The sequence below is a fragment of the Arvicanthis niloticus genome, chromosome 6, assembly GCF_011762505.2.
Source record: "Arvicanthis niloticus isolate mArvNil1 chromosome 6, mArvNil1.pat.X, whole genome shotgun sequence".
Classification (NCBI taxonomy): domain Eukaryota; kingdom Metazoa; phylum Chordata; class Mammalia; order Rodentia; family Muridae; genus Arvicanthis; species Arvicanthis niloticus.
Genome location: NC_047663.1, coordinates 90,282,322 through 90,343,023, shown reverse-complemented (window position 1 = coordinate 90,343,023; position 60,702 = coordinate 90,282,322). Strand labels below are relative to the sequence as shown.

General features: G+C 47.4%; 3 protein-coding genes, 1 non-coding gene and 2 pseudogenes across 4 annotated transcripts; 5 read left to right on the top strand and 1 right to left on the bottom strand.

Moving 5' to 3' along the window:
* The first annotated feature begins 21,078 nt into the window (after positions 1–21,078).
* LOC117709883 (mastin-like) lies at positions 21,079–22,573 on the top strand (annotated as a pseudogene).
* A 3,756-nt stretch (positions 22,574–26,329) lies between these two features.
* LOC117711219 (U1 small nuclear ribonucleoprotein C pseudogene) lies at positions 26,330–27,073 on the bottom strand (annotated as a pseudogene).
* Positions 27,074–29,065: 1,992 nt separating this feature from the next.
* On the top strand, positions 29,066–29,200 carry LOC117712132 (small nucleolar RNA SNORA70). The gene has a single exon (XR_004607206.1). It is a non-coding gene; the product is annotated as a small nucleolar RNA SNORA70 (small nucleolar RNA).
* Positions 29,201–32,492: 3,292 nt separating this feature from the next.
* Positions 32,493–35,838, top strand: LOC117709961 (serine protease 28). Its single transcript, XM_034504410.2, has 6 exons — positions 32,493–32,715; positions 33,298–33,358; positions 33,542–33,722; positions 33,834–34,099; positions 35,133–35,296; positions 35,421–35,838. Exons 2-6 carry the CDS (start codon positions 33,298–33,300, stop codon positions 35,571–35,573), a joined length of 825 nt encoding a protein of 274 aa, XP_034360301.1. The 5' UTR covers positions 32,493–32,715; the 3' UTR covers positions 35,574–35,838.
* A 7,119-nt stretch (positions 35,839–42,957) lies between these two features.
* LOC117711598 (serine protease 29) lies at positions 42,958–46,511 on the top strand. Its single transcript, XM_034507370.2, has 6 exons — positions 42,958–43,122; positions 44,543–44,603; positions 44,756–44,936; positions 45,129–45,394; positions 45,921–46,087; positions 46,165–46,511. The coding sequence occupies exons 2-6, from the start codon at positions 44,543–44,545 to the stop codon at positions 46,327–46,329; spliced, it is 840 nt and encodes a 279-aa protein (XP_034363261.1). The 5' UTR covers positions 42,958–43,122; the 3' UTR covers positions 46,330–46,511.
* Positions 46,512–53,367: 6,856 nt separating this feature from the next.
* LOC117709807 (serine protease 29-like) lies at positions 53,368–55,826 on the top strand. The gene is made up of 4 exons (XM_076937142.1): positions 53,368–53,390; positions 53,589–53,649; positions 55,132–55,298; positions 55,380–55,826. Exons 1-4 carry the CDS (start codon positions 53,388–53,390, stop codon positions 55,542–55,544), a joined length of 396 nt encoding a protein of 131 aa, XP_076793257.1. The 5' UTR covers positions 53,368–53,387; the 3' UTR covers positions 55,545–55,826.
* The last annotated feature ends 4,876 nt before the right edge of the window (positions 55,827–60,702 follow it).

The following is a 60,702-nucleotide window of genomic DNA, read 5'->3' as shown; positions in this document are numbered from 1 at the left end:
TATTGGGAGCTGGGCTCCACACAGAAGGTTGTGAACAGGAGTTGCTACTCTAGGGTCTGGTTTTAGTAAAAGATTTACAAGCAGAAGTGTGAATTTGGATTCCTTGTGCTATATATAAAAGCTAGTCTGCTTAACAGGGTATTCAGCAATGGGTTTTTGGATGTGATATGAAAACTCCACAAGCAAGAAAAGTGAACTTAAATATAATGTACTTCATCAAAACTTACGTTATGCCGGGCGGTGGTGGTGCATGCCTTTAATCCCAGCACTTGGGAGGCAGAGGCAGGCAGATCTTTGAGTTCGAGGCCAGCCTGGTCTACAGAGTGAGTTCCAGGACAGCCAGGGCTACACAGAGAAACCCTGTCTTGAAAAACCAAAAAATAAAACAAAACAAAACAAAAACAAAACAAAAAAAAACTTATGTTATTAGAGCTGGAGAAATGTCTTAGCAGTAAATAACAGTTGTTCTAGAGGACTCAGATTTAGTTCCCAGCACCCACAGGATGCCTTTAACCATTTATAACCAGTTTATCCAGATCCAGGGAATCTGATGCCCTCTTTGAATCTTAGTCATGCATTTAAATTCAGGCAATACACTCAAACATATACATCTTTAAAAAGAACCTTTGTGCATTAAATATTAACCAGTTGAGACAGTCATAGGCCATTAACAGAGTAGTAGAAAGTATTGCAGACTTGATTTTATATAGCTTTAATTTTTTTCAATGCCTTATTTTTAAATGTTTTAACCTCCCTTTTAGCCCACCACCCACCAGAGGTAGTGGGAAAGAAAGGATACAGGGATATAGATCTGTTTAGAAATGGTTCTTTGGAGCAATTCTTATCTGTGTTGTCAGGAAATCAGCAGTTCAGTTCACAGGTCAGCATTGGCAGCTCGATCCACTTGCAAACATTTCACAGATACACCAGCAGTCCAGTTTGGTAGAGTCGGCACAGCAAGCATGAATCAGCAGCAGTGGCACAACCTAGCAGAGTCAGCTAGTCCTCAGCCTTGGTGTGAGTCAGTAGGAGGAACCAGCAGGAGAAGTTCTTGGGTGTGACTCTCTCAGCGAAGTGAAGATCAGCGAAGAAGACACGAGACTCAGTATTGCACAGTTAGCTCTATAAGCAAGCCTAGCTCAGCCTCCGCCACTGTCCACTGAGTCCTATTTATACCCTCCAAACATCACCTGTCCTCTTTCCTCAACATGTCTCCCCTCACATGTGAGTCTGTCTCAGAACCAGAAGGTTTTTTTTTTTTTTTTTTTAATACATTTCTCTCTATGGAGTCCCGACAAATGGAGCTTAACTACCCAATGTAAGGTAAGGGTCACCAACACGTGTGTATCATTAGCGAAGAAGCCTTTATCACATATCCTTTCATGTGCTTGCTTTAGCAAAACATTTTTTTTTACTGTGTCTTCTTCAGCTAAACGTACCTTCATGAGGCTGCCTTAGCCTTTCACCTGCGTCCACTTTAGTGAAATGTTCCTCCACATGTCTGCTCTAGCAAAACGTCCTCTCAACATAGCTGACTTTCTAAAGGACCCTTACGTTTCCACTTCATTTTTATCTGCTAAAGGTTTGTTGGGATAATCTTTTTGTGCACTGTGTAAAGGTTGTCTTGGAGTTATTCAAATGTTGATATACATACAACATTTGGCATACAGTTGACTACTGGCTAGTTAGGACTAGGGGACTTTGGTATTATTTTTATTGGATCATCACCTGCCTTAGTACTTTGTAAACATATACTTCTCTCACCTTCTGATTGGTTTAATAAAGATCTGACTGTCAATAGCTGGGCAGGAGAGAGAAGGTGGGATGTCTAGAGAGACAGCAACTCTGGAGAAGAACTGGGAGGCTTGGGATTCACCATCCAGACATGGAGGAAGTCAGACATACCGGGGTTGAGTGAGAGGTAATCAGCCACGTGGCAAATATGGACTAGTATAAAAATATGGACTGCTTAATTAAAATGGCCTATATATATTAAGGATGTTCTAACTTCAGAATGGAAGTCCAGAAATGTGTTGTGTTGAGGAAGAGGTTATGTCTTTGTTTCAACAGGAAGTGAAAAGCTATGGATTACTTCAAAATTAATAAAGAATAGATTTAACCAGGGGAGACCTCCTGAAAATCTTGGCTGCAGACATGAAGGAAGAGATGAAGAAGACCATCAAAATGACATGAATGTTAATCCATTGTCATGGGAACAGCTGAGAGACTGCCTGAGACACGCATGTCTGCATAGTCAAGAAATCTTGTTGGCTATAGAGTTCTTGGGACTTATTGTTGTATGATATTTTTTCATATGGCATGGATGGACATTTATTTATGTTATATTTTGGTTATACAGTCCAAATGGGCTTATAAAGTTTGACTCTTTCTTGCTCAAACATAGAACAGAGAATCACATTTAGCTAATTTGTGCATACCGCACATCCTATATGTGTTAATACAAAAAACGTATATTACCTCTAAATTTTTATGCGTTTTCAGAGCAAAAGAACCAAACACCAAAGAAGACAAGTAGCCCAGATGATTCAGCCCCACAGATTGCTTTAGTTGATGTTTCTTCAAAAAATTTGCATTCAGGACTTCAAAGTGCCACCTCAACTGGTCTAGCCTCATAGACTGTTCCAGCCAGGACTTCAGTTAATCCACGCACTTTCCCATTACATAGAGCCTGGACAACAAATGATACATCTAGCTCTCCCAGGATTTGGCCAATATCCTGATTTTCTTAGGGCTCCAAGAGATGGCCATTGTCCGAAGTCACAGAAAAGCAATCTTAAGAACACAAAGTCTCAGCCGGGCGGTGGTGGCGCATGCCTTTAATCCTAGCACTTGGGAGGCAGAGGCAGGCGGATTTCTGAGTTCGAGGACAGCCTGGTCTACAGAGTGAGTTCCAGGACAGCCAGGGCTACACAGAGAAACCCTGTCTCGAACTCCCCTCCCCCCCAAAAAAAGAACATGATGTTTCCATTTCCAAGAGGTGGGATGAATGGTTTTTGACCCTTCAATGGGTAATGGATGTTTGTCTTTGCTTATGGGTTTGGCCAATGTCTTTTTAGGATTTCCATTGCTGTGAAGAGATACCAGGACCAAAGCAACTCTTATAAAGGACAACGTTTAATTGGGGCTGGCTTACACTTTCAGATGTTTAATTATCATGGCAGGAAGCATGGCAGTGTGCAGGCAGATGTGGTGTTGGAGGAGCTGAGAGTTCTACATCTTGATCTGGAGGTAACCAGGAAGAGACTGACTCTTCTGTAGGCTGCCAGTAGGAGGGTCTCATCCACACTGGGTGGAGCTTCAAAGTCCGCCTCCACAGTGATGCACTCCTCCAACAAGGTCTCACCTCCTAATAGTGTCACTTTCCATGAGCCATGCATATTCAACCCCCCACAGTCACAAATTGTTAATGGTCTTGGTCAATGAGGAAACAAAATATAGAAAGTTAGATTTAGGGATCTCTTTCTTTCTTTTTCTTTCCTCTTTTTCTTTTATCTAATATTGGAGGGAAAAAGGGGGGAAAGAGGATGAAAAGAAAAAAGGGGAGGATATAGGAATGAGAGGATACAAGGGTAGATTATTGAATGTACTTTTAGACTAGAAAACAACTACAAGTCTCAAATAACATTGGTATGGATTTTATATATTGATAGAAATTTAAGGTTATTTTTGTTACTACACAGTGCATATGTTTTTATTCTTAAGATATTATACCTATGTATAATATCTTAAATACTCATTTAAAAATATAATGTAAAGTTCTAGCCCTTGAAAGCTACTATTACATATAATAATTAAGAAATGCAGGTTACTAGTCAATCAAACTTGTGGTCTTAGTAGGTACCAGTTTAGTTAATTACAAAAATGAGCTATATTTAGCCCCCTATAGATTTCAAAATGAAGCAGATAGTAGATAGCTGAATCGAGCAACATTTGCCTATTCAGGGATGCTTTAGATAAATGGTCTTCAAACGCTTCAGAAATCTACAGAATATGGCGTTTTAGATGTTTTAATAACAAAAGGCTTTTTATGACAGTGAGATAGTTCAGCTCCTGGCAGCACCTCTATACTACTTCAAGAAGATTATGGGCATCGAAGAACCTCCATATGGAGTTTGTTTCAAGTGTGGCAAAGTTGGACACTGAGAGAAAAAAAAAAAGCCCTTTTCCTGACTGCTGACAGCATGCTGTCTACACCATGGGCAAGCAGGACACTAGGAAGTCAGTTGACCAATTTTGCAGAGTCAAGGTAGAATGGTCCTTTATAATTTCTGCTTCTCAGAAAAGTCTGTCAAATATTCTGGGCCTGTAGGCTGAAGATGGATGCCCCAGTATTACAGAGGAACCTTGGGTTACTGTCCAAGCAGATAGTAGCCTCTGTCAGAAGCTGCTTTCTCTGTACTTCCTGTTTACTCAGGTAATATTTATCCACCTCAGGGCTTTGATGGGGTTGAAAACTAGATAGTTATAGTCTCACAATTAAGCTCAAGTTGTTTAGGATTTAAGAAAATATTTTTAGGTCTAAAAAGATATTTTTAGGTTTGTAATACAAGAAATGATAAAAAGCAATTTAGACTCAGAACTTGGGACTTACCAAGGTCGGATAAGGAGTGGAGTACTTTCTCCAAGGCTGCCAAAAACAAATGGACTGGACACTGGGAATGTAATTCTTACCTGATAGTTCTCATAATTGTTCTGTTTGTTTGTTTGTTTGTTTGTTTTTCAAGACAGGGTTTCTCTGTGTCCTGGCTGTCCTGGAACTCACTCTGTAGACCAGGCTGGCCTCGAACTCAGAAATCTGCCTGCCTCTGCCTCCCAAGTGCTGGGATTAAAGGTGTGCACCACCACTGCCCGGCCTCATAATTGTTCTTATTGTATATAGTTTATTGATGTTAGAGAAAAGTCTTTTATTGGCCTAAAAGGGGGAGATGTTGGGATTATCTTTTTGTGCACTGTGTAAAGATTGTCTATTATTTAAGTGTTAATTGCTGTACTGGCAGAGTGTTAAGTACAGGCTGGACTTTGGTATTGTTATTTTTATTGGGTCATCACCTGCTTTAGTATTTTGTAAACATTCACTTCCCTTACCTTTTGACTGGTTTAATAAAGATCTGATGGCTGGTAGGTAGGCAGGAGAGGAAAGGCGGGACTTCTGGCAGAGACAGGAACTCTGGGGAAGAACTGAGAGGCCTGAGGAAGTCGGATATACCAGACCTGAGTGAGAGGTGGCAGGCCAGGTGGCACACCTGGACTAGAATAAACGGGTTAATTAAGCTCTACGAGCTAACTGTTTTTTCCCTGCTTGCACTCTTGTTGGCATATTCATGTATCTTGCTATTAGGCATTACTTCCCTGTTATTAGAACCTATTTCTTCAGGATTCTAACAGAAACTGAAGACCCCCTGAGACAGCTCAATGAAACAGTTGAAGGACAGACCACTCATGCTGAAATGGACTGTTGCTGAGGACACATGATCAGGGCAGCAGCTGTGAAGGATTGTCACATCAGCAGAGCTTCGTGAGGGCATCTGGACTGTTAAGTTTGTGGGATTGGCAATTGTTTCTGTTGTAAAAAGTTAAACTGTACAATTTTTAGTTTACATAAAAAGGGGAAAATGTTGCGGGATATTTGATCCCACTGTGAACCCCACAGATTGCATTATGGTGTGGTTTAGCCTTAGCACACACCTTTAATCCCTCTGGCTAGAATATACAGACATGCTTTTGGTATACGCCTTTAATTTCAAACGATGAAGGTTAAGATAGTTGGTAGAAGGAAGCACCCATGTTTGAAAGTGATGTCTAAGTGAGTGACAGACAAAGTGACAAATCAGAGAAAGATTTGACAGACCAGGATCTGCCCAACTCTCACCAGAAGAGAGGGGAAAGGGAAGCAGCATGAGGGAGCAGAGCAAGAGAGAGAGGTGAGGGAGTTTTACTGGGAGACATTTACAGAGACAGGTTGAAGAGAGAATGAAATAGACACAGGTGAAGACAGAACTAGCCAGAGAATGAGAAGTAGCTAGAAGATTAGAATGGATTGCCAGAGTAAGTTTGAACCTGAGAAGAGTGAGTTAGCTAGAGCTAGGTTGTCTTCATGACAGGCTGCAAACTGGCAGTTTGAGAGACAAGACCTAACTTTCCTGTTTCCCAGAAATGAGAACCCAGATCCAGGAACCTGTGATTAGCCATCAACAGCCAATGGGCAGTCAACCTGAGGACACCTTGTCATCTGACCTGAAGTAAGAATAGGTAGCTAGAATGAGTAAGCCACCCCCTGGGAAGTCTGCAGAGCTAATTGTAGAACCAGTCAGACCCCTGGAGATAGAGCTAACCAATCCAGGTAAATGGCAGTACCCCTCCTTGAAATTCCCCTAACTAACAATCAGAGCTGAGCCTTCGAGTCCACCAGAGGTTTCCATTCCCAAACATTCCTTGCATGCAGGAGATTCAGCTGATAAACCCTCTGTGCTTTTGCATACTATTTGAGTCTGGGGTATCATTCTTCAGCGATTCTTGGACTCTAAGAAGGCCAAGCTAAGCAATTCAGTCAGAGGCTGAGAAATGAGCAGGGTTAAATGTGTCAGCTTGAAGAGGAGTTTTGAGTCAGAACGCCCGAGTTGAATCAACCAGCCAGAGCTCAGAAAGAACTAGAAAGTGTTAACTCATTTAGCAGTACACCTCCCAGATGACAGTTACATCTGGTTAATAAAAGATACTTTTACAGTGATTGGCGTGGGAATGATCAGTCCATTGTAGGAGGCTTGTCACCCTTGGGCAGGTATTCCTGAGTTTTAGCAGCATTTCTCTATGGCAAGATGGTATGCCTTAGGTGTGAGGTTCATTCAGAAGAATCAAGGTTTAAGAAATGGTCTGAGAAGGGGATGGGGGAAGAAATAGAAATCACTTTTTCAAAGAAGCCAGCAGTTTCCAGAATAACCAGCTGAGCAAAATTTTATGGGAAGACAAACATGCCTCAATAATACAATGCGACATTGGAAGGTGCCCAGGTTTGGCACCTGGTTCAGTCGAAGACATGCAGCTCTGGCTCTCTGCTGCCCCCTGATGGATACATTGGGAATGGTGATGCCTTAAGACAAATGACCAGGGTGTGAACGGAGAGAATTAATAGGCTTGTCTAGGCTGGCTAGGTTCAAGGCTAGGTTCATTGCCAACCCAGAGGCGATTTCTTCAAGGGCACTGAGAGCAAAATTCAGAGCCAGGCCTACAAAGTGGGTTGTGTCCCTGGTCAGATTCAGGTCAGCAGGCATCAGGCACCTACCCTAGATGTTATCTCTCATCTCCATTAGGAGATGCTTCAGGATCTGGGTGTGCTCTGACATCACCTTGTTAAGCTTGCTTTTGTCCAAGGTAGCTTCCAGCACTGAGGACCTCTGGTCTTATTCCCTTACTCTTGGAATCTGCTTTGCACTATAACATTGAGGGTAGCGTTCAGTTACACTCGGTTTTACCACCAAGGCTAAATCTTCTAGACGTATACCTTTGTACATGTATTTTAGATACGAAGTCCTTGTTTTCTATATTTCAAATATGGTGTCTTGGGCTTTCATTAAGATGTTACTTTATGGACCATGTCAGGCAGTTTGCGATCACCTGTAACTCCACTGTCTAGAGGGATCTGACACTTTTCCTTTGTAGGCACCTACATTCACATGTGGACACTCCACAAACACTAAAACATAACGAAATACATTGTAAAAGATTACTTTATTTTTATTAATAAAGCAACAACAACAAAGCCGAAGGCTGGGCTCAGCCCTTGTCATGAGTTGTATTCCTACCACTGCAAAACATCAACAAAATCTGACACTTTTGGTTGGCATGGTGGTGCACCTGCAATTGCAGCCCTCCACAGCTAGAGAGGCAGGAGGATTAGAAGTTCAGGCCAGCCTGGATCACTTAAGGCTTCAAAACCACCACCCCACCCCCACAACAATTTTTTAAGAATTAATTTAATTAAAAAAAATTTATGTGTAAGTGTTTTGCTCACATGCATTATCTATGCACCACAGGCATGTCTGGTGCCCAAGGAGGCCAGAAGAGGGCATCAGATCACCTGTAACTGTAGTTACAGATGGCTGTGAGATGCCACGTGGGTGCTGGGATTAGAACCCTGGTCCTCTTGAAGAGCAGCCAGTGTATTTAACCACTGAACTAGTAAATACATTATTCAGCTCCTCTCCACCTCACCAGTTTTTTTCGAGGAAATGTGGTAAAGAAGTTGTAAAGAAGAAATAAGGCAAAAAAAAAAAAAAAAAAAAAGTAATCATCAAGGAGAAAAAAGCTATAAAAAGCTAAAAGCATGAAAATACACTTAACTTTCGTTTAAAAATATTCATTTGTTGTGTGAGCATGTACATACATATGTCATGGTGCACATGTGGAGGTCAGAGGACCACTTGTGGGATTGTTTTTTCTTTCTATCATGCAGATTTCGGAGTTGTCAGGCTTGCAGCCCTGGCAAGCGCCCTGGCACGGCCTGCAAATATATTTTCGGTGGAAAGAACTTTTTTTTTTGTTTGTTTGTTTGTTTTTCGAGACAGGGTTTCTCTGTGTAGTCCTGGTTGTCCTGGAACTCACTCTGTAGACCAGGCTGGCCTCGAACTCAGAAATCCACCTGCCTCTGCCTCCCAAGTGCTGGGATTAAAGGTGTGCACCACCACCGCCCGGCGGAAAGAACTTTTTTAAAAATAAAAGTTTTGCTGGGTGGTTGGTGGTGGGACATACCTTTAACCCCAGAACTCAGGAGGCAGAGGCAGGCAGATCTCTGAATTTGAGGGCAGCCTGGTCTGCAGAGGGAGGTCTAAGACAGTTAGGGCTACACAGAGAAATTCTGTCTCAAAAAAAAAATCAAACCAACCAACCAGCCAACCAACCAAAACAAACCCCCAAAACCAACCAACCAAAGCAACAAAAGCTTTTGGATAAGAAAAAATTTTGTCTGGTAAAATGAGGTTTTATCTCAAAGTAAGAAATAGTCGAGTTAGAGAGATAAAGTCAAAAAATTTTAAATTTAGTGCTTTTTTTCTTTGGTGCTGGAACTAAAGGCATGTACCACCACGTCCAACTTCTCCGTTGGGTTTTTAACAACTCAGGAAAACAAGTCTTACAAGAGTTAGAATTTAAGCAAGTTTGTTTTAAATTTTTTTATTTCTTTTTCTTTTTTCTTTTATTATGTGTTTAGATATCTCTGTGTGGGTACCATGGAGGTCAGAAGAATGTGTCAAATCCTGGGATGGAGCTGGAGTTACAAGTGGTTGTGAGCTGCCCAGGGTAGGTGATGGAACAAATACCAGTCCTTTGATAGATCAGTAAGTGCTTTTAGCTGCAGAACCATTTTTCCAACAAAAAGAGTCTCACTGTGTAGCTCTTGCTAGCTTGGAACTTGCTAGACCAGGCTGGCCTCTGCCTTCTATTGCTACCAAAGGGGTGTGCTACCAACCTCAACAAAGTTGTTTTTAAATGTCACTTTATAACTCTGGTTCAACAATTATTATCATGGGTTACTATGTTACATGTATGTGGTACTCAATACCACATACATGTAACAAACATCATGCATACATCTGAGAGCTAAAGGCACTGCATGTCTAAGCTTTATACAGATATCATATTAAATCTCACCACTCCTACTTCCAGACAAGTAAAACTGTCTTTTAGGAGATTCAACAACCAAGCCTTGGAGGTCAAAGCCAAAGAAAATAAAAATCTAAGAGGAATTGCCAGTATTATAGTATTTCCCTCTCTATTCCAGGTCAGCCAGCTTCCAGAGAAAGATATAGAGCCTTACAGGTCCAGTGAGTCCTGTGTCATGGTGGTTGGAGAAGCCATGGAGACCCCAGACACTATCTTGTAACTGGTACATACCCTGCAAAAGGGAGGGTCCAAAGAAAGTCACATCATCAGCAAGACCCTGATGCGCCCTAGCCAATGACATAGTGAATGGCAGGGGACAGAAGGAGTTTCCTGTGAGTCACCAAAAATAATCTTGAGGCACCTCAACTCATTTTGACAGTAAAAAGAAAAATCTGTAATTTTTGGCTATCCACACTCTCTTTGTTTCTATCTTTCAAGATTGATTTGTCCTACTCCTGCCAGGGTTTGGACACTCACCTTAACTCTTGCACTGGTCTGGCTCCCACAGTCACACGTCTTTCCCATGGAACAAGAACTTAGGGCACTGATCCATAGATCTTCAAAATGATACCAAGAGGAGTCTCTGTCTCAGAGCCAGTACTGGGACCTGAAACCCTCCAGAAGCTACTCTGTGACTCTAGCCAACCTCCCACCTTCTCTCACTTCATGTCCTACCTTTCATCTCCTCTTCCATACATCACAACACACTAGATGGCTTGCAGTGCCACGGACATGCTGGCCAGTCTCTTCAGGGCTCGTTTGTTCCTTTAAGACAGGGCCTCAGTCTGTAGCCCTGGCTAGACTGGAACTTACTGTGTAGACCAGGCTAGTCTAGAACTCATAGTTATCTGCTTGCCTCTGCCTTCCAAGTGCCTGCATTAAAGAAGTGCCACCATGCCCACGGTGCCTCCAAAAGATTTTAATTATTTTCTTTTTGTTTTGGGAGATAGGGTTCTCTGTATAGTTCTGGCTGCCCTGGAACCTGCTCTGTAGACTCAGTGATCCACCTGCCTCTGCTTCCCCATGGCTGGGATTAAAGGTGCCACCACACCTTGTGATCCTTTTTAAAAAATGAAAACATTTGTATTCTTTTTCTAGCACTTTATACCCTTTACTTGAGTTACTTTTATTCTTTATGCCAACAGTTACTTTATTTTTTGTCTTTTCAATGGGTTTCTCTATAGCACTGAGTGTCCTGGACTTGCTCTGTAGACCAGGCTGGCCTTGAACTCACAGAGATCTGCCTGCCTCTGGGATTAAAGGTGTACATCACTACCAGCCAGCTGGTTACTTCTTTTAAGTATCGTGTATAATTTGTTAAGTCTATTGTTCATTGTCTGACTCTGTTAGAATATAAGTTATCTTCTGGCAGAAGCCCTCAGTGTTTGCTGAGGCTCAAGGGTCCCTGCACCTATCATGGCCCCCAAAAGCTCCTTGGGGGACAAAAAGGTAGTTTGGTTCAGCACAACTATGTAGCCAGTATTTGAAGTCTCACCCACAGTAGATTTTTTTTAGGCGTATTTAAGCATAACACATTTTAGTGAAAGATTTCCTGGTGATAAATGACTCAACCCCATGTGTACAATAAAACTGAAGAAATAAAAAAAATTATTTGTTTTATGTATGAGTGCTTTATCTGCATGTACACCTGCATGCCAGAAGAGGGCATCAGATCCCAGTATAGATGGTTGTGAACTACCGTGTGGTTGCTAGGAATTGAACTCAGGAAGAGCAACCAGTGCTCTTAACTGCCAAGACGTCTTTCCAGTCCAACCTACACTTTCTTACACATCCAATAGGGAGAAACGTTGAAGTAATTTGATAATAATTATACAAACAAGCTGGGCAGTAGTGGTACATGTCTTTAATCCCAGAACTTGGGAAGCAGAGTTAGACGGATCTCTGAGTTTGAGGCCAGCCTGATCTACAGAGTGAGTTCCAGGACAGCCAGGGCTACATACAGAATCCTATTTCAAAACAAAACTATAGTTAGTAAAAAGAGTCAGACTGGCTCTGGAAGGGTCTCTCGGTGCTATGCCAACACAGTAGGACCAATTTACAAGGGCAACAGTGGGCCTATCATTCAAGGATAAAAGCTGATGCATCTTGGCTGCCTTCAGCCACACGGTGACATTGTGTCCAGCTGTAAGTTCAGAGTCACAAGCACCACCAGCTCTTTCAAATAATGTCTTTTTCATCTACAGCCATTACCATCATTTCTTTCTTCCTCCTCCTCCTTCTCTCCCCCTCCTCTGAGACAACAACTCATTACATAGTCCTAGCTAGCTTGAAACTGGGCTGTATAGACCAGATTGGCCTCAAGCCCATAGAAATCCACTGGCTTCTGTTGGGACTAAAGGCATGTGCCGCCATTTCTGGTGTTTCTCATTCTTGAACTGCTTTTCTTCCCAATGAAGTCTGAGAGTTCTCTCTCTCTCTCTCTCTCTCTCTCTCTCTCTCTCTCTCTCTCTCTCTGTGTGTGTGTGTGTGTGTAACCCTGGATGTCTTAGAACTCAGAGAGTTGCGTGCCTCTGTTCCCGCGTGCTAGGCTTAAAGGCAGCATCGCCACTAGCCAGCTTCAGTCTCCATTTTTATTTTCAACATCACCAGGACAGCTTCTCTTTCATCCTGTAAAAGACACACACACACACACACACACACACACACACACACACACACACACACACAGGCTGTAATTTTCTCCCCTCGATATGCCGTGTTCAGTTGCTATCTCTGGGATGCCTGCTTTTTTTTTTTTTTCCCTGAAGGGAAATGGAGGAGCATTGGATCTGGGGGAGAGGGAAGAAGGTGGTGCAGTACTCGGAGGAGTGGAGGGAGGGAAACTGTTGACAGGGGAAAAATAGAAAAAAAGTTGATGTGGCTTGAATTTTTATTGTTGTCTGTGTTTAACAGAGCGATTAAATTTTTCTGAAAACAAACCAGGGATCATGGCATACACTAAAGTGGGTGGGTGGGGATTAAGAATTTGAGAGAAGGTTAGTTGTGGGCACATGCCTTTAATTCCACAAAGACTGTCTCAAAAAGCAAATTGAAGAAGAGGAAGAGGAGGAAGATGAGGAGGATGAAGAGGAGGAAAGAAAAAGTCTATAAACAGCCTGAAGTTCATAGAGAAATCCTGATACAAAATAAAAGCAATTTTGTGTCTTCTTATCTGCAAAGAAGAACAGTAGAATCTCAGATACCCAGGCTAAAACCCCGAGCTCCAGAGGGAGGAAGTTTTAGTGAGGAAATACATTTGCCTGGGTTGTGGCATTGGATTGAAGATTCTGTCTTACTGTCACTCATGGGTGATGAACCTGGGAAATGTTGCCCAGGAGAGGGGACCAAGGAGCCAGGCTATCCTGTAGGCTGTGCTTACAGTTAAAAAGCTGAGGAGGCAGCTGAAGGTGTCTGCACCCTGTCCACACTTCCACAGGGTGGCTCTCCAACTGTCCTGTCTTAACTGAACCAACCCTGCAGGCCAGGGGAGGGCGCTGAAGACCTGACAAAGAAGAGACAGGTCAGACTTGAGTCCCAAGCTGCTCCAGATTTTCAGGTCTCATACCTCATACTGCAGGAATCCCACAGTGTCCCTCCCTGTAAGCCTTGGACTCCTTGGGCCTTTCTGTGATGCAGTGCAGGCAGGGGAAGGAGACAGGGAGCTGTGGTTTAGGTCAACCTAAAGAGTGTTCATCATCTGATTAATCTATGTTTGCAACGTTGTATCCAACAGAGCCAAAGACAGCACTGGGTGGGACTGATGGTCTATCTTAGGGTGAGTCTCCCCTCTGAGACCCACCATGGTTACAGCCTGCTTAGGAGGAGGAAGACGATTCTATCAAAGTTCATCCAGAGCAACCAATGAGCTCCTTGGCTTCCTAAAAGCATGGACACTCACCCACAGAGGCAAGTGACCCTGCAGCAGAGATAAGGATGATGGCTCCCCTACAGCCCTTCACCCAGAGCAGGTGGGGCTGGGAGGGAGGGGGTGTCTTGTGGGCAGAGGCATGGGGAGAGGATTTCTGAGATCCTCTCCAGGCTGCTGGGGAAGCCTCAATCAAAGTATTTTGGGGTGTCCCTATGCTTACAATGAGCGTGACTTCTCTATCTTCCATCCTCCCCAAAGGTTTCCTGTCCCCCAGGGAAGAGCCGGGGGACTTTGTACTTTCACAGTTTAGAACTGAAGAAGGTGATTGAAATCCTCTGCCACCCAAGTACGATGACAGCCTGTCAATGCAAGTGCAGACACTGCCCTGCTGAGACGGACAACCTCTGCTGTTGTCTGAGCACGACCCTCCCACCATCCCAGCTGCCTCCCAGGTTGTTTTCCAGGGAATGATGTACTAAGTGAGTGTCTGGGGGGAACAACAGAGTCAAAGCACAGCATGGGTGCCGGCTGGTTCCATTGAGAGGCTCCAGGGAATCCTGTCTTGTCCCTCTCTGTCCCTGGTGCTACTGCTGATCTAGTTCAGTGAAATAAGTCAGTGATAAAATGACAAGAAATGGGGCTGGGGGGGGCGGGGGCTAGGCTTAGTAGGTAAGAGCACTTGCTGCTTTTCAGAGAACTTGAGTTCAGTTCCCAACACCTACATGGCACCCCACAACCATTTTTAACTCCAGTCCTGGGGAGTTTCATAACTTCTGGGCTCCTCAGACCCTGCGCTCAAGTGACATACACTCACACAGATGCACACATGCAATACACATAATTAAAAATACTTTTTTTTTTTTTTTTTTTGAGACATGGTCTCACTTTGTAGGCCTGGCTGTCCTGGAATTCATTATATAGACCTTTGAACTATACAGGTAGCTTTGAACTCTGCCTCATGAGTCCTGGGATTAAAGATGTGTACCACCATGCCAGGAAGAATAAAACAAAGCTTTTATTTAAAAAATGGCAAAAAAAGTATGATTTCAGTAACAAGGTCTCCAGAGAAACCAAACTCATAAACATAACGGTAGATTGGTGGAGGAGCGTGGTGCTGCTGCTGGCTGTCCACGGGCAGATGCTTAAGATCCTGTTCTGGGCTCACAGGCTCCAATGCCTGACTGGAGGTCAGGATGCTCTACAGAGCACGGCTGACGGATGTTTTTCTCATTGTGGCTGCTCCTGCTGTCTGCTTCTTTCCATTACTGAGTGGACTCCTGTTTGTCCATCTGGTTGCTTTTTAAAAGACGGACTTTCAAAACAAGCAAACAAACCTGAATTTACCCTGTATTGTTCCAAGGTTTGGCTGGGCATAAAGTCAATATAAATGTTTGCATGCAGGTGTTTGTTTGAGCGTGAAGTCCCCCCCCCCCCCAGGAGGGAAGGCAGACTGGCCTCACTTCCACCTCACTGGCCACTAGAAATGTCTGTTTCCTTTATGCTTTAAATTACATGGAATTCTTTCTAGTGTGTGTTCTTCCTTCCTTCCTTCCTTTCCTTTTTCTTTTTGATTCAGTCTTACACTGTATCCCAGGCTGGCCTTTCACTTGCACAGCCCTGATGCATGAGCCGATAAATCTGGCTGGTTTTTCCATTTTTCTTGAGATTTTTTTTTCTGATGAGCATAAGATTTTGAATGTGATGAAATCCAATCACCTTCTGGCGAAGATTTGCATTAACTATCTTATTTTTGTTGTTTGAGACAGAGCTGGAGTTTATTATGGAAAAGTCTTACCTTAGATATTGGCAGGGGCGTTAGTGGGGAAGGAGAAGGTACAGCAAGCACCCAGGAGGGGGCCTGGCTACTCCAGAGACAGCAAACTGTCAGCTTCTTTTCCTGTGACACCATATATCAGGACTTTTTTTTTTTTTTTTTTTTTTTTTTTTTTTTTACAGTCAATATTTATATTTTATTCTGAGTTTATTTTAATCAGTTAACTAACTTAGTTATTGTTGTGGGACTGGGCTGGAGTCTAGAGTCAGTCTCAAGCACATTAGGCAAAATACCACTGAGGGACATCCTCAGCTCAGTATTTGTATCCTAGCTGTTTGCATGCGCTCCTTCTATACTTAGTAGAGTAATTGGTCACTCAGACTGGCCTGTTCTCGTCTTAGAATTTCATTACATCCTTCCACCATTTGCTATGCCAACTCTCTCCCTTTCGAAACCTTCCTTTTAGATCTCTATCTACATGCTCCCTACTCAGATAAAGCAGTTATCAACCTTCCAGCTCATCTTCACGCTTCCTCTCTCAAATCCATCACAGATAACATCACAACTGTTAATTCTGGGTTACCGTGGATACATTTTCTGCTTTCAGCGTGGGTTATCTCTTACCGCTATAGTAACCTTTGCCGTGACCTTTGGTCTCCTTCGCTGTTTCTGCAACTGTCTTTCCTTTTGTTACAGATGTTTGTCTCTGAATCCTTTTGATAATAAATGTTATCTTGTTACGGGTTTCACAAGTCCTGTGCCTGAGAATACATTCCCACTGCCTCACCCTTTTTTCAGAGAAATGTTCCCGGGTTCTAGGCCATTTTCTTCCTGGCTTAAAAATGTTACTTTGTGGTCAGTCTGCATCTACTGTTGCCTGTTCAATCAACCAGTGGGTTTTCTCAGAATGTGAAGTTATGCCAGGTATGGTGGTGCATATCTGTAATCCCTATATTGGGAGACTGAGGCAGGGTGGTTGAAAGTTCAAAGTTAGCCTGGGTCACATAGTAAGACCTGATCTTCAAAAGTAACATTAGAACACTGTTAGCATGGGCTTGGATTTGAGTCATCCAGCAGCCAAGCCTGGGACAGGATTCAGCTAGGAGCTAGGTATTGGCGAAGAGGTGGGGAAAGGCCTGTAGAGCGTGTGCTTCCAAGGAGGTTCCTGGAGCTTGATTGGCAGAGAGCTCTGGAAGCCAGCACCATGTGCTCCCAAGTTCCCATCTTGAGGATGGGACAGCTGCTGCTGTGGCCACTTAAAGAGACACCTGTTCTGCTCTGGTCAACAGCGAAGTCAGCAGAGCTAGGTGCTAGGCCTGGAAGTGGAACCTAGCCACACAAAGGTGCTAAAGGGTGAGGTTGGAGAGGTCTCTGCTGGAATGGCTCAGCTGACAATGACACATATTGCCCAGATCAGACAAGCTGAGTTTAATATCTGAAACCCATGCAAATGGAGGAAACCAATTTCTAATCTCCGGACATAAGCCCGTACGTAGCACATGTGAATCTGCACCCACACACATAAGCACATCATGTGCGCATGGACACAATAACAAAAGTAAACAAATAAGGCAGACTCTGAATTGGACACGGAGGGCTTTGAGTAGGTTCCTGAGGTGTCAATGGGATTTTTTGTAAGGTGTGTTTGTGTGTGTGTGTGTGTGTGTGTGTGTGTGTGTGTGTGTGGTGAAGTAGGAATGTGAGCTCCAAATGGATGTTGTATTGAGATGACAGGGCTCTCTGAGTCCATCTCAGGGCTAAGACTGTGAGGAGTGTGGGTTTCATGGCCAGATACCCAACCTGCTATGTGGATTTTTGGAAAACAGACTTGTGCCAGCATGAATCTGAAATGAAAATGCCCATGTATGTTTATGGTGGCAAGAATCTAGACAAAACCTACACCTTCCTCAGTTAGAAAGGGTAAACCCCTTCCTTCCTCCCCTCCCCCTCCTTTCCTTCTTTTGTGCTTTTCTTTTTTAAAAGGTTCATTTATCTTTACATGCCAGTGTTTTCCTACATGTACGTATGTGCACCACATGCATGCCTGGTATCATGGAGGCCAGAAGAGAGTGTCAGATGCCCCGGAATTGCAATGACAGCTGGTTGTGAGCCACCGTGTGGTGCTGGGAATTGACCTTGTGTCCTCTGCAAGAGCAAGTGCTCTTTTTAATTTTTTTTTATTGATCCTTTGGGAGTTTCATATTATGCACCCCAATCTCAGACATCTCCCTATCCCTTTGTATCTGCTCTCTGCCCTTGCATCCTCTCCCCACAAGAAAATTAAAAAACAAACAAAAAATAAACAAAACACAACATAAAAAAAATCTCATCGTGGAAGCTGTAGCGTGTCAGTATATCCTGTAGTACCCTTTTGTCCACACATCTTCACTTGCAAATGTTCATTTCAATGAGTCATTGGTCTGGTCCAAGGCCTCTGGCTTCTGCTACACCATCAATGCTGGAACCTCAGTCAGACTCCTCCTGGGATATGCTATTGGTGCCCTGTGTCACGGAGATCCTGCAGCTTTGGATCTGCAGAACCAGCCTTTGGCCACATTTCAGCAGTTTATAGATGAGGTACATGTTGGGGTGGGCTGACTCAAAGCTCTGGATCTGGGTCTAGGTGGTAGCTACGAAACTGGTGAAACTCACAAGGGTTGGTCATACACCACTATGCCTGGCTGATGAGTGGAATCTTATGACAATGGGCTGGTGGCTTACTGTCCTTGATTTCACAGGTCTCATGGCAGACACAGATATGCATGCATGGCAGCATTGAGGGTGTAGCCTCCCTGAGGACTGTGGTCAGTCCTTTATTCTTGAAGGTCAGTAAAAAGATTGGTGGCCTTGGGTGGGTGACAGCTCTGGGTCCATTAGGACTAATGTGGTGCCCCTAGGGTGTGAAGTTCAGCATCCTTAGCTATTATTACAGTGATTTGTATGATGAGGTACAGACCCACTCTGGCTGCAGCATTGAGGGCTGACCCTGAGAGAGAGCTTGTGACTCTGTGTGGCTTCAGTGGTCAGAAGCAAGATCAGGGTCACCTGCCAGCATATGGGAGAGTATTCTGAAGGGTCTGGCTAACATATGGCACCTATCTTTCTCCCAGCCCATCTCTGAGTACTCCACAGCTATCCAAATGGCATTTGACTGTCCGGTAGAGTAAGTGGGACTCCTTGGTTCAACAGTGATATAAACTGGGCCTGGGCTCCAAGACGGAGGTTGGTAACTGCTGCTCTTGTCTAGTTTCCTGTTGCAACATTGAGTGTGGGGAAGAGGTAAGTTTTGGTTAAGTTCTGACCTCTTCAAGAGGGAATCCAGAGGGGTGTGACATGCCTATAATCCTATAATATAATGCCTTTAATCCCAGCACTTGGGAGGCAGAGGCAGGCGGATTTCTGAGTTTGAGGCCAGCCTGGTCTACAGAGTGAGTTCCAGGACAGCCAGGGCTACACAGAGAAACCCTGTCTCAAACAAACAAACAAAAACCCAAAACAAAACAACAACAACAAAAAAGAAAACAAGTCTCAAGTCCCAGAACATGGTGGCACATCTTGGTAATCTGTCACTTGGAAGACTGAGATAGGAGGGTGACCTAGATTTCAAGACTATCCTGAGTTATACAACAAGATTGTCTCAGAACTAAACAAAGTTACCTCCCAAATCCACCTGAGCTTTTTTTGGGAGACCCTCGCTCACAGTGGGCCCTCTTTCCCAAGTGCTTTCAAGCTTTTGTGATGCCAAGACTAGCAGGGGTCTTCCTGCTCAGCTCAGGGAGCTAAGAAAGGATCTAGACAATGGCTCATACTACAGTCACCAATGCTAGGTGCCAAGATGGAGCTGTGAGCAGAGCTGGAGCATCCGGTTGTGCCCTTCCCCCACAGCCTCGAGCAGGCCTAAGATCTGTTTTCCACAATAGACCAAACAACAGTAGGACCTGGGAGGCATTGCATTGCAGGCCTTGGCACCCTGCAGTCTGCTACAGGAGCTAAAAGAATGGTCTGCTGAGCTTGCCTTGACACCTTCGGGCTGCTATTCCCTCACCCAGCCACCGAGAAGAGACTCTGGGGGGTGGGGCTTCCCCTTTATATGTGAAAGCAAAATATTAAACTCCAGGCCTTGTCTTGGCCCCATGCTTCTCTCACCCTCTGTTCCCTTTTCATTCCCATCCTTCCTCTCAGGTGAACCCAATTCCCGTAGCTGCTGGCGGCTACACTCCGTGAGCAGAGCTGGAGCACCCCTGTGAGCAGAGCTGGAGCACCCCTGTGAGCAGAGCTGGAGGACCCCTGGAGTCCTAGGCCTGCAACCATCACCTCCTCCCTGTGTCCTCACATTGATGTACCTCTTCCTATGTGTGACCTCATCAGGACCCCCATCAGTCTGGGTCTATCCTAATGACCTCACTTTCCCTTGATCATCACATGGGAGACCCCCTCGTCCAAATGTGAAGTCCCCGGGTGGATTTAGGGGCACAGTTTACACCCCAGCTACCTACCTCTCCTTACTGTACATACAGAGGCCCTCAGTTCCTACAGCATCAGAACACATGCTGTTCTCTGCTCCTGCAACAGGCTGCTGTTGCTCTCATTACCTGGGCTGCCTCGGTGCACGCCCTCAGCAAAATGCCGTCCATCCGCTGAGCCTCAGATGTTTCTAGCCACATTTCCAGGCCTGCTCCAAACCAGCAGAGGAGAGGCTGAAGGATCAAGGGGAACTAAAGACAGTTCTTCCTTGTGGAACCCATCTGCTGCCTCTGGCTCTAAAGATGTATCTTGACCTCAGAGAAGCTTTGGACTCCAAGGGCCCTAACAGAGGGGACAGACAGGCTCAGGGGATGCTCATTATGATATAGGGACATAGGCATGAGCCTCTTCAGACTTTGGGGAGTTCCCCTAAGGTCTTGGTAAGGCAGGACCTCTTCTTCTCCGAGCTTGGATGCTCTCACGCACTGGTTCAGCCACTGGCAAGGACCCAGCTGTTCTGGGAGCCAGGGCACTAGAAGTCTGTAGTGTGTAGATCTTACAGCAGTGGGCAGCTGGGACATGGACCTCCGAGGCTGGCTAGGTGGCCCCCAGAAAGTGACAGTGACAGCTTGGCCTCTCTTCCACACTTCCATAGGCATGTCATTATAGGAGGTGGCCATGTCCCCTAGAATCCAGCATTGTGCTCTGACCCAACAAGTCTACAGTGCTTGGAAGAATCCCTCAGGTCTGTCAAAATGACACTCTAACACCTCTGAGACACAGCCCAGATCCAGGGGTATCATCAGCTTCAGTTGGCAGGTTTCTGTGGGGGGGGGGGAGGGGCAGTGACTGTAGCCAAGGACAGGAGAGCATGTCAGAGTCTCTCCTGCTGTGCCTTGGATGTGGGGTTGTGGAGACTAGTCTCTCCATCTCATTTTTTCTCTCTCTTTGAATATTCAGTTTGCAGCCTGACCCATCTCCTGTAGAGCATGCTTTCAAGCTCTACATACCTGCACAGCCTGCTCTGCCTGGCTGAGGAGGCAGTGAACTTGGCCTGACTGGGTAATTCATATCAGCCCCAAGGAAAGACCATGTGTGGCCACAACATGGCTCTCTGGAGTACAGATGTTGCATTCTGAGTCCACAGCCTGTGGAAGAAAGATAAGTGGGACCCTGGGGGTGCCTCAAGGGTGGACAGAGAGTGGTGTACAGCTGTTCCAAGCCATTAGCATCTCTGCCCTCAGGTCTCCTGGCTGCAGAAGCCAGTGTTTGAGATCAGAAATCTCTGTGATTGTGCTTGGGGATGCTGTGGCTTCTGTTCTTCACGCTCCCCTGTCTGGGGAGCTCAACGCCTCTGACTCTTGGTGAGTCCTAACCGGGATCCCTTATGTGGTCCCAGGCTCAGAGTCCTGCTCTAGGGATTATGTCAGATGGTCGATTTGCCAGACATCTCACTGCCGCCTGAGCCTTGGAAGCCTCTGTCTGGTGTCTGGTGACCCTACTTGCTTCCACAGACCTCAGCTCAGGACAGGAGTAGGGAGGCATCAGAGGGGGCTGCCCTGTCTCAGTCAGTTGTTTCCCATGGCAGGTCAGCCTGAGGTTCTACAACATGAATCGCAGCAAACGGGAACACATCTGTGGGGGTTCCCTCATCCACCCTCAGTGGGTGCTAACTGCTGCCCACTGTGTAAAGCCGTGAGTGGGGTCACCCATTCCCTTGAGCAGATGGAGGTTGAAGGTGGGCGGTACTTCATGAGCAAGGATTTCCTGTGGGAGGCAAGATTTCTGAGACCCTCCTGATCCCCACATCTGTTCTGACTGATCCCCATGTCTCTGCTGGGATTGATTTTCCCTGCTCTTCAGCCTCTCTGAGGGGTTCATTGTCCTATCTCCCAGGAAAGAGATGGAGGCCTCTGCCGTTAAAGTCCAAGCTGGACAGCTGAGGCTCCATGAAAACGACCAGCTGATGAAAGTGGCCAAGATCATCTGCCACCCCAAGTTTAGTGAGAAGCTGTCTGCCCCCGGGGGTGCAGACATTGCTCTGCTGAAACTGGATATCCCAGTTGTGTTGTTTGAGCACGCTGACCCTGTTTCTCTCCCTGCTGCTTCCCAGAGGATCGCCTCAAAAGAGGTCTGATGAGTGACTGGATCGCCTCAAAAGAGGTCTGATCGAGGACCACAGTGGGTATTGGGAAGACCTTGTGTTCTTTGTCAGCACTGGTGGGAAGAGGCAGAAGGCCCCAGATTTGGTTCTCACTGGCTCTTCTTCATAGGGTCACTGCTTGCACCCTACCACCGGAGGGAAGTGGCAGTCCCCATTGTGGAAAACAGTGACTGTGGGCAGAAGTCCCGGACCGATTCTTCCTTGAACGGCACTACCAGGATCATCAAAGATGCTTTGGGTTGGGATGGAGAGCCGGGACTTCTGCCAGGTAATAGCCTATCCCACTTTCTCTCCTCTGTCCCTTGCCCAGGACGCTGGCACTCACTGGACTTGGCATTGTGGGAATGCTGATTCCTGCCTTTTTCCACAGGATGACTCGGGGAGGGGGGTTTGGTATGCAAGTGGAACTGTTCCTGGGTCCAGGTGGGTGTGGTCAGCTGGGGGTACAGGCTGTGGTCTTCCTGACTTCCCTGGTGTATACACCCGAGTGATGAGCTCCATGTTCTGGATCCATTGTTATGGACCCAAGTTCCTGGAACCTTCGATGGGGCCAGGTGGAATTCATACAACAGAGGAGACCCCAGCCACTCATGTTGATCTGTTCACCCCTCCTCTCAGTCCAGCCTCACTTTCTTTCTTTTTTTTTTTTTTTAAATTTTATTTATTTATTTTATGTATGTGAGCACACTGTCCCTGTCTTCAGACACACCCGAAGAGAGCATCGGATTCCATTACAGATGGTTGTGAGCCACCATGTGGTTGCTGGGAATTGAACTCAGGACCTCTGGAAGAGCAGCCAGGCCAGGCACTGGTGGCGCATGCCTTTAATCCCAGCACTTGGGAGGCAGAGGCAGGCGGATTTCTGAGTTCGAGGCCAGCCTGGTCTACAGAGTGAGTTCCAGGACAGCCAGGGCTACTCAGAGAAACCCTGTCTCGAAAAAACAAAAAACAAAACAAAAAACAACAACAAACAACAACAACAACAAAACAAAACAAAAGAGCAGCCAGTGCTCTTAACCTCTGAGCCATCTCTCCAGCCCCCAGCCTCACTTTCTTAAACCTCCCTATCCCATGGTAGTGAAACTACCTTGTGCTCCTGGTCTAGAGTCTCTGGTGTCCCTTAACTCTGGAAGGGGCTAAAAGTACACCTCAAAAGTAGCTGGGCAGCCCATATCCCCTCCTTACCATGTTTCTTATTAAATGATGGATTTGCCTAATTGATGTCTGTTTGGACTTTGAATCCAGAGCTTGGCACTAAGGGTGAAGTTGAGCTGGTAGACTGGGGTGTCCCCCATTAGTGTCTCTGAGCCATTAGTGGTGTGAAGGGGAAGAACTCTCAGTCACTAAGTTAGCCCACACTATTTTGTGGAGTCCAGACCCCTAATACGGATGGTCCTGGACTGTTTCCACTTGTCTGCCTATTCAGGCTCCAGGAATAATAGGCAGGGGTAAGATTTGGGGGACTTGCTGATACTTCAGCCTTTGAACAGCAGTGTCAAAATCCTCCTTCCTGAGCCCACATGGCCGTTCAAATTCTAAACAATGGCATTTTTTCCTTTTCCCTCCTTTCTTTCCTTTTTTCTTCCCCTCTTGTGTGTTTGCTGTGTTTGCATGAACATATATGCATGTTCACATGTGTGTGCATGTGTGTGCATGTGGAAGCCAGAGGTAGACATTAGGTTTCTTCTTCTATTACTTCCTACTTTATTTACTACTTCAGGGTCCCTGGCTGAGCCCAGAGCTTGCCCATTCCAGCTGGTTTAGCTGGCCCGCTTGCCCCAGGAATCCCCCATTGCTGTCTCCTGTGGGGATTTTGGTTGGACTGCCACATCCACCTGTCTTTTCACGTGGCTTCTGGGGATCTGAGCTCCAGTCCTCCTGCCTGCAGCCCGCTTTAACCACTGAGCCATCTCCCTAGCCCATTTTGTTTTCTTTAGTTTTTCTTTAATTTTATGTATATGAGTACATGTAGCTGTCTTCAGACACACCAGAAGAGGGCATCAGATCCCATTACAGATGGTTGTGAGCCACCAGGTGGTTGCTGGGAATTGAACTTGGGATCTCTGGGCGAGCAGTCAGTGCTCTTAACCGCAGAGCCATCTCTCCAGCCTGCCCAGTTTTGTCTTTTGACAGAGGGTCATATATAGCCCAGACTGGCCTGGAACTTATAAAATAGCCAAGGATCACCTTGAACTTCTGACCTTCCTGTTTCTACCTCCCTATCCCATTATGTGGTTACACCAGGGCTTAATGAACTCTAGACAGAGCTCTACCAACTGAGCTACAGCTCTCAAGTGCTTATATCTTCCCATGATGCTTTGAAACCTTCTGCATGTACCTTGAGGCCCTTATGTGTACCCACATCTCATCCCAGCTGTATGTCATCAGAGGAGGCAAGTTCTTCAGGGGCCCACAATGTGTCTGCCATCCAGTGTCTAGGAAAGAGCCCCCTCTTGCCACTGATAGTGACTTTGCCCTGTGTCTTGACATTCTAATCTCTAGCTCGGAAACATTAGGAGGTGATTATAACAGGAACCCCAGAGAGCTGACTTGTCCATCTGGCATGTAGGGATACCGTGGGAAGGTACATCTATGATCCAGTAGGTGGGCCATCTCCAAATCTACCCGAGGATACCTAGCTTCAGACCAACAGATTGAAAGACCTGGTGTGCGTAAGCCACCATATCCACAGTGCTGGGTGGAGCGGCCTCAGGGGACCGAAGGAGGTAGTCTCTAAGCTACAAGTTGAATCAGAGAGTCATCCAGGTTCCTGAGGTGGCTAGGGACCAAATAGGAAGCAGTTCTCTGTCAGGTGAGTTAGTGAAGCTGGTCCCGAGGGACCAACCACACTGTTAGATCTCCCTGGAGAAGGAAATCCACAGAGTGGGCTGGTGGCTGCTATGGGGTTGGGTAGGGGAGCCAGGATAGGAGGTGAGCGTTAAAGGGCACGTGTCTTTTCAGAGTGAGCAAAATGGTATAAAATGGGGTGCAGGGATGGCTTGCACTCCAGGAATGGGCCGAAAACCCATACAACTGTTTTGTTTTTGAGATAGGGTCTCACTCTGTAGCCCAGGCTAGCCTTGAACTCTAAGCAATCCTCATGCCTTAGCCTCCCAAGTGTAAGTGTTAAGATTGCAGGCATGCACTGTCATGGACTCTTTATATGGGTGAATCAGGGTTAGGAGTGGAAATTGTTTGGAGTGGAAATCACATTTCAGCTCAGCAAAGCTGTCAGAAATAAACTGAAAATAATAATTATTTTTTTTTTTTGAGACAGAGTCTAACTATGCAGTTCTGGTTGCCCTGGAACTCACTATGTAGACCAGGCTGGTCTCAGACTTACAGAGACATGCATGAGTGCTCGGATTAAAGGAGTCCACCACCACTCCTGCCCATCAGTACTTATTATTTTAGATGTGTTCGTGTGTGTGTGTGTTTCTGTCTGTGTCTGTGTAAGTGTGTGTGTGTTTGTGTGTGTCTGTGTGTGCACCAGCATGCGGAGGTCAGAGGACAAACACAGCTGTTGTTTCTTGGGTGCTGTCCACCTTGTGTTTTGAGATAGGGTTTTTCACTGTCCTGGAATTCACTGATTAAGTTAGATTGGCTGTCCAGCAGGCCTTAGGAATCTTTCTGTCTCCATATCCCCAACTAGGAATACAAACATCAGACTTGGTTCCTCATACTTTCAAGGTAGACACTTTATCAGCTGAGCTATCAGCCCAGTCCAAGCCTTCCACTCTTCTGGTTGATAAACTCTACTACCGATCATGATGAAACAAACTCTTGGTAAGTTTGTGGGATCTCACCAAAGCCCACAGCAAATGGGCTGTTTGAGGGTTGAAACCTGGAGGGTGAAGGCTGATAAGAGCAGCTGCCTCTCTGCTTCCGCCAGCATGAATGTCTGGGCAGCAGGCATGCTGGGAAATAAACAAAACATATAAAGAGCCCAAGGAAGAAATGAGATTCACCCTCCACATTGGCAGACCAAGTGACAGTCCACACAGCTAGCCTGGGATTGACTATGGCCACTGTTAGAGACCCAGGGCCACAGCAGGAAGCTTTCTGCAGAAGTCATTACCAGTGCAAGACTCAACACACTAAATAAACATAACTTCCTGACACTGGCAGTGACCAGCTAGACAAGAAACCAGAGCAGAAGGCTATTCCAGCTAAAGAGACTAAAAATCACTTAGAAAAATAACCAGTAAAACATGTGTAAGATTTTTTTTTAATATTAATTTGAAGCAAGGTCTCCCTGTTTATATAGCTCAGAGTGGTCTCAAGTTCAACGTCCTTTTAAATGCTGGGATTATAGGTATGAGCCGCCATTTCCAATGCTTATATGCAAGGTTTTTTTTTTTTTTTTTTTTTTTTTTTTTTTTTTTTTTTTTTTAAACAGCTGACCATTTTATTTTCACGGTTCATAATGTAAGTGAAAACGGCCCCTTTTGTCTCACTTCTCCCTCCAAAAGTATTCTCTCTGTTAGAAAGGAAGTTCCTTGCCATGCATCTAGCAAACACTCAGGCTCAGCACCAAGATCTCCTGGTGGAACACAACAAGAAATACAAAACAATAAAGAGCGCTTCGGCTCTTATCTGTCTGGCCGGGTCATGCCAGGCCGCGTGGGCACCATTATAGGGCGGGCGGGAGGTCTCATCATTGGAGGCCCGGGCATCATGGGCATGTGGCCTCCCATGGGTGGTCTCATCCCAGGAGCTGGTCCCACAGGCATCATCCCAGGAGGAGGGGGGCCCATCATTGGCATCATGGGAGGGCCTCCCATGTGGGGTGCAGGCATCATGCCAGGCCGAGGAGGACCCGGGAGACTGGGGGGAGGTGGGATCATGGCCCCTGCAGGCGGAGGAGCAGAGAACGGAGCCGGAGGGATCTTTCCTTGTTGAAATGCAGCCGTTGTTTTGTCAATCAGGCTCTGGGCCTGCTCTTCCATCCATTTCTGGTAATAGTCTTTCACATTCTCTTTGTGTTTCCGACCACTGCAGTGTGTCTTCCTCACAGACGGAGAATCGTGGGTAAGATATGTATCACAGTAGTCACAGTAAAACTTAGGCATGATGCTCACAGGCCGTTGGCTACCCGGTCCCCGCCGCCAGGAACTGACGCACTCAGGCTGCCTATATGCAAGGTTTTACAGAAGAACTTAATCAACTGAGTGCAAAGATGTAAAATTATGTATGTCAGAGGCATGTGGCCACAACTGAGGACATTGACACCACATGTTCATGGAAATCCCAGTAAAACACTAATGAAGATATCAGAGAAGCACAACAATATGGTTGTGGTGGTTGTTTGTTTCTTTTGAGACAGGGTCTCTCTGTGTGGTCCTGGCTGGCCTGGAACTCACTGGGTTGGCCTCGAACTCATAGCCGTCTTCCTGCCATTGCCTCAAGAGTATTGGGATTAAAGTCAAATGACTTTAAAATTTTTATTACAGACTTCTGGAGGTAGAAAGTTTTCATTAAATTATTGATTACGGGAGAATTAGCCTTTGGTTATAAGATGCAGTAGTGGGCTGGGGATGGAGGTCAGTTGGTAGAAGGCTTGCCCTGGGTTCAGTCCCCAGCACCCCATAAAGCAGGTACGGCAGTGCACACCTGTAATGCCAGCACTCAAGAGGCAGAGGCAGGAGGATCAGAAGTTTCAAGTCATCTTTGACTATCAAATCCAAGACTATGTGAGACCCTGTCTCAAAACAGGAATGAATAGGACAAGAGTATTTGACAAGAAAATCCTTCAGTCTGGGGCTGGAGCTTGGTGGTGGGACATTTTTCTAGCATGGATAAGACCCTGGGTTTAGTCTTCAGCACCACACAGACAAAAGAAAAGAGACAAGCAACTCCTTGAGTAAAATGTACTTTGTTGCAACAAAAATTTGGAGGAGTTCAAAGTGCTAAACTGTATTCAGCATTGATTCAAAGCACCTTTCTTTCTTTCAGATTTTTATTTCATTTTCTGTGTATAAGTGTTTTGTCTGAATAATATACGTGCACCATATGCATGCCTAGTACATACAGGCCAAAAGAGGAAAGAGATATCAGACCCCCCAGAAACTAGACACAGAGGGTTGTAAGGCATCATCATGTGGATACTGGGAAACCACCCACTCGAAAGGGCAGTGTATGCATGCTCTCAGTGCCATGCCATCTTCTTATCCTGTCTGTCTCATGATGGGATCACATGTAGCCCAGGCTGGCCTGCAACTAACTGCCTAGCTGAGGATGCTGTTTAATTTCTGATCTTCCTGCTCTGCCTCTGTAGTGTTTGGGATCACAGACTTACACCATGCTCAGACGAGACAGGGCCAGGGGTGGGACTTAGGGCTACATGTGTGCTAGGCAAGTTCCACGAACTCAGCCACATCCCTGGCCATCTTTTCCTTGTAAGCATCTTACTTTGAGATGAAGGAAAGTGGGCTGCTTTGGGGACAAAAAGGTGTCTCTATCACAAGCCAATCGACAGAAATGTTTTCAAAGTTTAGGTGCCTACAGTTGCTTTGAAAGACAAAAAAACAACAAAAACAAACAAACCCAAGCATCCGTGATGGCCCGTTCTCACTGCCTAGGTTACATTCTCTGACTTCAGGGCAGTGTGACTCTCCCAAATATGCCATCAACAATTGTGTCTGTGCCAACATTTGTAAAGGAAAATTGCTTTCCTTCATTAAAACTCACAAGCACTAGTCATCAGCACTTTATCAACTGACTTATGCAAACCTCCTTTGTGCCCTAGAGGGTCCTGCCCAGAAGTGGCTCTGTAGGCATTATCTTGCCAGCTAGGAAACCACAATCACTGGTCTAGTTTTATATTGTGCCTGTGTGGGAGCCACACAGACGCAGCAGTTTGGCCAGGTTTAAGTGAATAGTGCTCCATAGAGTCTCAGAAAGCAAGAACCAGAAATTGCCAAGGCTTTCTGGAGGGTGGGTGTGCGCCAGAAACTGATGAGTTAACTAATCAGTTCAGGCTTTGAAAAGTACCCCAGTGGAACCATGTATAGTGGTTCACACCTGTAACCCTAGCATTCCAGAAGCTCAGATAGAAAGGGGGCTGTGAGTTCAAGGCTAGCCTGGGCTACAGAGGCCCTGCCTCAAAACTGTAACGTTCCTGAAGCTAACTAAACTGACCAGGCTTCTTTTCTCTTGGGGACCTAGAGTGCAATGGTTGCAAACAGCAGCCTCTTTGGGAATGTGTGCAGCTTATTACCTCTACGGGTCGCCCTAAGGGAACTTGGTAACAATTTTTTGGTGGCTATTAACATCTGATCTGAATGTTGTACCCAAGCGAGGCTCCAAGCAGGTGGCTTTGGGAAGTCCCAGGGCACAGCAGCCAGGGTTCACATTGGCCAGCTCCTCATGTCCATCTGAGCAAAACTGAGGAATAAGAAACATGTGAATGAGGCCCTGTGTAGAGTTAGGTTTAAGGAACAAGTTCCCTGGCCAGTGGAAGGAATACACCTCAGAGTAGTGGGGCTTTCACCAAGTTTAACGCCAACGAACTTGATGACAGAGAAGCTGGCTCAGCTCTGATGGCTGTGAGGTAAAATATAGTTCCAATTGTGGTGTGTATCCTGGACAAGTGGTAGAAGACCCACAAACCCACTCTTGAAGGTTTCTACTGTCCTGCCCTGCCCCCCCAAATCATGTTCTGTTACAAATCTCACACCCTGGGTGAAAACAAAAACACCCCCCCCCCAAAAAAAACAACTAGGTAAACCCAGGTACACATGCCTGTGGTAGGTCTGCAAAGTGACACTAAAAAACTGGAGAGACCTGGAAAGACGTGCAGCCATCTGGACAAACCAAAATAAGCTCACAAGCCTCGCACAACTCAAACATAAATTTCAGATACATCAAAGTGCCTTTTCTTTTTCGTTTTCTTTTTAAAACCCTGTGTGGCCTAGAACTTGTTCCCTGAAGTACCATGACCATGGGACACATCTACTAACACAGGAGTGTTGTGGAGCATCACTGGGTGACTGGGGCTAAGAATGCAGCTCCTAGCCCTTCCTGCAGGCTAGCCTCTCCTGGGGTTTACATCATGTTAGCTGGGTTTTAGGTAGGATAAAATAGCCTCCTCACTCCAAGGCTGTGGGGAAAGCTCAGCTGTGGGGTGTTGGCTAAGGCTACTGAAGGCTTTCAAGAAAACATAGTCCCCTCAAACGAAACAAATGATAAGAAAACTCAAGGCTGGGTTCAGCTCTGTTCAAATGGTCTCAGCAGTATCATTGGCCCTGGGGCCTTAGGGGAGGTCACCTGTTAGGTATTCCTTCCCTGGAGAGACTGAAACAATGTCTTTCCCCTCTTCCAAAGTATGGTTCCGCTAAAGTTCACCCCAGGGAAACTGTTAGTTCATTAGGTGTACTTAGAACATGGGTGACCCCAAAGCAGCAGCAGAAAGTCTTCACCCAGTGTGGGAACAATGGATGATTCCAGAATTGATGCCCTTCTCTGTTAAACCTCCCTGAGCCTCTGACACCTCCCAGATCCAGAGGGCTATTAGTACAGAAGAGCATTGCTGTTCTAGGAGCCAAGTAGTGGTGGCACACGCCTTTAATCCAACACTCAAGAGGCAGAGGCAGCTGAATCTTTGAGTTGGAGGCCAGCCTGGTCTACAGAGTGTGTTCCAGGACAGCCAGAGCTACACAGAGAACCTCTGTCTCGAAAAACAAACAAACAAAGGCTGTTCTAGTTTCATTTCCTGTGCTATGATAAAATATCTTGACAAAGCAACTTTGAGCAGAAATGGTTTATTTGGCTCACAGCTCCAGGTCACAATCCATTACTGCAGAGAAGTCAGGGCAGGAACTTACGGCATTGCATCCCCAGACAAGAAAGAGCAAGAGAATGGCAACATGGAAAGCTGTTTGATCCCTTGTTCTTGTTCTCAGCTAGCTGGCTCCTCTCTTAAAAGTTCAGGAGCCTCTGCCTAGGGAATAGTGCTACTCACAGTGGGCTGGGTCTTCCTATACCAGTTATCAATCAAAGTAACACCTCACAGACATGCCCACTGACCAACCTGATCTAGATAATTCCTCTCTATAACTCTCTTCCCAGGTGATTTGAGTTAGAATGGCTCCATAGGCTCATATATTCAAAGGCTTGGTCACCAGGTAGTGGCACAATTTGAAAGGATTGGGAGGTGTGGCCTTGTTGGAGGAAATGTGTCACTGAGGGTGGGCTTTGAGGCTTCAAAAGCCCATTCCAAACCCAGAGTCTCTTTCTTCCTAATGCCTGCAGATCTGGATTCAGATGCAGAACTGTCAGTTGCTTCTCCACCACCCTTTCTGCCTTCATGCCACCATTCTCCCCATGATGTCACCATGATGACAATGAACTAAACCTCTGAAACTGTAACCAAGACCCTGTTAAATGCTTTCCTTTATAAGAGTTGTCACAGTCATGGTGTCTCTTTATGGCAACAGAACACGGACTAGGCCAGTCACATTGACAAAACTAACCAGCCCAATTCTCCCCTTGCCAGCCTGATACCCAATTATGTCATTTTAAGCCATAACATTCCATGTCTCAGAAGTCTTGTCTCTAAATATGATATAAAATAGGTCCAACTCAGCCAGGCAGTGGTGGCGCACGCCTTTAATCCCAGCACTTGGGAGGCAGAGGCAGGTGGGTTTCTGAGTTCGAGGCCAGCCTGGTCTACAGAGTGAGTTCCAGGACAGCCAGGGCTACACAGAGAAACCCTGTCTCGAAAAACAACAAAACAAAACAAAACAAAACAAAACAAAACAAAACAAAACGGTCCAACTCCAAAAGCCTCCAGAGACTCTCAACTATGAGACTTCTTCAATACACGGAGGAGCTTCTGATGCACCCACGGCTTTGCCTGGACCCGTGTCTTCTCAGGACCTCTTTGCAGGGATCTGACCCTGCCACAAGGTGTCAAGCCTACACTGCTCTCCATGACTTCTTCTTGGATTTTTCATGCCCTTAAAACCAGAGCCACCAGAATGATGCTTACAACACTGCCAAGTTTAACCAGCTTAGTGTGGAGTCTGGACCCCTTTGACAGCTTCTGGGTGCTGATCCTGAGGAAGCATGTTCTGATTGTCCCAATGAATCATGGGAAACCTTACTTACTTCAGTGGTGCTTCTCTCTTTGAGAATCTTGGCGGTTACTTTTTCAGCCGCAGAATGATGAGCTCTCAGACAGGGATCCAGAGATGGTCTCTACTCCTTCTTCTCTGAGAGATTATCAACAGGCAACTGATTATAGTGATGGCCTCTTGTGATCAGCCACAGATAATCTGATGAAGATGATTTGTTCAAAAGACCATGTTCTACTACCTAAAAGGAGGCCTAGCTTCCCTGGCCATGTCCATGTAGATCCTCACTTCCATCTTGTCAGTTAGGCAACCCTGACACAGATGCCAAGACTACAGAAAAAAAAAACAAAAACAAAAAAAAAAAACCAGAGTCATTAAGATAGTCATCTATGTGTTTCCTGCCAGGTCCTGGTGTTCTGCTTGTCTTTTAACTGACGCTGGGCAGGTTAATGGTGTTTGGAAAAGCCAGGATTCACTCCAGGTAGCTGTGGGTCACCTTTGTCTAGTTTAGCATATAAACCCTTCCTTTTGCCCAGAGTTGTTGGAATCATCTGCCTTGCTCTCACCCAAGAACCATCTGTCACCAAGTCTCCAAAAACCTGTGCTATCTGGGTGCACCCACCTGTTTGGGGTGTCTCACAAACACCCTGTGAGTGGTTCTCATAGGAGAGGACCTGGTGTTTCTGGAGCCAAGGTGAGTTCCCAGCTTGGCTCTGAGCCACTTCTGACAGCCCTGTGACAGGAGGGGACAGTGGGTGTCCTGATCCTCTTACTCAGACAGTAGGGACACTGCAGGGAGCTTTACTGATGGCTTCTCAGCTGAGGTCTAGAAGCTTCTTTGGCATCCTTGTGTTGGCCACAAGACGAGTGGGATGGGATGTGTTTGTGGCCAGACTGCTGACCTCTGCCTAGTTGTGTGTGTGTGTGTGTGTGTGTGTGTGTGTGTCTTCACAGGCTAAAAACCAGAAATGCTTGCAGATGCCGTCAGATGTCTTCTCTAACTGTAAAGTGCTGGGCTGGGCATCGGACCCAGATGGTGTGTGAGTTCCTGTCAAGAGCACCCTGGGCCCAGAGCAGAGAGATACAGAGGCCCATATTTTGAGTGTTGTCTTGTTTTTAGGAAACCTCCACCAAGTTCAACCCATTTTTTTTTTTTTCACGAAGACTAAGAGAGGTGTTGGGGGGGGGGGGGGACGACCCAGTGGGATGAGCTACAGTACTTGGCACCTGTAGTGGCTTGGACTCTGTATTTCCCAAAGACTCCCTCCTCCTGCAGATGTTCTGGCTGTTGCTCCTGGCTCTTTCCTGCCTGGAAAGCCCTGTGTTCATTGCCTCTGGTAAGTCCTGACTCACCTCAGTTAGTGCTTTGCTTTAGGAACACTATCCTGCCTTGCCCCCCGACCCCCACCCCAGCTGGCTCACTCTTAGGGCTTACCTGAGCACTGGTGTCAACATCTGGCCCACAGTTGGGGTGACAGGAGGGTGGCCTTTGTTCTCTGACTTGTCCACAATACTTCTAGTATCTGTCTCCAGAAGCAAGCCAGTGGGCATTGTGGGGGGTCACCGTACCCCTCCGGGGAGGTGGCCATGGCAGGTCAGCTTGAGGATCTACAATTATGAGGCGAGTTCCTGGGTGCACATCTGTGGGGGCTCTATCATCGATCCTCGGTGGATTCTGACTGCTGCACATTGCATCCAAAGGTGAGACACCACTGTGGGGGGCGGGGGGGGCATCTGCTGGGTGTAGAATGTAGACAGTATGCTATCCCTGACCAGCTTCCTCTGAGCCACCCAGGGTCTGTCCTCCCTCAGTCAGGACGCCGACCCAGCCCTATACCGGGTCCAGGTGGGGGAAGTATACCTCTACAAGGAGCAGGAACTTCTGAACATCAGCAGGATCGTCATCCATCCTGACTACAACCACTTTAATAAGAGGTTTGATGTGGCCCTGATGCAGTTGACTGCCCTCCTGATCACATCCACACATGTCAGTCCAGTCTCTCTGCCAAAAGACAGCTCAACCTTCAACTCAACTGACCAGTGTTGGCTGGCTGGCTGGGGCAACATTCTCCAAGACAGTAAGCATAGCTGGGGTGGAAAGATGGAGAGACAGAGGGGACATTGCACAGTCTCTCCTTCTATGTTCCTTCTGGAGGGCTAGCTAACAGTGTGGAAACAAATGGGTAGAAGCAAGGCTCTTCTCTGACTCAGCTGGTGCATTGGCTCATGGGGTAGGCTTCTTGGCAGTTTCAGATCTCATGGCCAGCAAGTAGCCAAGGCAGAACTAACCTGGGTTGCCCTGGTTTGAAGGTGACACTGCTTTTTTGGCTCTGTCCCATGCAGGAGGGATGGGACACCCATTTAGAGGAATACCATTTCTTCATGTGATCTGGGTACCCCTTGGGAACCAGAGACTCTAGGTGCATACAGAGACCTAATTTTTGTATATGTGTAGCCATGCACCCATACAGCCATAGACCCAGGGTGCAAGCAATGGTAGTGAGCTCTCATCTTGGAGAGTCTGTGGCCACCTTTCAGCATAGGCTCCAGGGCATGGTCCTTGTCCCTCCAGTTTCTCCAGCTCCACATACCATCACTTGCAGCTCTGTCACTAGTCTCTGCTGTGTTTCCATGTGGCTATACCCCTCTGAGTTCTCTTCTATCTCCTAAAAGAACTCTTACAATGGGAGTTAGGGCCCATCCCAAATCCAGCTCACTAGGTAGATGGCTGTCTTAAACTTATGATCCTCCTGCCTCAGCCTTAAGGTCTAGGGTTATAAGCCTCTGTCCCCATGCCTGCCTCAGAATGACCTAATTTTTAACTTAATAACACACATATGTAATTTATCTTTAAGCAAAGTCACATTCTGAAGTTCTAGGTGGGCATGGATTTGGAGGGGCTTAAAGACTCTAAACCCATGTAACATAGAAGGCTATGTCTGTAAAGCTAGCTTGAGAACATGGTCCCATCTAGGACATATGGGGAAATGGGGGTTCTGACTTGCTCCAGGCCAAAGCAGTGAGGTCAGGGTCAGTGTGACTGCATGAAGTGAATCTACTGGGGACATGCCTCTCACCCCTGCTTCCTAACTCCTCCAACCCCTCCCCCAGTGCCTCTGCAGCCTCCCTATCAACTGTATGAGGTGAAGATCCCAATTCAGGATAACAAGACCTGTAAGCGGACTTATAGGAAGAAAATGCCTGACGAACGCAAAAACGAGGAAATCTTTGAGGACATGTTATGTGCTGGCACCTTAGGCCGAGGCCCCTGTTTTGTAAGTCACCAGGGCCCAGATGTGACCTTCCTACTCCTGCTCCTGATGCCCTTCCTTCGATGGAGGCTGGATTTGAGAGTTTCTTAGTGCTTTGCCTCTGATAGAACTGCCCCTCTTCCTGCAGGGTGACTCTGGGGGTCCCTTGGTCTGCTGGAAGAGCAACGAGTGGATACAGGTGGGCGTGGTCAGCAAGGGGATAGATTGCAGCAATGATCTGCCCTCAATCTTCTCGAGAGTCCAGAGCTCCCTCGACTGGATCCATCAGCACATCCAGTAGACATGTCTAATGGCTGCAGCTCATCGTCAGAGACAGCTTCTTCCCTCCTCTGTTCTTCCCTTCCTGGATCCTTCGTCTTCCCTGGCCTATCCTTCCCTGCTGACAAGAGTGCCCGGGAAACCCCGATGTGCAGTTGGGCTGCTGTGTGACTGTATTTGTCTCAATAAACTGACTGTAAATGAAGGTAGTCGGAGTGGTCTCTGAGGCGTGGGCATGGCTGTAGAACGGGTGGACTCAGACTCTCCAAGGCCAGTTATAATTCTCCACATTTGGGTTAGCACCTCAGTCTTGAGGTGGAATATATCTATGAAGCATAATAAATAAAATGGCATTTTTGATAACGTCTCTGCTTTTAGTTCCTTTTGAAAAGGCTCACACTAACAACTAATTCCATCTCATTGGTTCGAGACAACATCTTCTCATAAAGCCTAAGCTGGCCTCAAACTTACAACCCCCTGTTTTAGCTTCCTAAGCTTTGGGGTTACAGGCAAGTGCTGCCAGGGCCAGTGTGACTTGATTTCAGTTCTCACAACATTCCCCCTTGTGTCTGAACAATATAGTCTCTAAAGACAGTGCTGGCTAGCCATCTGGTAGTTTGTCTGTCATTGTCCCATAATGGCTAGGAAAGATCTGTCCTAGTTGGCCTGAGTCACACATTGGTGGGGGCGGGGGATGTAAGTGACAGACATCAAGGAGTTAGTTCTAATAAACTTGCAGCAGAGGTAGAGAAGGAAGGATTCTTAGGTCAATCATACCTGACTCCACTTTGCTAGTAGGGTGGATTACGTCCCGGCATCTCAAGAATGTCCTTCATGTTCCTTCCTCAAAAGCTGTACTTTTGTGAAATGTTAACAGTTTACTTATAAGGCTCTACAAAAATAGCTATTTTGAAAATTATTATTAGGTCTCTCTGATTCCTATCATTGTCTTTTGAAGCAGGAGTCAGGTGGTTTCAGGAGCCAGTAGCTGGAGGAAAGCCCATGACAGCATGACAAGATTCTGTCATTTTATCAGTTGCTCCTTTAAAAGTGCAGGTAGGCACAGCTTGGTGGACCCAGAGGCTTTCCATGTTAGCTCTGCAATCCACAACGACCTGCAGCTGCCTTGTGTCACCATGACGGTAGTCATGTGGTTTTCTTGTATAAAATCCTTAGTGGAGTTAGCTTTTGCTAGTCACTTGACACATGATCAAATGTGTAGGAATTATTAAATATTCATTTTTAATTAAATGCCATAAAACTTATGATAAGGAATTAAACTATTTTTATTTTCTCCTACCTTTATGCAAATGTTTTGATTCCCCAACTTGGTGGAACGTTTGTTTACATTAAAGCCCTAAAAGGGCCAATTCCCTTCCCCTTTCTTCTTTTGTGCAGATTCTTTTAAAACTAGCCAATCATAAAAGACTATGTGGCCAGACCCTAGCCAATGGGAAAAAAAGACAGTCTCCGTGTGAAATAGACTAAAAACCAAGTGTTCTTCTTGTCCCCCTGTGTTCACACTTTCAGTTGGCATAGTGGTCTCTGTGTCCTGAACTTATTTCTAACAAAGGGAAGCAGGGCTCTAGTCTTCTATACCCATGACACAAGCTGGTTCTGACCTGCTTCAGCGTCTCTCTTGTGCAACAGCATTGTAAATTTTGCATAATTTATATATATTTATATATAATATATAAATATGTTTTAATGTTATATGTAAATTTATATATTATATATAAACACTGCATATATACATATATATGTATGTATATATATATATATATATATATAAATATAAACAGCTAAACATGTTTCTAGTCAGAAACATAGGGCATTAAAGTTGACTAAAAGTCAACTGGAAATAGTTGCATACAAAGCACTTAAAGACTTCACCACAGATAATCCTTAAATAGATCTTGACTTTAAGACATTTCCTTAATAACTAAAAGCCTGAAACATAGACATTAGAGAACACAACACAACTTATGAACGAAACATAAACTCTTCTTTAAAATTTTTAAACACTAGACAGTTTCTTTAAGGACACTGTGTAGGAGCTGTGGGGATGGCCCAGTGGTTGAGAGCACTGGCTTCTCCTCCGAAGGAAGCTGGCTTGAATGCTAGCTAGTACTTGCATAGCAGATCACAACTTTACATAAGGGCACAGTGAAACTGCCAAACTGGACCATTCCCTGGGAGAAAGAAAAGTTTATTTGGAGAATCAATGCATACTGAGAACAGCAGCCAGGGGGGAAAGCCTTGTCAATTAAAGAGAACAGGTAGTGGCAGGAGGAGAGGCACAGGCCAGAACAGCCTGGGAGTCGGTGTGGGGGCTTGGACCTGTTAAAGGCTGTGTAAATTAGGAACTAGATGTCCCTGTTGGAGGTAGTTGACTTTTAGGGTGTATGAGGGAAGGAATGGCTTTCCTGGTAAATAGAACCCGGCATCTGAGACTCCTGAGGGATGCTGAGTTTAGGTTTCTGTTCACCCAATAACAATCCTTTTGTTCACCTGATCAGAGTCCTTCTGTTTAGGACACTGTCACCAGCACAGCCATCTTAGAGGCCTGCTTTGGACCCAGCACAACCATTGGTAGCTCTAGTTCTAGGGGATCTGACATCCTCTCTGGTCTTTAGGAGTACTATACAGACATGGTATACTTAACATACAGGTGAAACACTCATATTCTTAAAATAAAAGGAAATAAAAATCTTAAAACAAAATGAAACAAAAAAACATCTTGTAGCTGGGTGTGGTGCATACCTTTGATCCCAGAACTTGGCAGGCAGAGGCAGATGGATCTCTATGAGTTTGGGATCAGCCTAGTCTACAGAGTGAGTCCCAGGATAGCCAAGGCTACATTGTGAGATCCTTCCCTCAACAAAATAAAACAAAACTGTCTGTCACGTTGCTTTAGACATAAGAACTTGGTTACTTTGTATCACTGTATCACTTAAAACATACTTATCTTGCAGAGGAGAACAAGACACACAAGGGCAGTTACACTTTAAAACCAGTTAATAAGTCAAAGTGCTTTAATGTTAAACAGTTTTAGGGAAGAGCAATCATTAAAACTCCATAGAACAAACCACAGAGAAAGCATGTACAGACACTGGATTTTATAAGAATGTTTAGGTTAGATTTGAACTAGGCTATTTAGGCTATGCTCTCCTAGAGTGTTCTCTCTCTCTCTCTCTCTCTCTCTCTCTCTCTCTCTCTCTCTCTCTCTCTCTCTCTCTTTCTCTTTTTCTCTAATAAATGTCATTTTTTTTTGAGTTTTTCAAGACAGGGTTTCTCTGTGTAGCCTTGGCTGTCCTGGACTCACTTTGTAGACCAGGCTGGCCTCGAACTCAGAAATCCGCCTGCCTCTGCCTCCCAAGTGCTGGGATTAAAGGCGTGCGCCACCACCGCCCGGCTCTAATAAATGTCAAAGAAGATAGAACGCACACTACGGAGATTCTGACCCTGAATCTCAGACTTATTTCCCAAATGCAGTATTCTGAAACCATAAGCAATCCCATAGGGTGGTCATACATTAAGTAAACTGTCGCTGTCTCTCTCTCAATAAGCTCACATGTAGCTCATCTGACATCTTAACAAGCACAGAGACATAGCAGAGAAAAGAAGATGTAGGGTTAGATTTATTTATTTGTTTGTTTTTTTAAAATTGATTTTGATGGAGGGGTTCTCTCTGTATCCCTGGCTGTCCTGGAACTCATTCTGCTGGTTGAACTCAGAGATCTGTCTGCCTCTGCTTCCTGAGTGCTGGAATTAAAGGCATGCACCACTACTTCTGGACTCAAATTTTATTTTTAAATATTCTTTTCTGGCTGGGGATGTAGCTCAGTTGCTTGTGAAGAATAAGGTACCAAGTTCTATCTCTAGTACCATACACAAAACGTTTTTTCCTCTGATGATAGATAGGCCATTTTGCAGATCTCAGATTGCAGACTGGATTCCAAGTCCTTCCTCATTCTGTGGCCATGGAGAAATGTTTTATCTCTCTGTATTGCAATGTTCTCACATTCCAAAAAGGGGGAATGGGGGGCTAGTGTGGAAATACCAGACTGAAACCCAGCAAGGCACACTCCGAGTTCTGTGGCTTTCTGCTCTGTGTTGGAGAGTGTAGATAGTGTTGTCCTTCCAGCTGTGTTGACAGTAGCACACTTCTCTCTCTTGGGCGGTTTCTACTCTCTGTCTGCATCGGTCCTTGGCAGATAGCCCAAGCCAATATTTTAGTGGTTACATACTTCATGGCCGATCTCAAAACCTTGTTTCTTCATTTTAATTGCTTTGATAGAACCCGATGGCTCAAGAGAGCCCCAAACCTTTCCTGCCCCAAGGGAGATGTTCTAAATAGTTCAATAGAACTCCGGATTTGCTCAAAATCGTTTCCACACTGACAAGACCTGTCCTAGAAATGGCGTTATTGTTAGACTATGAGCCTGTTCCTTTATGAGACTTATCATTCTATAACGGTAAGCTATGTGCCCACTTAGAGCTGACAGGCCTCCTTTACACAGGTCGTAGATGGAAAAAAAGCAAACTCAAGTCAAAGAAGACCTAACTAAGTCTCCCTGAAACCATTCACTGCAGGAATGACAGAACTCTATCTTCCTATCTCTGCAGTCCCTGACTTTGAGTTACAGTCAGGTCCCAGTGACTTTGACAACTTTCTCTCTTTCACCATATGGATACCATGTTTCTCTATTTAACAATGATATCCCAATATTGTTCAAGAGCACAAAAAGAGAAAGCTAGGTACCAAATGACGACTACTTCAAATGTTTTAAAAGAACCTCAAATTGATCTGGGTATGGTGGCACATGACTTTAATTCCAGCACTTGGAAGGTTGAGGTATATGGACCCTTATGAGTCTGAGGTCAACCTGGTCTACTAGAGAATTCCAGGCTAGTCAAGGCTACACACTGAGACCATGTCACAAAACAATAACAAAAGCAAGCAGGCAAGCAGCAGCAACAACAACAATGACGACAACAACAACAAAATTGCTCAAAGCATCCAAAGACAAACAGGAAGGTGATGTGATGAACTAGCCTGACTCCACTTTAAGATTAGAAGCCATCTTATTACAAGGTCAAATAAATTCCTTCCTATTTTCTGTAAAACTTAAATCTGACCAGGTCTTGACCCCTTTTCGGAAATTTGACATGTTCAACACCCTGTACCCTGACTTCCACCCTGATTCTTCCCCTCCAAAATAATTCTGAAATGTTTAGCCAAGTTCCTTTGTAACTAAAATTCCTCTTGAAATCCCTCAATAACCCCTGACCCCAGCAGTTTTGGAGCTGATATAAACCCTACCTTCTCCCGTGTTTAATGCTATTTTCTCAAACCCTGCTTTTGGAAGATAGCCCTGTCTGAAAGAATACAGAGCTTGTATAATTTGACCAAGTAATTTAGGTAATGCTCTTTACTCTTGTTTGGTGGGATTAACAAAGGCCTGAGGTGCACCACTTCCCAGCCTGGTGTGGTGGCGCACACCTTTAACTCCAGTATTTGGGAGGCAGAGGCAGGGAGATCTCTGTGAGTTCGAGGCCAGCCTGGTCTACAGAGTGAATTCCAGGACAGCCAAGGCTACACAGAAAAACCCTGTCTTGAAAAACCAAGGGCAAATAAAACAAAACAACAACCACAATAAAGCTCTGGTGGGAGAAACACCAGAGAAGTGGTTACAGCAAGATGGGGAGGGGTTGAGGGAGGCCTTTAGGGGGCTTTCGGGGACTTTGGGGGAGGCTTTTCTGATGACATTCTTAGCTTTGGGGTTGGTAGAAGCTAGTGGTTTGTTAAGTTAATAGATTCCAAAAATGCTGGGGTTTTTGTTTTAAAGACAAAGTTTCTCTGTGTAGCCCTGGCTGTCCTGGACTTGATCTGTAGACCAGGCTGGCCTTGAACACACAGAGATTCTCCTGCCTCTGCCTCCTGAGTGCTGGGACTAAAGGCCTGGATCCAAAGATTCTTTTTTTTTTTAAATTTATTTATTTCATGTATATGAATACACAATACACTGTCACTGAAGAGAATGGTGAGTACACCAGAGGAGGGCATCAGATCCCATTACAGATGGTTGTGAGCCACCATGTGGTTGCTGGGAATTGAACTCAGGACCTCTGGAAGAGCAGCCAGTGCTCTTAACCTCTAAGCTATCTCTCCAGCTCCAGATTCCAAAGATTTTTTTTTTTAATCTATTAGTCACAGGATGCTATTTCAGACATAGAGGTGGGCAAGGAGGCTGTTCTCGGGGCCAAAGCTGGCCCAAGATAAGATAATGTTGCACCTGCAACATCCCAACTTCCCTGCATCACTGTAATTTTAATCAGTCAGTCAGTCAGTCTGTCTGTCTGTCAGTCTGTCAGTTTGTCTTTGCAGACACAGCTTCTTTCCAGGAATTCTCACTAACAATATCCCTATCAGACAGACCTTCAACTTGTCAGGACTGGAGCTCTCCTGGCAGGAGAAAAAGGCCTCAGCAAACCTTTGTTTTAATCTGCCAGGCTTTTGTCTCAGGCCAGCAGGGTGAGGAAGAAGCTGGACTTGTGCCATACTGGAAGTTTGCTTTTTCTTTTACAAGGTTTATTTTGTTTATTATTTTTAATTATGTGTGTGGTCTGTGTATAGATTACATGTGAAGGTACCCAAGATGCCAGAGGTGTTGGGAACCCAGGAGCTGGAGTTAAGCTGCTCACATGGGTGCTTGGAATTGAACCCCAGACTTGCGTAAGAGCAGCAAGTGATCTTGACGGCTGAGCCATCTCTCTAGCCCCCTTGCTCTCTTTATTACCTAGTGGTGCCCCCTCCCTATCCACCATCTAGTCAGGGGAGCATCTAACTCCTCATCCCCGGTTTGACATTTCACATCTTTCAAAAGTACCTTACCCAATGCTAAGTTTGTCACTGACCTATAGTCTTCCTCTCCCTAGGCCTGAGATACAGCAGGGCACATGGAAAACATGAGTTTGCCTTTCCACTATTCCTGGGTGGACCCTTTGCTCTGAGACCCTGGTACCCCAGTGCTTTTCCCTTGTCCCAGCCTCTGCCCAACATCTCCTCTTGCAACAGAAGCCCTGGGTAGCCACATCCTTCTAACGGCATCTCTGAGCCCAGAACCTGGTCAGGACCCTCCCATTGGCCCGTCTATCACCCCTTTGCTAACAGTTGCGCCTGGCTCTTTCTGACCCTATCAGTGAAGGTGATAATGGTGGCCTGACTCTGCGGTTATGACAATCATCTGAGCTGTTCCCGTCAGGCTCTGATGCTCACATTGTCTTGTTGCTGACGTTGAACTTGCTAACTGTTTGAGGAAACAGGATTCAGGGTTCAGGCTTGACGTAGTTGTGGGTCACTTTGTCCAGCTTAGCATATAAACCCTTCCTCCTGCTCAGGGGTGTGAGAACTGTCTGTCTTGCTCCCACCTGAGATATAGGACTGTCACCGAGTCTCCAAAAACTTGTGCCATAGGGAATCTGGGTGCACCCACCTGTTTGAGGGGTCTCACAAATACCCTGTGAGTGGTTCTCATAGGAGAGGACCTGGTGTTTCTGGAGCCAAGGTGAGTTCCCAGCTTGGCTCTGAGCCACTTCTGACAGCCCTGTGACAGGAGGGGACAGTGGGTGTCCTGATCCTCTTACTCAGACAGTAGGGACACTGCAGGGAGCTTTACTGATGGCTTCTCAGCTGAGGTCTAGAAGCTTCTTTGGCATCCTTGTGTTGGCCACAAGACGAGTGGGATGGGATGTGTTTGTGGCCAGACTGCTGACCTCTGCCTAGGTGTGTGTGTGTGTGTGTGTGTGTGTGTGTGTGTCAGTGGTGTCTCCATAGGCTTTAAACCAGAAATGCCCACAGATGCTGTCAGATGTCTTCTCTGACTGTGAAGTGCTGGGCTGGGCATGGGACTCAGGTGGCATGTGAGTTTCTATCAGGAGCATAGAGCATCCAGATCTGGCTAGCTGGGTGTCCCTTTTACCCTAGGAAATTCCATTGTAGAGCTAGGAGTGGAACAGGTACATGGCCTGTCCTTGAGTACAGAGGTCCCCTGTAATTCTTGCAAGGCCATTCACCCACCCCAAGACTCTAGCAGCCAGAATATGGCTGCAGGCAAGTTGCTGTCTATATGGTCCCCAAACAGGAGCCCTTGGCTTGGCCTACTGTAGGCATCTGTTCTCAGATTTGACAGTAAAGTCAGTCATAGCAGCCACAAGCCTGGGCTGTGGATGTGCTTGACCATCACTGGGCTCTTAAACCTCTGCTGCCTATGGAGGTAGTAAAGATATCCTCCCAGAATGCCCTGGGGGCAGTCTTCTCAGGACACTATGGTGCTGAAAACTGCAGCTCCAGCAGAGGAACCCTAGGCCCGAAGCTCCCACTGACATATGTTGGGGTATGGCTGTGTGTTCCCAGCATGGGGGAGCTGCTCCACAGTGTCTCAGAGTTCACTGGGTAGATGAGAGATTGTCTCACCCATAAAACACAGGCGGTGTCAGGGATACCTGGTACTTCTGAAACACCAGCCTGAGCCACAACCCTTCTCTTCCTGACATTCCTGGTGATGCTACTGCAAGCAGGTAGTGATACCCATGTAACCTTGTTAACAAAGGACTTCAGGTCCCTGAGTATGGATCAACAGCCCCCTCGCATCTTTCTGAGGTCAAATGCCTCTGTCCACCCAGCTCTTCTTCCAAGCAGAGGCCTGGCCAAGGCCCCTGCCCACCTCCTGGGGCTTGAGAGGCCTAAACATGAGGAAGTTGCAGAGACCTGGTAGGGTAGGGGCACCAGCCCCTCCTTTCCCAGATGCTGCTAACTGGTTTTGGATTTCAATCGTCTCCATCCCAACCTGGGCAAGCCTGGACCCCTCCATGCCTCTCCATGCGTCTACCTTTGCCCAGAATTATGCAGAGGCTCCAGCCCTCTCCATCCCCATCTGGACTAACCTCAGACCCCTCTGACTCCTCACCCTCTGTCTCGATATATAGATGCTGAGCCAGCTGTGTCTGATCCTCTTCTTTCTTGGGTGCTCCATTGCTGGAACCCCAGGTGAGTCCTTTTCCCCTGCACCCCCTGCATTCTACAGCGGCTCTGAGCAGCTCTGTCCCCAGCATCATGGAGATATGTGTGTGACCTGTCTGCCCCAGTGTGGGTGGCAGACTGAGCACTGGTCCCCTGACCCTCTTACCTCTTGCTTGCAGCACCTGTCCCTGAGGATGTGCTGGTGGGCATCGTGGGGGGCCATAATGCCCCACAGGGGAAGTGGCCATGGCAGGTCAGCTTGAGGATCTACAGATACTACTGGGCCTTCTGGGTACACATCTGTGGGGGCTCCATCATCCATCCACAGTGGGTGCTGACTGCTGCCCACTGCATTCATGAGTGAGTTCCTTTGTCATCTAGTGCTAGGTAGGATGTGGGGTGAATCAGAAAGGCTGGACCAAGAGAGACTGGTCTAAAGGCCTGGGTTCTAGTTGATTATGTCCAGGACTGTGGAGAGCTCCCCTATGGTACTAGACTTCCCTATAGTCTGTGGAGAACTTTCCTATAGTCACAGCCTCTTTCTGACCTCAGGAGAGATGCGGACCCATCAGCCTTTCGGATCCATGCTGGGGAGGTGTACCTCTATGGGGGCAAGAAGCTGCTGGAAGTGAGGCGGGTCATTGTCCACCCGGACTTTGTCCATGCTGGCCTGAGTTCAGATGTGGCTCTGCTCCAGCTGGCAGAGCCTGTACAATCCTTTCCTAACATCAAGCCAGTCAAGCTGTCCTCTGAGTCTCTTGTGGTCACCAAGAAGGATGTATGCTGGGTGACCGGCTGGGGTGCAGTGAGCATGTACAGTAAGTACTGGGGAAGAATTTGAGCTGTGCGAGCAAACTGGCCACCTGAGGATTCCTGGTGGGTGGTACAGAGGGCCTGGGAGCACAGGGAGTCACTGACAAACGTGACTAGCTCCATCACCAAGCAATTCATGCTGTCCGTCAGAGTCTCTGTACCTGAGGCCAGTGACACTGCAGGGCCCCACATCTGTAACTCTGAGGTGGAACGGTTGGTTCTTATTTTCCAACTAATAATAAAGCAATTTGGAGAAAATATTAGAAAAAAATCCACTTGTTTGGTCCTTGACAGGCAAGCAGACAGAATCGTGTGTAGACGTCCTAGGACGCACATGGGCCTTTCGGGCTGGCATCTACACATTCTTTTCCAGGAGGATGATGCTGAGATCAGACAGGGAGCTGGACCTGGACAGGGATGGAGCTATGATGGACATGCTCCTCCCCTGTATCCCCAGGTGGAGCAGTAGGATTATGGGATAGGTGGGGGAATCTCTGTACCACTAGCCAGCCACAGCGTTCTTCTCCTCAGAATCGCTGCCTCCTCCCTACCGCCTGCAGCAGGTGCAGGTAAAGATAGTGGACAATGACCTCTGTGAGGAGCTGTACCACAACACCACCAGGCACCACCATCGTGGCCAGAGACTGATCCTACAGGACATGTTATGTGCAGGCAGCCAGGGCCAAGACTCCTGCTATGTGAGTTCCTCTTACCTCCTCTCTGTCTCCATTCCCACGTCAAGGCTAGTAACCATTAGAGTTTCTTTTTCTTCCAGGGTGACTCAGGTGGCCCTCTGGTCTGCAATGTGACAGGCTCATGGACCCTGGTGGGAGTGGTGAGCTGGGGCTATGGCTGTGCCCTGAAGGACATCCCTGGGGTCTACACACGTGTGCAGTCCTTCCTGCCCTGGATCACTCGGCAGATACGGAGGTTCTCCTGAGCCCAGCTGCTGGCCTCATGGTGGTTAGCTGAGGATGGGTCAGCTTTGGTCACAGTTCCAGAGTAGACAGCCAGGGTTTAGGCTCTGGAATGTAGGTGCCCAGGGCACCGAGCACTAGCTACTGAAGGATATGGCTGTTTCCTGGCTTCCTAAATAAAGATGTGCTGTACATTCATGTTCAAGATGTTTTTGTGTGAATACAAATCTACTTCTCTCTACTGGAAACACCTATGGATGCTGTTTTAATGGTTTTCTACACGAGGAAACCAAGGCTTGGACTCACCAAAGGTGGGGCTCAGACAGGTTTGCACTGTGTCCTTGTCTCTGATCCCCAGACACCCTGATTGGTGCCCTCCAAGCACCTAGCATCACTAGAGTATCCTGGAACTTGGATATGGTGATGTTGTGGTAGGAAGGGTAACAATCCCAGGTTTCCCTCCTCGGGACAATGATACCCTGACCCTCATCAATGTTATCATGGGGCCAGAAGACTGTTGCATTGTGGATGTTCTTCCTGTACCACATTTAGGTACTCTGGGACTATGTAGATTCAGATACCCAGTGTGGCTAAGGTTACCTGCATGGCTTGGGCTGTTACCTTGAACTATGCACAATGGCAGCCTTTTAATGCACAGGGTGAGGGTGAGGGCCAATGGCTACCCAGCCTCCCTCATAGGGCAGTTCTGACCCTGGGTGCATGGAGGGGAGGAACTGACTAACTCTTCACTGTGAGCAGCAGACCTCAGACTCAAACAGGGCTGTCTTCTCATCCCAAGCCTCCACCTGGGAGCTGACAGTCTGCAGAGGTCATTAGGTGCATAGGGCAGCGATTGGCACTGACCTTTATGGTGTAGGAGATGAGAGGGGCCTGACTAGTGCTAACCTCAGACAGATTCATCTCAAGATGCTGGGGTCAGGGGTTGAGAGGGATGGAAGAGGCTCTGATTGGGGCTCTGCTGACTCTGGAGGGGGAATCAGGATTGTTGGGGGAGATCTGAGGTCCCTTGGAGCTCCCAGCAGGTCCAGCCTCTGTTCTTCTGAAGGGAAGTGGGTGTCTTTAGTATGGCTTCTTTCCCTTTCTTTCATGTAACTGGGCAGAATAATGAGATAGAGGTGGTCTCTCAGGGAGACTGGTAGTTACCTGGTTCCCATGGCTCCCACAGGTGTCGGGATAGTGCCATAGCTAATCACACACACACACACACACACACACGCATGCACGCACGCACTCACCCACGCACCCATGCACCCACGCATGCACGCATGCACACACAGCCACTCATATTTCTCCAACGCAGCCCACTACGAGTAAGATCTGTCTGATGCTTCCAGCACCTCCCCAGACAGGGAGGGTAGAAGGTAAAGGGTTTTTCAGTAGCTCACAACCTGGATGACACTGCTTCAGGCTCAGAGGGCAAAGTTAGCAGAACCCGGAGCATGGCTATCCAATCCTCCCAGGATGCTGGAAATGGATTGACCCAGCCCTTTCTCTTGCAGTGACCCCTTCCTGGTGTTAGAAGTGGGTCCTCAGGCTGCTGAGAAGATAAAGTGGTCAGGGCTCTGGGGCGGTGGTCACTGCTCCTCTGACTAATGAAGAGTCTGGTTCCCCATAACCTGTGCTTGAGACCCTTCTAGTGTCACTGGGACCCAGGTACCCCAAGGGCTGTCTTTTTTGTCTGTGACACAAAAGGAATGTGATCAGTGGACTTTTTGAGCCCAAAGTCCGTGCCCAGCTGTGCTCTGCGTGGCATTGGATGCCCATGCCTGCTGTGGCAGTCGGTGTCTCTTGAAGTGTTTCTGTGTGGATCACAGGGAGACTAAGGTCTGAACATGGAACCAGTACTTGGCACCTCTAGATGCCAGAGACCATACTAAAGGTGTTCTGCTGCCCTTCAGAAGAACATGTAAGCATATGTTCCTCTAGCTTATCTCTCAGGGTACAGAACAGAAATATTCCCTCGGTCTGCCCCAAAGCTAGTGGTCACGTGTGTGTGTATGTGTGTGTGTGTGTGTGTGTGTGTGTGGTGTGTAGGGGGGAGAAGGGTGTGTAGGTTGAGGTCAGAGGACAACTTACAGGAGTCAGCTCCTTCCTTCTAACCATGTGAGTCTCAGGAATGGCGTTTAGGTTGTCGGGCTTAAGAACTAGTTATTTTTTCTCATCTCAGCTGCCTCTTCCCCCTAGCCCCCTGAGCCAGGATCTTGCTATGTAGGCCTTGACTGGCCTGAAATTCATTAGGCAGGCCACAGCAGCCTCAAACTTGTGGCTTCCTAAGGGCTGGGGGAAAAGGTACAAGCTACATTAGTCCCTATGGGCACCTGCTACTTCTTACCAAGTTTCATTGAGCAGCACTGGCCAGGAGGCTCAGAAAGTTGATCAGGCTTGATAAACTCTGGAGGAGGAGGGGAGGAAACCCCATCCTACCTTCCTCTGTAGCAGCTGTTCTCAACCTGCGGGGTCAAGTAAGACAATTGGGAAACAGAGATATTTACGTTACAGTTATAAAGTAGCAATGGAAATAGTTTTATGGCTGAGGGTCAGGGAGGGGTCACCACATATGAGGAACTGTATTAAAGGGTGGCACCGTTAGGAAGGCTGAGAACCACTGGTCTATAGGATGACACTGGCTTCCAGAGGTGTCCCGGTGACATTCCTGCTGTAACCTTCCTCCTTCTCCTCCTAGGAAGGAGCTTTGTCTTCATAGTTCTTTCTGTTGATGCTGTAGTGGTTTTCCCCTGCAAGGGCCCTGGCAGTCACTCTCAGAGAATGGGGTACCAGGTCTGTGGATGCATCTTCTCCAGACTTAGCTGGTACCATGCCTTTGCTACATGCCCACATGGGTCCTTCTCCTCATACCCTGGAAAGCTCCCAGTGTAGTGTCCCCTGCAGGGGTAGCCTGGGGCGAGGAGAGTTAGTGCCCGTGGGGCAGTGCCTAGCAGGGCACACACTTAGAAGGTTGTATGATAGCTGGAGTTGTTATACATCCCACTTCCTCGCAAACAGTTCAGGCCCTGTCATTGTCTTTAAAACAAGGAATCAGATGGGTTTTCATTAATGGACACTGTTGCTTGGATTTTTTTTTCTGTTATTGTGCTGATTGAAACGATACTCTTGTGCACAACAGACAAGCACTCTGCCATTGAGTTATGCCCCGAGCCTGACAGCATTGCTTTTTAAATAGCAAAATGCTCTTTAAAGATGAGGTGATTAAGTGTAAAAGACAAGAAGATTAAATGGAGAAAACCATAACTGAGTGCTGGGGCAGCTGCACAGAGATGATGTCTGCACAGAGATGTTTCTGCCCAGCCTGGTCACTCTCAGGGCTGAGCCACTGTATCTGATGCCCTTGACAGGTGCTATTATGAATATACAACTGGCTGGTCCCTAGTGCAATCTCTGGGTAAATACGCCTTTCAGGATTCCATAACTGCCAGAACCTTTTCTGGAATGTTCTTGGTAAACTTGCTTTTGGAAACTAATGACCAATAATAGCTCCTGGGACCTTTCCCTAGGGACGCTCACTGGGAGCAGCTCCTTTCTCCCAAGGCAGGTGAGATCGTCCCTGAACTCCAGGTTAAGAACCATGGAGACAGTGGTTTCTCTAAGGCTACACACAGCAGTAGACATGCTGGGGACCAGGTGGGAATGCTAACCCTGGACCTCTCCCCTTGCTCACCTCTGGGTCTGATCCCATGAGAAGAGACCAGGACAAGTGTGACTCAAGACCAGCAGGTTAATGCAGGGAGATACTCTCCTATGTGAGGCAGAGTTGTCAAGACAGAATGGCCCAAGCACCTGGCTTCTTCCCTATCTCCAGCTCTTCTTCTCAATCCCAGGGACATCCTGTTCGGTCCCTGACTCCCAAATTTCCATCTTCTCAAGGCTCAACCTGAATTTGCATCAAGGGATTCTCCAATGATAGTCAGGGCTATCCCAGCATAAAGCTTGCATATAACAGACCCATCATCGATTTTTCCTGCTTCCTCAACTTCAACCTAAGGATGCTGGGAACCAGCCAACATCACATGTGACTAAGCAAATCTGTCCATGTGGACAATGGGGATTTCTCCCTGGATCACCCAGAAGTAGAGAAGAGGACTTTTCAGGTCTTGGGAAAGTACTGTGCCTAACCCAGGAGCTGGTTCATCACTAACCCATGCTCCCTTCATACACAGACTGGGATATATCTGGGGGCGTTAGAAAAATGTTGTCTGTGCCTCTTATCAGCTGTAGCTCAAGTGTCCCAAGGACTCTGATCATTTTACTCTGAAACAGTGGTACCTAAGTGCTGGTACTTCGTCCCAACTCTCTCTGTTGCAACACCAGCCCTGGGCAACCACATCCTTTCCCAACAGCATCCTTGAGCCCAGAAGTTCGACAGGACCTCTCACTGGCTAGGTTGTGGCTCCCAAGCTAACCGCTACCTGACCCAGCTCACATGGCCCCTAGTTCTCTCTGATTCTATCACTGAACGTGCTCATTCATGGTGGCCTGGTCCTGCCTCTATCAGAGTGGCCAGGTATCCTATCTCTAGGTCTTGTTGCCCAACAGCAACATCAGGACCACCAATGAGGGGCCTCAGGTGATCTCACATAGATAAAGCACCCTGGGCTTGCAATGCTACAGGGAGCAGGAAATGGTTTCCCCTGAGTGAGCCCTCAGGTCACTCCTTAAGCTTTGCTAGGTTCCTTGGAAAAATGTAAAGGGCCCAACCCTTCACTTACTTTCTGTCTGTGCCCCATACAGCTGCCCAGATCAATATCCCTTGTCTGAGAGGACCTATTGCTCCCTCTGCCATTCCTGGTCTTGTTTAGTATTGTTTTTTGAGATAGGGTCTCACTATGTAGTCTCAGCTAGCTTGGAGCTTACTATTTCGGCCAGACTGGCCTTAAACTCACAGAGATCCACCTGCCTCTACTGGTCGCAACACCCAGCCTGCTGTTCCCGTCTTGATGGCTCAGTCACATTTCATTCTAGGCTTTCTCTCAGGCTGAGATTCCCGACCACAGTCCCTCCTAGCCTTGCCACCCATGCAAGGCTCGCAGAACCAGGAATTTTATGCCCTGATACTAGGCTTACACGGTTCCCCCAAAGTACCTTGTCTCATCCTGGGGCCTCGGAAGTCACACTGTCCCCATGCACAGGTAGCTGCTCTGTATACTTAGCTCAGCCTCTCAGGGCTGGCTCTCACTGGACCAGGACCTGGGGTCAGATGTACATCTCCCTTGCTTCCTCCACAGTCCCCAGATACAGCCAGCCCTGAGTGACCATGTATGCTATTCTATTAGCACTGTCTGCAATCCTAAAGCCCACTCTGGTCTTAGAGCTTAGAGACATCAAGTCCTGGGAAGGGATGGGCATTTCTTTCTAGGTCACCTTGTGGAGAACAGCAGAGGCACTTTTTAAATGACCAGTGTGATCCTTTCTGAAAAATGGTGTTATGAAGGCTGAAAAGGAGGAGGCTGGTCTGGTTTCCATAGGGTTGGTGTACCCACCCAAAGGAGCCACATTCTGTGCAGTGCAGGTGCAGGTGCAGGTGCAGGTGCAGGTGCAGGTGCAGGTGCAGGTGCAGGTGCAGGTGCAGGTGCAGGTGCAGGGCAGGTACAGGTTCAGGGCAGGTGCAGGTGCAGGGCAGGTGCAGGTGCAGGGCAGGTACAGGGCAGGTACAGGTGCAGGGCAGGTGCAGGTGCAGGTGCAGGTGCAGGTGCAGGTGCAGGTGCAGGTGCAGGTGTGGGTACAGGTGCAGGTGCAGGTGCAGGGCAGGTGTAGGTACAGGACAGGTACAGGGCAGGTACAGGGCAGGTGCAGGTGCAGGGCAGGTGCAGGTGCAGGTGCAGGTGCAGGTGCAGGTGCAGGTGCAGGTACAGGACAGGTACAGGGCAGGTACAGGGCAGGTGCAGGTGCAGGGGCAGGTGCAGGTGCAGGTGCAGGTGCAGGTGCAGGTGCAGGTGCAGGTGCAGGTGCAGGTGCAGGTGCAGGGCAGGTGCAGGTCATGACAAACATAAGGATCTGACCCTGAGTATGGGAGATAGGACCCCTAGTTTCCTTCATGGGCCCCTGAATTTTCCCCAGTGTTCCAAAGCTAACACAACCCTGTAGGTGAAAGAACTGCAGGAGGCCGGGAGTGGATAGACTACATGCCTAAAATTCATGAGGCTCCAGCATTGCATAAAAACAGGCATGGTGGTGCACGCCTGTAATCCCAGTACTTGGGAGGGAAAGAGGAAGAGAAAGAATCAGAAGTTTAAGGTTATCCTAGGCTATACTGAGCTTGAGGCCATCTTGGACTACTACCCCCCGCCCCCCACCAACACACATAGGCTGTCCACAAATGGGGGGAAAGTTCAGCCAGGGCTTGTGGTGGCTCCAGAGCACATCTGATACTAAGATTTCTGGAGGGAAACCCAAGACTGAATTACTGTGTCCAGGGACATGGAATGTGGGAATTGCTGGCACACTTTGGGATCCATGGGCCTCAGTCTCCCACAGGTCCTAGAGAATGGGTCTTGTATTCAGTGTTGTAAGCTCTACCTATGGGCGCCCACAGTGGTAAGGTGCTCAGCCACTCAGCTAGTTTTTGTGAAGTGTATTTGAGGCCTATGTTCTAGTCACTGTAGGCCCAGAAGTGGAGCCCTGGGCAGAAGCTTCTCCGTGATGTCAATAGTGTGGCATTGCACCTGGCAAGAAGGAGCTGGTTTACCTGGGTCTAAGTGAGCTGGTTTACCTGGGTCTAAGTGTCACCTATACATCTGGAGAGGGTTCTTTTCCCTGGCCCCTCATGGGATGAGTTAGCCCTAGCACCAGAATAGGCTGTAGCCCGCTTCCTACAAGCCTCCCCACGATGCTACTTTGAGCAGACAGTGACATTCCTATGACTCTATTCTGGGTACCTGGACCAGGGAAGGACATAGTTCCCAACAGTCCCTGTCTGAGGTTAAATGCCACTTCCTTCCAGCCCCTTCTTGATGTGGCAGGCTTGGTCAAGCCTCTGCCCACTTCCTGGAGCTCAAGGATAAAGGACTGAGAGGCTCTGGCAAGGAGGGAGCTACAGAGACCTGGCATGGTAAGGACATCACCCTCTTCCCTTCTGGATGCCCTCAGTGAACTCTGAGAACCAAGCTTCTCCATCCCAACACAGGCAAGCCCAGCTTCCTATGCCTTGCTTCCATCCTCTCCAAGATCCACAAAGGGTCTCCAGTTCTCTCTATCCTGGTGGAAGCTAGCCCAGCTTCCTCCACACTCTCTCTGTTTCTCTTTACAGATGTTGAGCTTGCTGGGCCTGACCCTCTTCTTTCTTGGATGCTCCATTGCTAGGAGTTCAGGTGAGTCTTCATTCCATGCCACCTTCTACACAGGCTCCAGACAGCCACGTTCCTCTGGGGACACATGCATGATCTGCTCAGTCTGCCCCAGTGTGAGTGTTAGGTTGAGCACTGGGCTCCTGATTTTACCTCTTGCTTGCAGCACCTGTCCCTGAGGATGTGCTGGTGGGCATCGTGGGGGGCCATAATGCCCCACAGGGGAAGTGGCCATGGCAGGTCAGCTTGAGGATCTACAGATACTACTGGGCCTTCTGGGTACACATCTGTGGGGGCTCCATCATCCATCCACAGTGGGTGCTGACTGCTGCCCACTGCATTCATGAGTGAGTTCCTTTGTCATCTAGTGCTGGGTGGGATGTGGGGTGAATCAAGGAGGCCAACATGGGGTTCACTTGATTCTGTGCAGGAGAATTCTCCCAAGTACCTAGAATATGTAGTCGCAGCCTCTTTCTGACCCCAGGAGAAATGCAGACCCATCAGCCTTTCGCATCCACGCTGGGGATGTGTACCTCTATGGGGGCAAAGAGCTCTGAGTGTGAGCCAGGTTGTCATCCACCAGGACTACGTGCAGAGTGTCCTGGGCTCGGATGTAGCTCTGCTTAAGCTGGAGAAACCCTTGGACCGTTCTGCTAACACCAAGTCTGTCAAGCTCTTTTCTGGGTCTCTTGAGGTCAACTCAAGGTGCTGGGTGACTGGCTGGGGCATGGTGCGCAGGCTCGGTATGTACCAAGAAAAGATTCGGGCTGTGGGAGCAAACTTGTCATCTGAGGATCCCTTCTGGGTGACACTGAGGTTCTAGAGAACAGAATCCAGGGAAGGAAGAGAATGTTGGTGAATACAGAGCACCTCTGGCTGCTTTTCTCCAGATACTCAAGATGTCCGTCAGTCAGAGCCCTGTACCTGAGGCCGAAAGCATGGCCAGGCCCAGAACCCAAGACTCCGAGGGGCAAAGGCCCTTCCTATTTCCCTCCCTGTTCCCTCCTCCTCCTCTTCCTCCTCTTCCTCCTCCTCTCCTCCTCTTTTCCTCTTCTCTTCTTTTGAAAATACTAGAACATCTGACTCCTCTCTTTTCGGTTCTTGAGCTGCAGGCAGATAGATTTTTGTTACATTATTTATGTATGTATTTGGAGGGCATGCCACATTTCATAACATTCATGTGGAGGTCAGGAGGTAACTTTCAGGAATTTGTTCTCTCCTTCTATCATATGTGTCCCTGGAGATGAACTCAGATCTTCAGAGTTGGCTGCAAGCACTTTTATCAACTGACCCATCTCGCCGGCCCCTATAATCACATAGGAATCATCTTTAGCATCCTAAGTGTCAGAGTTGAGCATGGATCTTGCAGACGTGTGTCTCCTATACACACTGTTCCAGGGATGGGTTTGAGTAGGGATGGAGGCATTCTCAGCACCCAGGATGAGTTGGTAGGGTAGTGGACAGTTAGGAACTATATACCACCAACCCTACTTCCTTGTTCCCCAGCATCGCTGCCCCCTCCCTACCGCCTGCAGCAGGTTCAGGTGCAGATAGTGGATAATGCCGTCTGTGAGCAGCTATACCATAATGCCACCGGGCACCACCACCAGGACCACAAATTCATCCAAGATGACATGCTGTGTGCCAGCAGTGTGGGCCATGGGGCATGCGATGTGAGTTCAGTTGACTTCCTCCTTCTCGTTCCTTATCCCACTTCAGGGCCAATATCCACCTGATGCCACTTCTTCTGATAGGGTGACTCAGGTGGCCCTCTGGTCTGCAATGTGACAGGCTTATGGACCCTTGTGGGAGTGGTGAGCTGGGGCTATGGCTGTGCCCTGAAGGACATCCCTGGGGTCTACACACGTGTGCAGTCCTTCCTGCCCTGGATCACTCGGCAGATACGGAGGTTCTCCTGAGCCCAGCTGCTGGCCTCATGCTGGTTGTCAGAAGATGAGTTACCCAGTGGCCATTTCTCTAGCCTTTGCCTGGTATTACAAACCTGTCCTGTCCTCTGGCCTTCTGGGAGTCTGGACATCCCTGACCCAGCAAAGAAAGCAGAGACGATGGCCAGCAGGATGGGTGCTCTTGGCTTGAAGTGAGGTGGAGAGAAATGGCGGTTTTCTATGCCTGCAGCTGTTGAAGGTACTGAGCAGCGTTTGCTTCTGGCTGTTCTTAATAAAGGTCTTGTGCACATTCAAGTTCAGGATCTTGTGTGAGTTTTACATTTCCTTCTCTTTGGAAAAGATGCCCACAGGTGTGGTTTACCATACGCCGAGAGAACTATCTGCTTGTGCTGCTAAACCTGTTTGTGCTCTGTGTCCTTGTCCTGGATGGGTGTCCAGATAGTCACCACTGGGCCTTAATATCTTGGCATCCCAAATGTACTTGGAGTCCAGGGGTGGCCATATTGCTCATGAAGAGTTGGGGGTCAGGGGAGATCTTCAGCATGACAAAAGACTTTGGCTGTCACAAGTGACAGAGTGTGCTTGGAATCAGTGACTCACAGAAAGTCTTCAACATTCATCTTCATGTCATTCTGTGCTGGGACTCTGTAGACTCAGACCAAACAGTTACGATTACCTGTAGAACATGGGGCTAGAAAAGAAGTACCTGCATCAGTACCGTCTGCCAGATCCCCAGCCCCTGCAAGTATGCCTAACTGACCCAATGAGGGGTCAGCAGGTGAGGATGAAGCTGGCACCAACTAGTCTCATCTAGAGCAGATTCTGAGTTTCCCAAGGCCATGTATGGCCTAAAGATGGCTTTAACGGGAAGGACAGCAAAAGAAAAGGTGTCAGGTAATTGCTGAAAGCAAACGGCTGGATCCTTCGAGAATGCTTTTTGCTGTTCACTTACAGAGCCTCCAGGTGGCGCTGCAGGATGGGAAGCGGGAACTGTGGCTTGGGTGTGTGGGTGGACAGGTAGGTGTGCAAGGGGCTCCTTCATACGGAAGCCTAATGCCTCCTGGTGCAGGGACTGTGTTCAGTAGGCAGAAAGCAGCCTTTCCCACTCGTCAGGGTCATTTTTAATTTTATTTCTTTTGGAGGAGAGAGGTCTGTGTGACTTAGGCTGGCCTCAAATTTCCATGCCAAGCTCTTTCGGAGAGTCTTCACTCTTCGTAGGCTTTTATTTTTATTTGCTATTTTATGGGCTGCTGGCCGAATGAAGGTGGACAGACCAACCTGTATTCGACTGCAGAGTCTGGGATAAGATGTGGTGCGAAGCAGGATTTGGGGACCTGGTACCTTCTACAGGAAAATGGGTTGTGGCAGGTTATATGCATGGCCAGGCTCCCAGCACCCCTCACCTCCAGAGTCCTATGGGACCACAAAGGTTAGAAGTTTTGTCACACAGATGTAGCTGTGAAACCCTCAGAATCCTGATATAAAGTGTGTTCTATCAATTTTCTGTGCTCTGCCTCACCCATACTCTCTGGCTCCTGATCGGCAGGAAGCCAGATAGCTTCTTGAGGCTGCCCCTAGGCTTGTCCTAGAATAGCAGGATTCAATGCCTTGTCTATTCTAGAGTTTCGCATGTATTGGGGAAAAACTCTACCATTAGGCTACATCACGAGTCCCTTTTGACAGTATTGTTAGCTTGGCCAGGCTGCCTTTGAACTCACAGGCAGTCTTTCTGCTTTATCCTCTCCTGTGGTTGAGAGGGCAGGCCTGTGCCTCCGGACTCAGGTCTCCACTGCTCACTTTCTGAGCACACATGTTTTACACAGTGTCCTGGCTCATCCCTTGTGGCTAATACTGTCTGTTGAAGGAATCCACAGGACTCGCTCGTCCGGGTACAAGTTAATGGACATTTGGGGTTGTTTCTAATTAGTGCTCATGGGAGTGACATGGCTTTTAACAGTTTGTGTTTTGTGTGAACACATGTTTTCTCTTGGAGGAGCACCACTGTGATTGCATACTCACACAGAATGTTTGAAGGAGACAGGCTTTCAGACGTGGAGCTGTGATTGCATCCTGTTGTCTGTGGGTAAGATGGGGGCTCTGCTCACTTCCTGGTGTCTACCAACATCTCATCAGCTTCAGGGACTCTGAACAGGGGTGGGGTGCAGTTTCTTCCTGGGTTTTATTTGTGACAGTTCCCCCCACCCCCGTAGACTAGGTTGGCATTAAACTTGCAGTGATCCTCCTGCCTCAGCCTCCAGAGTGCTAGGCTTACAAACATTAAGCCATCATGGCTTATTCTCCTTCCTTCCTTCCTTCCTTCCTTCCTTCCTTCCTTCCTTCCTTCCTTTCTTCCTTCCTTCCTTTCTTCCTCTTGTGGCCCAGGGTGGTCTTGAACTCCCGAATCTTCAACTTTCTTCTTCTAAGTCCTATGATTACAGCTGTGCATTGCCATGCCAGGGCTCTTAATTTTATTTTTACTCTTGCTTTGATAAAACATCTTAACAAAAGAAACTTGAGGGAGGAAGTGTTTATTCTAGCTCCCAGTTCAAGGTACATTCATCACTGTGGGGGAAGACATGGAGGTAGGGTCATGAAGCAAGTAGTCATATAGTGGTCACAGCCAAGGACAGAGAGCCATGAACGAGTGGAGTTCAGCTCTCTCTCCTCAGTTACAGAGTTCAGGAGCCCAGCCAGGGAATGGTGCCCCAGACAACTGATGCTTCTTCCCACCTAAATCAGTGCTATTTAAGCCAACTCCCCACTGGAGGCCAGAGGCCCTTCTCTCAGGGGATTCTGTCAGGATAGAAATCAACACTGTCACATTCTACTTATTCTGTACAGGGGAACCCAACCCAGTGCCTCCTGCGTGTTAGACCAGCACTCTACCAGCAGGGCCACAGTCTCTGCTCTGCTCTCCCTGTCTCTAATTAACATTTTTGTCAGGGCTAATGGCATACGTCACCACACGTCCATATTGTCTATTTGCATATCTTTTTTGGTGACTGTGCAAATGTTTTTTACTTTTTAAAATTACTTCCTGAGTGTTACATAATATACGTCTTGAATCCAAGTATTCTAAACATTTAGATGTTCTGTGGAGGACTGATCTTGCTGCACAGAACAAGAGGGTAGACATGAACAGAATGAACGACAGGAACGGATGGGAGCTGAAAGGTCTGAGGGAATTGGCCATTTCTAGGTCTGGACCACAAGGCAGTGGAGTCTGTCTATCATGGTGACAAGACCAACTCGACAGCCCTAGGCCTTGGATCTGCTGCAAATTCTGAGGAAGGATGAGGGATGAGGGATGAGGGATGAGGGGGAGGAGGGAGGAGGGAGTTGGGAAGAACGAGGAGGGAGGAGAGAGGAGGTAAGGTCTGCTGACAGCATCTCCATCCTGCTATTTGGCAGGGAAGAGCTGTTACCTCCACCTGTCTTCACATGAAGTCTGCAGCCCAGAATGCAGGGACCAGCTCAGAGGAAGAATACAGCAGAGATAGGAAGCTGTCTTCACTGAAACCTGAGTTTGTTTTCCCAGGGTGGAAACCCCTGGTTCCTGCAGTACACACTTACTATCCCATGAGTCCAGCCTCTGGAGTTCCTCAGAAAGCTCTGTGTGAGCATAGGTATCTGTGACGACACGTCTTCCTCAGTGTCCCTGTTCCCACATCCAGCCCTGGGTCTTCTGACTCCACCTCAGGTCAGAGGGGCCAAGTCTCTGACTCCCTGAGCAGGGTTTCCTGTCATGGCTGGGGCCTAATGACCAGGGGTGTGGCCAGAGTGCAGAGTGCAGGTCCTTTCTCAGCTCCAACTCTCAGATCAGGGTGGAGGTTGACACCCTCCAGATTAGGTGTTAGGGAACTGAGGCTGGGGAGAGTTGTTTAGTTCTCCTCCAGAATGTGACACCATGTGCCATGATGTGGTTATTTCAGGCCTGCCTGTCCCATAGCCAAAACTCAAGACTGCACAGTAGGCACAGGAGGGATGACGCAACAGTTAAGAGCAAGAAACTGCTTTTGTAGACAACCCAAGTCGGGGTGGGTTGCGAGCACCTGCAGCTCCAGCTACAGGGTATCTATCGCCCTCTTCTGGACTCCGTGAGCATTGCACTCGTGTGCACATGTGGCTCTCATTAAAAATAAAATACATCTTTTAAAAGAGAACACAACACTAAGCATTTGACCTAGTGATGTGTAAGAGCACGATGTGAATCTGGGCCTGTCTCCCTCATGTGCTGGCTTAAGAAGAAACAGTAAGAGAGGTAGGAGCTGTCAGCTCATCCCAGCATAGACAGGCCAGGGTCAGAGAGTCACATGTCCACACAGGCCATCCTACCTGGTCCAGGAGCCTAAGGTCACCCAGCTTGGGGGGTGTTCTTCATGAAACAGATCCTCTGAGACCCAAACACTGGAGCCACCACAGGTTCCTGTAGGGGGAGCTGTTGCCTCTGGTCTGAGGGACCTGGTCATTCACTTTGTTACCTAGTTCCCGCAGAACTGGGGACACTCTGGATCCAGGTCTGCTCTTCAGGAAGTAATTGCACCTGCATATCCCTGCATTCTCCCATCAGCCAATGACATGTGTGACCTTTGTCCATATGGAAGGGCAGAGGGAGGTGACAGTCTGGTCTTGGTGACCCTTTCCCAACTCCTGTACCCCAGGGTCATGGGCTAGATAAGTTTGCTGTGGTCCACAGTGTCAATTCCCTCTAAGGGCCCTGGTCCTCCTGTCTCTGGGGTTCTATGTAAGACTGGGGCTGGAGCCGTCCCCTCCTCTAGGCTGCTCACTTCCCTCAGGCTGCCCTTTGTCCACAAACAGTAGGGTTGAGCTCAAGCATATCTGTAAATCATCACTGGACTGAGACACACAGAGAGGGAAGCCCAGTGTTGTCCCTGCCCTGGGCTCCTATCCCAGCCGGGCTGTGGACCTCATATTTAGAGCTTCAGGTTTTCAGGGCCTGACTTTTGTCCTCTGAGCCTGTTGAACTCTCAGAAAGCTGTCCTCCCTGACATGGACAATGGGAGCCCATAAAGAGCTGATGGGTCACATAGGAGAGGATAGGAGGGAAGGCTCCCTTTGCACATGACTGGGTACTGCAGGGTGTTTAGGATGGGCACTCAGAGCTCTCCGTCCATTTCGGCAGGCTGGCTGTATAGAATCAATGCCAGTC

Coding starts and splice junctions, on each gene's coding strand:
- LOC117709961 (XM_034504410.2), top strand. CDS start 33,298: ATGTTCTGGCTGTTGCTCCTGGCTCTTTCCTGCCTGGAAAGCCCTGTG. Junction 33,723..33,833: donor GCTGCACATTGCATCCAAAG/GTGAGACACCAC, acceptor GTCCTCCCTCAG/TCAGGACGCCGACCCAGCCC. Junction 35,297..35,420: donor TAGGCCGAGGCCCCTGTTTT/GTAAGTCACCAG, acceptor CTCTTCCTGCAG/GGTGACTCTGGGGGTCCCTT.
- LOC117711598 (XM_034507370.2), top strand. CDS start 44,543: ATGCTGAGCCAGCTGTGTCTGATCCTCTTCTTTCTTGGGTGCTCCATT. Junction 44,604..44,755: donor CTCCATTGCTGGAACCCCAG/GTGAGTCCTTTT, acceptor TCTTGCTTGCAG/CACCTGTCCCTGAGGATGTG. Junction 44,937..45,128: donor GCTGCCCACTGCATTCATGA/GTGAGTTCCTTT, acceptor TTCTGACCTCAG/GAGAGATGCGGACCCATCAG.
- LOC117709807 (XM_076937142.1), top strand. Junction 53,650..55,131: donor CTCCATTGCTAGGAGTTCAG/GTGAGTCTTCAT, acceptor CTTGTTCCCCAG/CATCGCTGCCCCCTCCCTAC. Junction 55,299..55,379: donor TGGGCCATGGGGCATGCGAT/GTGAGTTCAGTT, acceptor TTCTTCTGATAG/GGTGACTCAGGTGGCCCTCT.